A 72,089-nucleotide genomic window follows, 5' to 3' on the forward strand; every position below is an offset into this window, starting at 1 on the left:
TCAGGCCAGCTGCAGAAGGTTTGTCACCAAGCCTGCAGTTCAATCACATGTAGAGTTATGGAGTTATGTGGAGTCTAATGTCCCAAAATCATATGACTCCACAAGAAATTCAGCAAGTAATTATTCCCCCTCCCCGTCACACACACCCCCCAGGGGAATTTTATAGTCTTTCTATTGCAAAGGAAATTCTTAAAAATGTGAATTTAAAAGGAACTAGATGATCTTTAATATCCCTTTCAGCCCCAACCGACCTATGATAAGAACACTGAACAGAACAAAGCATATTTTTCCCCCCTTTTCCATGTTTTCACATGGAAGCAGCTGAACTTCTGAAGAAAGTTCTCCTTAAAATTAACCCAAAGATGGCATCCAAGACAAAAGTCACCAGAGTAGTCAGAACTTGGGAAAATTTGTTTTTTTTGCACAACTAGATTGGGATAGGACAAAGGGGAATGGCATTAAATAGAAAGAGGGAAGATTTAGATAAGATGTGTGGGGAAAGGTGCCACTGAGAGGAGACTGAGGCCCTGGTCTACTGCCCAGAGAGTTGTGGGTGCCCCATTGCTGGAGGTGGTCAAGACCAGGTTGGAAGGGGCTTTGGAGCCCCCATGAGGGGGGGGGGGGGGGGGGGAAGAGGTGAGGGGACAACCTGCCCACAGCAAGGGGTGGCTGTGAATCACAGTCATTCTGCTGGTGCAGAGCTCAGTGAGACAGCCCATGAAGAAAGCCACGTGCGGGTCCTGTTCCTCACTTTGAGAACTTTGTCAAGGCTCCACCAGCCTCTGTGACTACTGCAGGGTCCCACTGCTCCTGCTGCCCTCCTTCACAAGAAGCAGGAAGCCTCTGTGAAATGGCTCGAGAAGCACTGTAACTGCTCAAATATATTTGGGCTGCTGCTAGCCCTTTGGTCACGTGTTTGACAAAGAAGCTGGCATACCTTGGGAAACATTGCCTTTAGTTGCACTGCATACTGTACCTAAGTTTGCTGTTTACAGCTTTGTAGCGCATGCGATGCATCACTTTGCAATTTCAGATCTATCGATTTTTTTAATAGGCCTTTCTCACACTTCTGTGCAAATCTGGAGTAGCCTTTCTAATGACACTTAAATTACTCTCAATATATACAGTGGGATCAAACTTATTCCACAAGGTTTTGCACCAGATCTAGTTACAAATGATGGAAATGTTGAAGGCAAGGAAAAAAATCCATTAAATAAGAAAAGAGTTTTACAGACAGAGGCCTTTTTAATGGGAAATAAATGAAGATCTAGATTATTTATTGGGAATGCTTTTAGATGTAGTCAAAGTTAGACTTCACTGGCAGTAAAGGGATTCAAACACAACATGCAAAAGGACTGTGAGTCCAAGAGAGAACTGTAACATGTTAACAATAAATTTAACTGCTTAATGTGAGAAAAGTTAATAATAATGGAATCCTTCCCTGTATACCTTTGAAAGTCACACTGGAGGACAAATCTCCACCTACCTCCTGTGACAACAGGGAAGGCTGGGAAAACGTGTGGGAGCAATGGAGAGACCTGATATATGGGTAACAACAGTACACAGAAGGGAAACCTAATTCAGAAACATAGATTGGCAGAAAACTTCAAAGAACACGGTGAGCTTTTCAGCGCCTGCCACAGACCACGAGCCTGCCTTATGGTGCCCAAATGACATACAAGTCTCATCTGATCCTCAAAGTCAATGAAGAAAAGCCACTCTGTACTCCTCTCGCCACTACGTAGATTCACTTTTTTAGTTCCTCTCCACATTCTGCTGATGGCCAACTTTTTCTTGCTAGTGCTGAAAATGTTTCTATGCTTGTTTCTGATACAGAGATATTCCACAGAAATCTGAGCCTAATATTGCAGAAAAAAAGGAGAAAGGACCATGGTTCTGTTCCTGGTTCTGTACAGACGGTCCTTCATGGACTCATCATCCCCAGTTCCGAGTACTCCCTTTTAGTTGGCCTGGCCTTTAGGCAGAATCAGACTCGTGAAATGCTCTGCTGCACAAACTGACACACAGATAGATCCGTATCAGTACACACTCTACAAAAAATGATAAAAATGTGTAGTTTTGAAAGGTTTAAGGTTTACAAATTTTCCAAGAATAAAGCCAGAAATTTCCAAAAGTTGTCATAAAGCCGTGGCAATCAGACACCCAACTGTATTTTAATGCTTTCAACTCTAAATACAGATAGGAGGGTCCTTAAAGCTTTCTCATTTATCACCCAACTTTTTTTTTGTAAGTATAATGAGTTTGGAGGGGAAATGTTTTGTTTTCCTGCTAAATTCCAAGAATCCCATCTTAATGAGCATTTCTCAATTCGACCCTATACACATTACTGTTAGCGTGGCCTCTGTAATCTAGTCGAGCCATCTAGTACCTGACATGATGGATGGAAAGCAGCAATATTGTATTTACTTTCCCACTGAAGTGTAAGGACCAAGTTTTGCCTCCGTAAACCCAGACTGCCTCTCGCTATTTTCCTGTTGCTGTACTTGAGAGTGGCATTTGGCCCTGAAGGTTAACCAGTGCCAAAGGCAAATCATTTGCTTTGCTAATGAACCAGTGAGCTCCCCTTTTTCACAGCAAGCACTTCATTACCCTTCCAGATAGCTGCATTTTTGTAGAGAAAGAAAATATAATTAAGCAGTGAGACAGGAGTCCTGCTCCAGAGTAGCACTTCTAGTGCTTTTCATGAAGTTACCTGTATCTGAAATGCTTCTAATAGGATTATCCCATTGCTGGGTGCTCTGTAGATAAGAAGCTTCTGCCTAAGATCAGGGTTAAGTCAGAACATTTCCTAACAAAGACCACTTTGTATCCGAAAGCCATATGTATATTCACATGTATATGTACACACACAAAAGACTGCTTTTGTGTATAATTCATCAAAACAAGTTTAGCTGATTTTTTTCCTTAAATTTTTCACTTTTGCTTCATATATTGCTTTTCAATCCAAAGAAATGCACACAAGCAATCAAAAAAAAAAAAAAAAAAAAAAAATCCAATCTCAAATCTCCTGATGAAATACATCTCCATTCTGTTGGGTAAGCTACATCCCAATACACCCTGCTAAATCCAAGACAGATCTACTCTCAAATACATTTTTAAGACATAATATTTGGCAGTAAAGATCTCTTTTAGACCCACAAGACAGTATTCCTGAGTTTCACTGAAGACTAAGATGGCTTGCCACACAGGGTATTAAAATCTGAGTAATATTTATGACCAAATATAGCTGAGAGCTCCATGCTCCAAATCCCTTTTGGGAAGCATCTTAGTGTAAGTGCCTAATCGTTGTGAATTCCTGAGTCCTTTAAAAACCTTCACACCGCCCTTGCCAGAGCTGACTGCTTTCCAGCGTGCTGTAAAATAAGCCCATCTTTCATCAAACAGGCTTTCAGAGTACATTCCATATTCTTTAATGAAAGAATCATTAACTAAGGAAAGGTATTTCCTTCACTGTGGAAAAAAATTCTGGAAGCTGGCTTTAGCATTTTGTTTAGAGAAGAAACTCCATTTCAGAAGTAGGGAAGCATCATTTTTAAATGATACCAGTTCAGGGAAAGATTTATTTATTTTTTTAAAAATCCCTTAATTTTAAGCAGATAAAAAAAAAAAAACTATAAGCATTAAAAAACAAAAGAGAAGTGATGTGAATCTCTCTGCAGGTATTTAAGCAATCCAGAAGGCGTCTTTGTTTCATTTTAGAATAAAGGTGTTTTTGACGTCCTGTGCTGCATTTTCTGTAGGATTGAAAAGCCAGATCCCCTCATTCACAGACTTCAGTCAAATCGTGTATGGCTTCCAATGAATAAAAGCTAGCTCCTGGCACTAGGTCACAGAGAATACCCAGGTGGCACAGTGTAACACTAGCAGTTACTTCCTTCAGCTACTTTCTCTCTGCTAACGTTATGTATTTTCCTTAAAGAAAATCTCTTAATGGAATGCACAATTGCCTAATCTCAGATATGCTTAAATAGGCAAAATGCATCTCATTTTCCTGCTTACAGATACTGCTTTTAATTCACCTGATCTTTGTTGTTGTTGTAGAGCAATAAAACCAAAACAAAACATGTTCACTGTAAAAAAAAAAAAAAAAGTTTGCCCTGATATTTACACCAATTGCTTATACCAAGTGCCTATAGAGCTCAGATGACAGTCTCTGGTACAGTCAATGCACTCCTTCAGCAGAGCTGTCAGTGTTGCTGGCATCATGTCAGCAAGATGGACATGTCACCCAGCTGTCATCACCCAAGCACATCACCCAGCCCAACAGCTGTACATCTCCTAAGGGTGTGTGTGGCAGCCTCCAGCCCAAGGGCCCAGCCTAGGAGCTCAGCTGGCAAATTAGAGAATGCCATCAGTCCATGTGTGTGCAGTCAGTCCCCGCTGCCAATTACTCATCTGGTAGCATCATGCTGTACATGCTGGCCTCAATCCAGCAAAGTACTTCACCACATGCCTAACTTTAAGTAGACAAGTAACTATTGCTTGTATTACAATTTCAGGCTAAGCGCATGCCTTCATGTTTTGCTGAACTAAAACCACAGGCAACACTTGAGAGGTTTTTGCATTTTTCCCCTGCTCTATGCACTGTAACCCTGCCTGCAGTGCTGGAATATGTTCTCGGTTCTGGACAACTGAAGCTTTCAGGAAGACCACGCTAGGGCTGTGCTTGCCCAAAGGATGAAAGCCTCTGTTATTTACCCCTGGAAAACAATCTCCCAGAGATTAAGCTAGAAAGGTCAGATTTGGATATGATTTTTTCAAGGCAGATCTATTGCTTGGCAGGGTTTGTACCTCCTGATTGACCTAACTCTCAAAATAAGTAACATTTTCCAGGTGGAAATAACAAAATTATTCTCTGCAAAGAAATTCTCCTGCCTAAAGACAGTTCTGCAGCCACCACACTATGAGCAATAGATACTGGCTACCAATAGTCCTGGCTGTCATCAACAAAAGGGTCCTGGTGACCTGCTCTTTAATGGTGAGGCTGCAAGTAGGACAGAATTTTAATTGCAATTCCACACTTGCGACAGCTTCCAGATTTTGTGCTGCAAAATATTTTTTAGTCATAACATGTTTTATCTTCTCGTCATCCTTGGGAAAGCGAAATCACTTGGCTCTGTCTTGGGCTAGTATCATCTTCTCCAAGGAGACCCACCCACACAAATCTGCTGCAAATTGCACCCTCATGATCAGCACTTGGCTGAGCAACCTAGAGTCCTCTGAACACCAGGAGAGCCCTGACATGAGGCAGTAACAAGACCTGATTCCCCATCTACCTCCAGCACGCACTTCCCCTGCCAATTGGCATCTCCAGCCTCAGAGAGCAACTGAACACCTTTCTCTCCACAGAACAGTTCCTGGCAAAGACTGGCCGAAGGAATGGGAGCATGCCATCCTCCCTCCCTCCCAACAGGGCAGAGGAAGGGACCACACGTTAATCACAGCTCACTGAAAGCCAAGTCCCAGATGAATCCAGTTAAGGGATGGAAATTTTTACACCAGTGCAGTCCCAGCATGAAACTGCACAGACCGTATCCAGCTGCTCTCAGCCCTTTGTTTCACTATCAGCACTGTACGTACTTCTGGGCTCCTGAGCATTAGGATTTTGCCTTCCTGCCTTTTCCCAAGTAGCCCAGTACTGCTGCTCCCAAGCTGGCTGGTGGACTCTCCATCACCTCTATTTGCCCTCTAATTCTTTTCTGTCTTGAGCCTGCTACAAAGAACGCTCAGCACTGAGGTCCTTTCCTGATTGAAAAAGGCAGGAAGTAGAAAGATAATTGTGCTCACAATAGGAAATCATCTGCTGGACCACCAATCTTTCCCTGTAGCACCTAATATCCTTAATGCAGACACCTCATTTAGTCATGTTTCTCAGACTGGTGCTTGTCTGAAGCAAAATGCCAGCATATTCTTCGTGAATGTATAGATACATAGATATGAATAGCAACAGAGATATATGTGAACCATATAAAGAATCATAGAATATTAAGGATGGAAAAGACCTCTAAGATCATCTAGTTCAATTATCCACCTACCAGCAATATAGCTCATTAACCATGTCCCTCAGTACAGCATTCTGCCCTTTTCTTGAATACTTCCACAGTCAGTCACTCCACCACCTCCCCAAGCAGCTTGTTCCAGTGCCCATCCACTCTCTTGGAGAAATTTTTCTTAGCCTTCAACCTCTTGTACCATCTGAGGTACCTCAGATCCCCCTTCACACTCCTGGACCTTTCAGCTTCAGCTGTAAAAAGGCAGCTCTAGCTGTAAGAAGATAGGACAGGATCTTTTCTCTCTGCATTTTGCAGAGAGCTCTGGAGGTGCTGAGCACAACATAAGGAGTTTGCCATCACACCTGCTTTGTGCCAGTTGCCCCCCAGCCTGCCATGTGCCCTCCCCACAACAAAGCAGAGAGGCTGCAGCTCCTTCCTCTGCAGATGGGTCCTCCAAGAAGTGAGGGCTGACAGCCATCCAGGAGTCACACAGTCTCAGACTGAGATGGAGAGAGTTCCATAGCAGCCACGCTGGTGCTGGATATGGCTGTGAAAATTGTGATTGCAGTTGTTCTGATGCTCACTCCCTTTGTTTATCATCAACACAGAGGCTGAGGTGCAGCACCAAGGCATCATAAAAATACCAGGACTGAGATTCCCGATATATCTCCCAAGCAGGCATCTGGACAAGCATGCATCTCTGCAGAGTGCAAAGCCATACTGCTCATGCATGGGGACCAAGTAATCCCAATACAACTGGCTAGTGACTAAGAACGATGCAGGAATGATTATAAAACATCTGCTCTCCTGCCGTGCACTGTGCTCTCTGCTCTCCATCTGGTTTGGCTGGACATAACTTTTGCCATAAATGTCTTGCGAATTGGTCCCGCTGGGAGTCAGCTCGGTTTTAGAAGTACATGACAAGTGATGGAGAGAAAGCGGATAAATAAATCTGCTACGGTGATTACATTTTTTATTACCAGCATTTCTTGAGCCCTTTGGAGGGAAGGCATTTGTCTGCTGAGTTACCTTCCTGAATCAAATCATTTCTCCTGCCTGGAGAACAAAGATTTATTTATCTCAAATAATTTAAAAGACCGTTCTTCACTGTGCCTATAAACAGGATCATTCTTCTGGCAGCAGCTGCTGCTCGGCTATTAATGTCAGTGGTAACATGAGAAAATAAATGAATAGAAGTATCCTCACAAAAAGGCTAAGAGAACTATAGACACAGATATAAGTCAAGACACGGGTATATGTGACAATATAATCTCATCTCCTGCTGCTCAGGATTTACGCTCTGGTGTCCATGCACAGAGGTCTGTCTCTGTGGATGGTGTGTACAGAGATGAGGGGGCAGGAGGCTGGAGCACCCCTTTCTTTCCTAGCACAGCAGAACAGCTCTGGAGGTGGGAGGTTTAGCAGCAGCCAGTGTATGAGAGCTACCTTTCTGGTCTTCAAATAAAAACAGTCATGAAAAAAGAAAAATCTCCCTGTGAACTTCAAATTTGATGAGTTAGGTTTAGAAGCTCACTGAGTTTGCCAAAGTCAACAGCACTGCAGTATACATTCAGAAGGGTCCACCTCCTGCCAGTCTTTTTCTTATCTCTATGTCACCATCTCATAAGCACACCTCACAGGGCTATTTGGAAGTGAAATTCAGGAGCTGACAGCAGAGATTATCCCCGGCTATCTGTGTTCTTCAGAAGCCACACTTCCCACTCCCTCTCTCCCCAGCCACATCTGGTCTGGACATCAGGCTGGCTCTGATGAGCCCCCATCTAACACCAGCACAAGCAGAAGCACCAGCTGCCTGTGCTCTTGCATGCACCAACATTTCTCTGAATCAATTTTGCTTCTCTCTGTGTTATCAGGAAACAGGAATGTTTGTGATTATGTCTGGCAAAAACTAGTGCTAGGGGAGTAGTAAGGAGTAAGCAGTCTGGATCTGTGGCAGATAAGTACTAAGAAGCTGTGCTGATTAGTCAGTGTTTATCCAAGTTATTCCATCTTCTACAGTGAGCAAAACTAATCTGCAAAACTCTCGAGCCCCCACTTCCTCCTGAGGTTTCCAATTGGTCTGGAAACGTCACAAGATGAACACAGCCTTGCCTAAAATCAAAACTCCAAATGAAATTATTCTTCACTGCTCTACAAATTCAGACTTCAGAATTTACAGACATATAGCGCTAGTTAGAGAAAACTGAAATGAAAACACTGGCCTTGGATGTATAAATAAGGAACATAGCAATGGATGCTGCGAAAACACATGGAAGGAAAGTCAGAAAGCAGAGCATTTTAAACTTTCACTGACTTATAGGAGTAAAGTCAGAGGTGAAGAACATCTAGCTTGCCAAATTGCCTTAGACAGCTGGGCCAATATCCCAACTCCAGCTATATTCAGAACCAGGTGCTGCTAAAGAAAAGGAGAAATTGCCCACTAGGGAAGTGCCTTACTAATTTTCTTTATTAGCAGTTGTCTGCCAATATGTTTTATAACTTTCCCCAAACTCTTGTTTTTGAAACTTAATTAATATCGCTGTGAATACTCCCCTTAGCTTTGAGGAACGCCCTATGTCACTGTGAGCCTCACTGATCTCCCCACATCTAAAGCCTCATATTTATTTGCAACAAGGGGAGAAGCCATTCCCCTAGTTACACTCATATACAATAACTGAGTCTCAGGATTGCCTGAACATTCGAGGAATTCATGCACCAGGAGATGCAGCAGCAGAAGCTCTGTGGTGATCCGGTCTCTGAATGGCCCTGCTAGTTCTGTCTGCTTCCATAACATCCCTTGTTTTTGTGTTTTTTGTTTTGTTTTGTTTTAATCTCCCCCGCAAAGCAAGTCCCAGTTTTTGCAGTATCTTTTTGCACAACATGCCTTCCTGGTCACTAATTGCTTTTCCTGCCTCTAATCACACTACTGATTTCAGAGCTTCCTTTTGAGACCAAGGCTCCCTGACACATGTAGCAGCATGATGCTTTGCCTGGATTATTCTCCATCCTAACACCAGCACATGCCAAAAAGCCCTTTCTTTCTGATGCCCTTGTTGTGTCTGCTTGATAGCAGTTCTTATGCCCTGACCTAAAACTTTACTGTGTATCTCTGTGAGATGGGAGTGCAAATCCCATGCAACAGAACACCTGGTACAGATAACATTATAAATACAAAGCGCATCCCTAGCTGCCTGCTGGAATTAAGGCTCCAGCTAAAAGCCACATTTCTAGGGGGAAAAATATGTACGGAAATCACTTGAGATCTGTACAGCTTATGTGTTCTCTTACAACAACGTATAGTTGTGTGCAGACAGATTCTGGGCTAGCAAAAGTTTAGCTTGTTTCTGTGCTTGAAAAGGGAGTGATGGGCAGAGGATCGGTTGCATGATTTTTCACAGTTCAAGGTGGATTTTGTCTTGGACAAAGATGAATGTGAGTATTCCCCTCCCCTGCAGCCTCCCTCTCCCATTTTCCTTTCTTTCAGTCTTTCTGACCTATTTTTATTTTGAGAAAACTGAAAGTCAAAACCTGAAACTTTTTACTTAGAAGTTTCGGGTTTTTTTTTAATGCCCACTCTTTTTTTTCTTTCCCTGTCCATGACTCCCTGGAAAGCTGAAGAGGAGAAAGAAACTGAGAAGTTGTTTTGCAAAGCCTGCTATGTTTATGAAAGACAATACTTGTCTTTCTCTCCAGATCCTATGGAATATTTCAAACACAACCAGAGGGTCAGAGATGAGGGAGCTCTGAAATCTTTCCTAATCATGCAGCAAAGGAGATGAGCAGATTCCAAATCTCCTTCTCCCAGCACAGACAGCTTATTGGTTATCCCTTATCTAAACCTCACCAGGCATGGGGAGCACAGACCCTACCAAAGCTTCATTGTTTTCCCCACAAACCACCACATGACCTAACCTTTGCCTTCTGGGATGACCTTCTATACACACAGGAATAAGTAAAATGTATTGCAGAGGAAGAAAGAATAGCCTTAAAACCCAGAAGGATTTTGCAGTAAGAGAAACTAGCACTTGCAGACTGGGAAACGCATGCTGAAATCAGGCAGAAAGGTTGACATTAGAGGCTGGAAGCACAATTTGCAATTCAGTTTTGACTGCAGCCTCTGCTTTGAAAGGTGAAGTTCCTGGGAAAGCAGGGGATGCTGCAGGCGGCTGCCTTCTCTCAGGCAGCACAGTGTCCCCACACAGACAATCTCAAGGAATCAGAAGAGAGAAGGAGCTGCAGAAAACGTGAATCGTCCACCAGTGCTTTCTGCTACCAACATCCAGCTCTGGCATGGAATTCTGTCCATGGGCAGTCCCCCCACACAGGGGACTGCTTTAAAGTCCCAGCAAAAGGTAACTGTGTCACCACCTGCTTGATTTCCCCAGGGTGTAAAACAATATGCAGCCAACACAGATTATTTCCATCTGCTGGGGCTGCAAAGGCAGCAAGCTTGATGTTTTATTTACAAGCCCATGTGCAGAGGGGAACCAAGAGCCTAGAGAAGTTCTCCATGAACAGAGACATTGCATTGAGTTACAGCTTGTTCCCAGACAGCTTGGTGTCTATTCTCACAAAGTGATTATGCCTGAATATTTTTTCCTATCAGAAAATGTGGTTTCAAGTGAAGCAATATATGTTTAGGGGGAGACAAGGGGAATGTGGCCATTGTGACAGATGTTTTCCAATATTCCAGCGAGAGGAGATGAAATGAAGCAAAAAGAAAACTTGCCTCCACTTGAGCTTTGGAGCAAAATAAAGCTATTTTGTTTCAAAACATTCAGCCAAATGGAAAAAGCTGTTCTCATCAGTATTGTCGTTGTTTTTTTAATCTTTGTTGAGAATGCCTCAAAAATACTGTTTCCATGCTCCTAATTCAATTCTCATGGAATTCTTTGCCTTCAAAATGCTTTGGTAATTTGGTCTTCTGGCTTTATTCAAACAGGAAGCCAAATGTAAAGCAATTACTCCTCTTGCAGCAGAACCAGTCCATCTCTCAGCCACCACCAGCAGAAGGACGCAAAGGTGGGTGGCCCAGGCCAAGACAGCAGCCCTCAGAAGAGGTTCCACCTCAGGATCTGCTGCAGAGCTCCTCTGCTCTGTCTCCAGCTCTTCTCCCTCAGAGTCAGAAGTGCTCCACGTGTTTTATTTGGAGAGTTCATAACAGCTTGGTACTAACTTAGCTCTGGCTCCTATTCACAACAGGAACCGTGGCGAACTTCTAGCCCAGATTCAGTCTCAAGCTTCATTTCAGAAGTGTTTGGAGTTTGATTTAGACCTGAATCTGATCTGTAACCTCCACCTGCTTCATCAGAAATGTTTGCATGTCCCTACAGCCCTAAGGTAGCCCACTACTTTCTGGTGTCCACTGGAAAATCAAACTCAGACCCAGCCTTTGTCAGAGGCTCAGGGATAACTAATGGGCTGGTTACATGAAACAGAGAAGGATTTGTGTTTATGGAAGCCAACAGGCAGAGAAGAGCAAATTTCTGGAGGACGTTGACAACAGGAAGAGCTGTCACTTGGAGCCCTAAATTGAGAAAGAAAAACTGTTGAAATATGTCATGGAGAGAGGAGCAGATGATAGCCACTGGAGGGAACTGATAGAATCAACCATGTGGAAGAGAAGATTCTGGTTCTACTTACTTGCAAAAGACCATCTTAACCCCAGCAGGACAAGAAGCCATTTCCACAGGAGATCTGCACTTGGGAAGTGAGGGAGAGCTCATCATGTGCTCTGAGACATATTTACCCAGCAGTACAAAAATCACACCTGGCTTTGCTGCTGCTTTCTTGTCAATACAAACCTGAAAGCTCCTTGCAAAGCACAGCAGAGCAGAACCCTGGTATTTCACTGGGCACCACAAGATGATGACATTAATGACTAGTCACACCACTGCCTGTGATGATGATGGCAAATGACACTGACAGTTCCTGCTTTTCTGTGGGGCAGTTCATGCCTCCCAGCTTCCATGGACCATCTCACCTCTGACATCAGTTTGCCCAGACAACACCCTCAAATAGAGACTCCCTGAAATTTGCCTGTAGCTTTCACATGCATATTTCCTCCCATGTCCTTACTCAGTGAGCACCAGTTTAAAAGCCACTGCCAGTAGCAATTCCCAGAGCATTTATTTGCTAGCACACCGCATGTCAGCCAACCACCTGAGCTGCCTGGTAAAAAAACAGTTAATTTTCACCTGCTCCTCCTGTAACCAGAACAAAATGGGAAAGCAATTGTTCTGAAAAAGGCAGGCAGTGAATACAGCAGATCTGGAAGTGCTAACTCCTCTGTCAAGTTAATTGTCAGCCTCTCACAGGTTGGTGAAGCTCAGTTTTGAAAGCTTTTATAGAAATCTAATTATGTGTTGGCTGAGGAATTTTTATTGATAAATAACTTACCAGAGCAACACAAGCAGGGAAGAAGGGAGGGTGGTGAAGGGGTGTTATTCCTACAGAAATGGGGGAAAAGTAGTCTTAAAGTTCTGATGGATTTTTAGTCTCTTGAAACTACTCCCACTTGAATTTTGCTAGTAAACCCTGCCCTGGCAAGTAGCCATCGGCAATAAAAGCTAACCTGAGAACAAGAAGGATATGTGCAGATGCAAGTTTTATACAGAGCTTTGAGAAAGAACCTGCTTCTTTGTGCAGCAGGTCTACCTAACAGGTCCCTGGACACAAGGTTTCTTGATGGAGTGCAGTGTTAGGATAGCAATCACAGCCTGGTACCTAACAGCAAGGAGCCACATGCTCAGTGCTTCATTTTGCACGCAGTTAAAAGCCAGCCCAGCTTCCAAACAGTACAGCTGAAACGTGAGCCTCATTTTAATCCTGTATTTGCAGCTTAGCTTCATTAAAGATGCTGATGTCAGTGGTAATTGTGGATGCTTCAGAAATGTGGGATCATAAGCTCAGGCCTGAGCCAGTGGTGGAGATCCCTATGTGAGGAAGGAAAGAAGTTACACTGAAACAACAGTTTCAGTGTAGGAAACACTCAAGTTGCCTGAGAGGAAAAGATAGATATGAAATGAAATCAGCAACCAGAAGGGAGAAGTGCACCCCTGTGATTTTGTAGCAAATAAAAACTCTCAGAAGATGCATTACAATTATTTTCCTTTTTGAAAGTTGACTATTTGGAATTGAAACCCTTTTCCAAAATGGGTCATTTAAGACCTTTCATGTTAAAAAAAGAAATGCATCGGACTGTCTGTCTTTCTCAGTAATTTTTTAGAATCTCCCCCCCACCTCCCCGTCAGATCTTCTTTTTATTTTGGCTTTTAATCCATTTCAGAATGAAGGAGAAAAAGAAATATGAGTTAAGTGCAAACTACAAAGTCTCATTTCCACCCACTTACAGCACAAAAGAAGTTGTGGACCAGCATGAAGCAGTGGCCAACCTGAGCTCATTTCAGAGGCAATATATCAGATAGAAACCACTCATGCAGGTTTCCCTGAGAACTTTCACTTCCATTCTATGAAAACTCTTGGCAGAAGAAAAGATAAGGTGTCCTTTCACACAGGGGGATAGACTTCCCTGAGACCATTGAGCACGGAAGACCTAGCAACTTGGGTGATCACCAGGAATCCATCCAGACTTGATGAGCCTACAAATGAGTCCTGGAAACCTTTCAAACATATCTAGACTTTCTAGCCACTTCCCTTTCTGATCTGACTAGTAGAAGCTGAAGGATGACCCCTTTTGTAGTATTTTTGCATTTCTTCTTTCATATCTATCATACAGAAAGAACCTAAGTAGTGCATGAAAATAAAAAGCAAAAAACCACAACAGGATTTAGTCTAAGATACAGGTCATGTCCTGGACTATTTGCACCCAGGATTTAGCCTTGAATACATTTGGCTTTAGGGCAAAGGCCCAGGCCAGTTCTGAGCACTACATTTGTATTTAGTCTAATGACATTCTAGTCCTCATTATCCTTGTTACTTCTGAGTCTGATGTTGTGTCATCCACGAGCTGACATAAAACAGGGAAACCCTTTTAAATAGGCAATAATTGATAACTTTGAGAAAAGACTACTTAGATTTCACATGCTGATAGAAAACTGAGTACCATCATATGTGGAACCCCTTCCAAGACCCTTACTTTTTTCTTCCTCTGGTTTTTAAACCCCTTCCAATGAGCATAAATCCAATCAGAGGGAGGGAACTGACGAGGGAGCATCCCACCATTGTGCACAATGGGGAGCTGCCAAGATCAGCAAATTCTACAGAAGAGTCCTCTCTCCTGTGTTGCAGATAGCAAGGGTCCCTGAGGACCTACCACAGCTAGCACTTACATTCAGATAAAGCATGAAAATTCTATTTAAAGTACTACTTGCTTTGAAGCTTCTTCTTCACAGTATTCTGCCTTCCCTCACCACTGTCAGTTCTTTGCCATCCCTTTCTTTAAAAGGCAATTACCAGAAGAAGAAGAAAAAAAAAAAAAAAAAAAAATCACTAAAAAAGGAAGATCTTTAACTACCGAAATGGATATGAGAAACAAGAAAAAAATTGAAGCACTGTACTGGTCCTTAGAAGCAGTAAAACAACTTCTGATAAACTCTTTGCAATACTAGGCAAAGTATCATTAAGAATATCAGCAACCATATATAAAGTTTAAAAATAAAAAAATTGACTCACCCAACTGGTGATGATTGTCTTTAGCTGCAGAACATGCCTTCTCAGAAAACAACCTCCATCTAAGAGAGACTCTCCCTTTGGAGGCTAGCCCTTAAATGAGTCTACAGCTCACCCCTTCTGGTCATGCAAGAGGCACAGGTGAATTGCCTTCACCTGTGCTTCCTGGGCCAGCCTTCACCAGGTGCTCAATCATCAGTTCAGGCCATGACATGACAGTTCCCCCTCACACAGTTTTTGTTGTTGTTGTATTTAAAAGAATTACAGAAGTGCCATCTGACTGGAATAATGTTATATTATGGCTTTAATGTTCTCACATTCAGATATTTACCTTCCTACTGCCTTTATGGTGTGATTACACACTGACATCCTATTTCTACCCAGGAAGCTAAGAGAAGGCAAGGGCTTTGCTGGCAGAAAGGCCCTGGAGGCATTGTGGGATGTGCCAGGAGCAATGATCACTGTCTCAGCAAGGTGCTTGGTGCTTGTCAGCACTGCAGCACAAGACCCAATGAACTCAGCACATGGTGTGCAGCTGCACAAGGAGGATGAGTCCTCACAGCTCAAGGCTTTATCTCTTTGCTCCTTAAGTGCAGATGTGTAGGCTTTTGCTACAATAAGCATCCTCCTTTCCAGAAAGGAACAGCATTTCTGAGCACCAAGGAAGGCAGAGAGCCTAAAGCAGCTCATACATCGTCTCTGGTCCTGGAGGTGAGTTGATAGCATTTGTATGAGGGCATTAGCTCCTTGGGTTTGTAATGATTCCTGACAGCTCAGCAGTGAAATATTTTCCAGAGTGGGAGTACAAATATGGACTGATGTGGATCTTATTTCCCATACAGCCCCGATCATGTAAATATGTGGATTGAAATGCACATCATGATGAAGAGCAGATTATCCAATAAGAAGCTTGTATGGAGGTTGCCTGTAAGGAAAGCAAGTCTAATAAAAATGATAGACATAACAGACTAGAACTGACTATACATCAGCCCCAGGCAAGGTGACCCTTAGTTCTCCTCCTGTAAAGTATCTAGTAATCTTTCTTGATGAACCATTTCTTCAGAGGATTGTAAAACACTTTATACCCACATAGTGGTGTTGGGAATGTGCTGGCACACAGCACTTGAGAGCTTGGCCATTTTCACTCTCACAGGTAAAATGACCTTTTGGGAATGGCCATTCCTGGGGACATACTCTGTCCTGGAATGCATGAGCCACATGCTTGATGTGCAAATTAGAGAAGAGACACTAAAAAGACATGAGCCTAAGAAAAAAAATCTTTGGAGGAGACCAAGGATCAAGGTGCAGAAAGGACACATTCTTCAAAGGAGGAATGAAAAGAAGAAATACATCCTGCTGACAAGAAAGGGAAGATGGGAAATACTCAGAGTAATTTAGCTTCCATTACAGTCAGGTCATTCAGCTTCAATAAATATAGGCGAGGAGATCAGGAAGAGACTGTTCATGGAGAACGTGGATGAAGAGGAGCTGGAAAGAGACCAACTTTTCGGTAAATTAATAAGGAACTAAGGGAAGGAATAAGATAAATGATTTAGAATGAGCTGAATTTCTTTAATGGAAGAGTTAAAGAAGAAAATGTTTTCACAGACTGATCAACAGAGAATCTATTGTTTTAGCTCAAATTGACTTTCTGATAGATATCTTTCTGAAGGGTTCTTATAAAGGAAAAGTCAAATCATTTTAATATTTAAAGGGAAAACTGAAATGCTAAAGAATTTTTGAAGCTTGCTTCATTTTTGATCTCTGAAATTGTTGACTGGAATCAGCCAAACATGTGGCTAATTTCAACCCCCTTGAGCTTCAGTTGTGTTTGTTTAATAAAAAAGACAACTGTCACCCAGCAGCACTGAGGGACAGATGTGGAGCAGCTGCTGCCAGCCCACAGTCACCCCCAGAGCAGGAGAAGTCATGGATGGTGACTGGGATGGCAGAGCAGCACAGAGTTATGGCTCCTACTACTTCAGACAAGGAGAAAGCTAGGAAGCACCTGTGGAAGCAAACCCTTGCTCAGCTGGGTGTGTTAATACACTGCATGGATTGGGAAGCAAAGAGTTGATGCCTCTAACTACTCCACCCTGTCTTTGGCAGCCTCCCAGACCACAACAAACTGCATTCATGGAGAAGTGTCAGACAGAAAAAGCAGTTTTTCCTCCCTGGGAATTAAAGCATCCATGTTTTCATTCCTATGGTGAGATGTTGCCCCATTCCACTCAGTTCAGTGCCAGTTCCCACCTGGAGTGGATAGCGCTTGGGACAGCTCTATGGGAAGGTGGTGACGCGTGTGACCTGCAATGTCTAGGTGCCATAGAAGAGGCATCAGCAAGTTCTTCTGTTTTCACTATTGAATATGAATATAGAAAGTAAAGGAACTGGAGAGAAAATCAGGGAGAAGAAGGGCTGTCAGAGCAGTTGGGGTGAGCCTCAACTAAAGAGCTCTTCTCAGCACTGGGGAGCTATTTGCTGTCAGCTGACATGATGCTCCCTGCCTGTCCTGCAACCTGCCCCAGTTCTGCTTGTACTGGATTTGGTCTCCACTGGCCTCCCAGTCTGTAGTGTAACATCCTCCATCACAGCCCAAAGAGAAAACAGGCTCTGTGAGGCACTGGATGACTGGCATGGATGAGACACGGCTGCTGATTCCAAACAAGACATTTTGCTTCGCTTTTCCCAAAGGGAAGGTGCTGCCAAAATCAATCTACTTCCACAGAAGACATCAGTCTTGACACAGCTCTGATTTCCAATGGGAAAAAGCAGATCCCTAGAATAGCTCTGTCTAGAGTTTACATTCTTCACTATGCTCCCACCAGATAGTCTAATATAGATCTCATGTGTCCCTTCCAAGGACTGAATGTGCTCAAATTTCTCTATGGTGCCATTTCTTAATTAATATTATGGATAGTGCTAGGTAAGGGTTGATTTACATGCCAAGCTCAGTAACAGATTTAATAAAATTCCCTTTGCTTCCTAGCTGGAGCACCTGGGGTGAGATTTTATTGGCTTGTTAGATTGCTGGCTGCCTTTTACAGACACCTCTTACACACATGTAAAACAAATTGTAGGTATGACTATCTTTACATAAAAAGATACACACACATTTATATATGTATGCATAGACATATGACTCTAATACACACATTTTTCTTAGGAAGAATGCTTGGCACGCTTATGGCTTCCTGTTTCCTTACAACTTAGTGATCAGCAGGCATTGAAGCATTCCGTGACATTGCTTAAATATACATACATAAATGCAAATTTCAGAGCAATAAACTCAGACCTGTTTCTGTAAATGGTAAGGAAATCAGAGTAGACCAGTTTGTTTTCTTAACGTTCATAGCATGTCAGTTGACAGAGTCAAGATCAAACCAAACAAAATCTATAGACTGACTTGAAAACTGAAGAGACAAATGTAAAGAGTAGTTTGTTTCTTGTGCTGTCTGAGCCTTGCTCTTACTTATTGGCTCTGACTGTGTGCAGTGCCTGTCAATTGCTGCTTCCTCTCTGTATTTGTTAGAGCTACTCTATGGGTTGCAGTCACACACAGGGGAAGATCAAGAGGGAGCTTGTGATGGCTCTTCATCCCAGGGCAGGTGCTTGCAGGGAGATTCCTGTTGCACCTGGGTACTTTCTAGTATGATAGCACTTGCTCACAGTTGACATTATAAATAAATATTAGCAGATTCATAGTATCATAGAATCATTAAAGTTGGAAAACATCACTAAGATCATCTAGTCCAACCAACAACCCACCCCCATGATGACATCTAACGATATCCCTCAGTGCCACATCTCCAATAGCTATTATCTGGAAGAAAACGATGAACCCCACCTTGCTACAAATTCCTTCCAGGCAGTTAAATGACAACAACAAAGTAAATAGTCATAACACTATTCTTTCTTGCTGTCTGGGGGAAAAAAAGAAAAATAGAAGTAGTTGCAAATATTGCCTAGATTTCAATGTGCAGGAAATAGACAGTCCCATGCTTACAGATTGTGCTGAGTGTGTAGTTCCTGACTCTTCAAATTCAGCAGCCTCTTCATAACCAGCCCATCTCTCTTCCACCAGAAGCAGACCACTAGAAATCTGTAAAGAAGATTCTGAGAGCTTGATAACGTGTGGTGAATCAGCAGAGAAAGGAGGCCCAATAGCACTGGGGAGCTGACAGTCCATCCATAGTACAACACGCCACTGGGATCAGCACAGTAAGAAATTTTAGACTTTACCAAAGATTTTGGTGCTTTATCTCTGCAGAGTTGTAAAGAATCAGCAGAAACCTTGCCAAAGGGCACTGGCTGCTCCAACCCTGCTCCGGGCTGGCTTCCAGGAGAAGACATCTCTGAGAGCACAGACTTCTAGTGCCTCGCAACTGGGAGTGCTGGTGGCTGAAGGGGTCACAGCACACTTCATTTCTGTAGGAATCCTCCTAAATTACTTCCACTAGCAATTATTTTAAGTGAATTGCTCATGCAAGCTCAAGCAATATGTTAGAAAAGCAGATGTGTCTTCTCTAGACACGCTTCTGAGCAGAACAAGAAGAGACAATGAGAAAAGGCAACACAGTGCAGGGGCATTCAGCATCTGGCGGCCATTTTACTCATTTTTGTGGCTGTGTTTCAGCAGCTGCAAGCTGGATGGATAGTAGGATATTCAGGTTGCATATTAGGATACACTACGTCTTAGGAGTGGTAATGCACTGTCACAGGCTGCCTAAGGAGGTGGTGTTCAAGAAATGTGGAGATGAGGCACTGAGAGACATGGTTAGTAGGCATGGCGTGGGTTGATGGTTGAGCTAGATTATCTTAGTGGTCTTTTCCAACCTTCACAATTCTATGATTCCAAGCCTTCCAGCCCTACCAACTTGTTTTGCTACCAATGACAATCTCACAGCATATCAGCACGGATTTTGTCTTAGCCCTCCCTCCTTCTTTCTTTTTAGCAAACAGAGCATGGGCTTGTCCCGAGACAAAGTCCTGACCCTGTGTCTGGGTGGTGAAGGGCTCTTCATGTCCCCTGGGCTGATCCTTTATGGGAGGATATTTGCCAAAGTCTGAGCAATCAGGACCACAGGATGAAAGCTGAAGATAATCTAATTTAATTCCTCTGAAAGCAAATGTTTAAAGAGCTCAGATTCACAGGTCCTGAGCAACTAGTAAAACAACTAAGAAGTCCAAGGGGAGCATACTTGGCCAAGTTCTGGTATTGGTTATACAGCATAAATCCAAAACAAGCCCACAGACTTTGTCTTCCATGTCATTAAATTCACGTACCTGAAACTATTTAGGCCTTTCTTTTTTTCTAGATGAACAAAATGACTTGCAGTTCTTTGGACCTGATTCTCTTTTGCAGATCCTGGTGTGTATCACAGGTGATAATACAGAGTTGTACTAGGAACAAGCTCTATGTGAGAAAGGAATTGAGTATTAGGTCTATTTCTTACACAGATACAGTGCTTTGGGAACTATGGTTTTCACAGATATATTAGATTCAGGAGACAGATAAGGTAAAAAAAAAAAAAAAAAAAAAAAAAAAGGATTTTTCTCAGTGTAAATACAATTACATTAAAAACTATTCCTTTGACTCTTGTTTTGGTGAAATACTGTGCCAATACACATACTACATGCCAGGGACTAGCATGCCCATGTTGTATAGATCCTCTTCTCCGGTGGTCTGGTTGCAGGGAGGATGGGTGCAGTTCTCAACACAGACTCCTTTCTGAGCCCCACAGAAGGTGGTTCTGTGATTTTTCAACTTCTGAGACCCCAAATATTGTGCTAATCAGAGCACAACACACCTTCCCTCTACTCACCTGGCTCTCACCAACTTTTTTTTCCTGATGATGTTGAGGCAGTACTCTGCACCCCGCGCAGCTGCTAAAATTAAAATAAGAGGAAGAAGCAAGCTGCAGAGGTTTAATGCAAAACAGGCAGCGTGACCAAAAATACCACATTTATAGATTAAATCTTTAGCTTAATTCAGATCTGTTGCAGAACAGCCCCTGAAGGGAAATGTATATAAAAGATTCATCCAGGTTGGCTGCTGAATGTATTTCTTTCCACAGTTTTCAGGTACTGGCACTGCCAAAGCATCACAGCTGAGCACTCTCCTGCCTTCTCCTTCCAACAACTGAGGCTCGCTGCTGCTAGAGACAAAACCCAGCAGCACCACGATGACTTGCCCTCAGTGTTTCATAAGACAAGATGGTAAAATAGGCCTACTCCTTAGTCCCTCCTTCCCAAACTATGGTCTGGAGAGACTGCTAGAGACAGTTAAAACAAAACAAAACAAAAAAAAAAAAACAAACACCTCCTTTTCCTGAGTATTATTGATGCTTTGCCATTGGATTCCATAATTAACTGACTCAGGGGAAGTTAGAATATTGTATTTTTGCAGGAAACATCTTTCTGCAAAAAGTTACATTTGATTTGAGAGGATGCTCCACTTCAAAATGGATGGGACTGAAAGGGTCATCTTGGAGCATTTTTACTTTCCTATTGGAGGTTAACCAGCACAGCCATGTTCTCACTGAGTGCTGGGATTCCAAGGAAACCAGTGTAACTACAAAAAAAATTTCATCCAGGTCTGATTGCTAAAGAGCAGAAAAATAGTCCTCCCTCTTGTCTTTTTGCTAACCTGGGTCACACAGGATGAGCACTGCTATTTGGAATGAGCCTGGGCAGATCCACAGAAAGTACATGAAGGTGCCTTGGGACAGAGGTGGAGAAGCAGTACAGAAATCAGGAGTGATTCCTCCACATGAAAAGTACACTTCACACAAGGACCGGACAGCCTTCAAGTTAAAATGAAAGTTAATTTTGTTACTATTTCCTTTTAGGGAAAAAAAAATCATAATTGAAAGATGTCAGACGAATCAGACCTTGCTCAGTGCCTATCCAAACTCCCAGATCCTTCTTCATGCTTTATGAACTGGGCACTGTGAATCATAGAATCAAACCAAGGCTGGAAAAGACCAAAAAGATCACCTAGTCTAACTGTAAGAAGAAACTATAAATGGCATAAAGCATCCTTGGCTTTCATATTCTGGTGCCATAGATGGGCCACAAAAGCAGCACAGAACAGAAAACCCAGGATGGCGTGGATTGCTGGAACTGCAATGGCTCTAAGTCACTCCGACACACAGTTATCTGATAATTAGAACAGAAAAAAAAAGAAAAAAACAGTTTTGTCATTTACTGACAGAATTCTTTCCAAATTCTCCATTCCATAAGAAAATATTACACTTCTTCAGTCTTAATTCAGAGTAAAAACAAAAACTAGAGTATTAGGAATCTCCTTCTTTCTCCTAGCTGAAAGTCTAGTTCTCAGCAGCTCTGCTGAGCCCTCTGTGGGTTTTGAGAAATGGAGCAGAAGCATTGTGCCGTTTGCTTCTGTGTCCTGTGAGGCTTCTTTAAGAGCGTCCAGATTGCTCATTGCAATCAACTACCCTTTATTTACTGAGGCTGAGGGAAACCAAACACTGGAGATACTCACATCATGAGCGTCATGTCTTTTTTGCCTTCTCTTCCAAGGTAGCTTGATTCCTGATGGCCAGATGGCACTCCCAGATACACAGCTGTAAACCAAGAGCATTTCACCAATGTCAAAGTGCAGAATCAGGCCCTTCTATCTAAGACACAGTATTGCTGGGGACGTGGCTATGGTCTTCCATCTGTTTCCAGTTAACTGCTGGCACTAGGAAAGCCCTGAAGTCACCATGGTCTCTGGGCAGCAGATAGAACTTTTGTTTTTGCACAGACAAAAGGCAGAGCAGGCCAAACCAACACAACGTATGCAAGCACTGGGGAGCCCGATGAAAAGCAATAAAGAATGTCCAAAGTCAGCAAGAAGTAGCGTGGCAGCAGGAAAGAGAAAACTTACAGCAGTTAAAAGTGAGGAAGCAGGGAGTGGAAGAGGAAGAGAGGAGGAGCCAAGATGGCCTGGTGCCCAATGCAGTGATACCCAGGGTGAGCTCTGCTGAGGCTCGTATGGGAGCAGGCCACAAGGAGCAAGCTGCACAACACTGAGCTGCTGACCTCCTGCCTGCAGCCATCCCTCCCTAGGCTTTATCTCTGGTAACAGCGTGACTGGGAAACCTTGCTACTCCTTGACACTTCTCTGCCATCTTTTTACACTACTTTACCCCTCCAATGAGCTGAAATATTTCCTGTTAACCAAGCCATGCAGATGGTGTGAAGTAAATGTGATACTAGATGATCTGTATTTCTTTACTTACTTGACATCCCATCCCATGGCCAGTGTAATGATTCTCCAACACCCAAAAAAAGAGATAGAGACTTGCACTCCTTACAACATGCATATCTGACAGGAGCCCAGCAGAGCAAATATCCAGCCATGAAACTTACCAGGTAGGGATACTATCATTCTGATTTGCACAACTCCTGCATGATGGAACCTTAACACAGCTACAAGAAAAACCACGGAGACAGACTCAGACCAGGAGATGGGATACAAGAACAGGAGAGTGTAGACTGAGCATAGATTTTTTTCCACAGGCAATTAGGAGAAAATCTAGAACAGCTAGGCTGAGGACATAACTGAAAGTGAACATGAGGATCTTAAGCCTGAATATGGACACTGAGCACAATGGCAGCCATCCAGCTGCCTTCATGGCTGAAGTTCCATCATACAGAATTTGATTCCTGTTTGCCTTCATAACATTCAGATTTTTAAAGAAAGAAAATATTTCCTCTTTCCCTCATGCTTTTCCAAATATTTTTATGCGGAACTATTTTTTTCCTCATGCTCTGCCCTGTGGAAAGACTCTAATTTAGAAAACATGGGCCTAGACATACAATGGGGCTTGGCATTTGCTCATGTAAATAGTCTTCCCTGTTCACAGGAATTGTAGTGTGTAATCTGAAGTACTTTATGTGCTTCTGTGGTGCTCAGAAACAAACAGCGTGTGCTGGATATTAAACTTCTATTGATTTTACATATAGCTGTGGCACTGTGTGCGGCACTGTGTCAAACAGTTTGGTTATCTGGTGGCTTGGATTTTGTTACACATTCTAATCATCATTAGTGAGTCCTTTCTTCAGCTCCTCCTCTTCTACAGTCAATGCACAGACACATTTCACCACAGTCAAAAATCTTCTTCCAGGCACTGCAATAAATCACAGTGCACATTAGACAATGGAAGGGATCACAGATCTTTACGGTGGAAAAAAAAAAAAAAAAAAAAAAAAAAAAAAAAATCAAGTTTTTGAGGTTTCAGTCAGCTACAGCAGCATTTTAAACCTCTGTCCTGTTCTTAAGATCTGTTATTCCACCATTTGACAGCTTGTGGTAAACTCTGCTCTCTGTTCAAGCTGGATGAGGGCCAAAATAGTGTGGTCTGGGTCTACCAAAATCCTCAAGCACCTTCCTGGTTGCTTGAGTCCATCACATCAGGGTTACATTGTCTAGTCATTGGCAGGAGGAAGGAAGAAATAGGAGATCACCACTTTTCCTAGACAGCTTCTGCAAGGAATGGCTGGAGAGAAGAGATGGAAGGAATGTAAACCGAGGACATATTAATGTGCCAAAGGGTGGTGCTGCCGTGGCAGGCAATGAAAGACAGATCAAGCTGTCCAAGCAGTGGAACAAGCCCAAGAGCATAAGCTGAGCATGCAGTAACAATGTTCAGGCTGAAAGGACTCCAGATCCTAATCTGACAGAGTGGACGAAAAATGACAGAAACAGAGATATTCCACCACCTCTCTCAGAGGTGGAAAATGGACCAGTAGCCAGAGAGCACCAACAAGGAAGACAAGCAGATGGGCAGAGAGCCTACCAGATGACTTTGAATCATCAAGACTTATCACATGAGCTGCAGCAATTAGAATTGGGAAGCAAGAGGAGATCCTCAAAGATCCAGAGGACAGAATGAAGGACCAATAAGAGACAAAGGAAGAAGCTCAAGGATTTGCTAGATCACCAGTATGAGCACTCCTGACAGAGAAAACCTTTTGAGCAAGATTTGTTCCCAGATCAGGGGTGCATGGATCAGGACCAGGGCTTCAGCTTTACCTCTCTGCCACACCTCTGCTTCTTCAACTGGAGGTCAACCATTGTGACAAAAAGCAAAGACATTTTACCCCAAAGTTGTCTCCTGTGTAACAGCAGGAGCCATCCTCAGCCTCAGCTCAAGCAGAGCTGGGATGGCTGTTGTACTGATGTTATTAATCATACACAAGCTGAGGAATGCTCCCTTGGAGCCGGGGATTTCTGCAGATGGGTTTCCAAGGCCAGAAGGATCATTAGCTCATCTGGTCTGACCCCATCTATAACAGAGGTAAGAGAATTTCACCCAGTATCCCCTGGGAGCCCATCAAGCTCTATGTGGTGAACACCAGAGCAGTGTTTAGCACTGCTCTGAAGACATAGGAAGAAAGGAAAAAAAAAAGTCAGGGCTTTCCCCTTCTCATGGGGAATTTGTTCCAAAGGCTAATCAGTTCCACACTTAGAAATCTGTTTTCAGTTTGAATGTCTCTGGCTTCAGCTTCTAGACCTTGCTTTTTGTTTTCAATTTTTTTTTCCCCTCATTTCTTTGCTAGTCTCAAAGCTACTTATTTGTTTTGTCTGAAATACTCTGGATGAATTAAAAGTAAGTAGCTTTATAAAACAGGAAGATGTTTACCAGAAGCTAGGAGTGACCTTCATCATGTAGCATCATAGCAGCTCTTAGGTAACATCCTCAGCACTTGGGTTATTCCAACAGAAGGAAGTGCTGCTGTTCTTTTAACAGTTTTCCCACTCCACTCTTCACTTATGACACAACTTGACGCAGAACAGAGAGCTGGGGAAAAAGATGGGCTTTTCAGCCTCCTATTCAGCCTTGCTGGGCTCCGCCAAGCTCCAATCACAGGGCACATACCTAGTTCTGAATCTCATTGCCCAGTAACAGCAATGCCAGATAAGGCATGATAGGTGGCAAGTGGGGACCTCTGATAACAGATTCTCAGCACGTAGCATATCTGATTGAGCTAAGGTAGGAAGGACACAAGAGGAAGGCATAGAAAGAGATGGTGCTTCTTTTCTGTAGGTACTCGGAGGAGTTCTGGATTAAAGTTGTTGCTTGTTTCCTCTCGCCTTTTTGAATCTCTTGAAGACTCTGATCCTTACAGCAGCCTTCTCCAGGTACCTGCTTAGAATTCAGACTGCCAGGCTGCCATCTCCCCCAGCTAACAAGAGATACCTTTGTTCTTCTCCACAGGCTGCTTCCTTGTTCTCCTTTGACTCTCCTCTGTTCACTCCTTTGTTCTCCTATTTTGATTTCTTCTCATGACTGTCACCTCCATCTCTTGCAGCATCCTTCACTTTCTACAAGTCCTTATCTTTCTCCTTCTTTTTCCTGATGTGGGTTCCGTGCCTTTTTCTGCTCCCACTGTCTCAAGTATCCTGTATTTCACCTTGCACATCTACCCTATCTCCATCTTCTTTAGACTTATCCTCACCCTTGCAGAGATCACTTCTCTAGCTCACTCCTTTTCATTTTACCCATCATAAAGCTGTTACTCTCTTCTCTTTGCTCTACCCATTTCACCCACAGCATCAAGAGAACTGTTTTCCCTTGTCATAAGCATTCTTTAATCCTGCAGCATTAAAAAAACAGAGGAACTGGTTGTAATGCAACAGAAAGTACAGCAATGACAATAGTGCAGCAAGGTCCCAGGCTATAAGAGAGGATTTGCTCAAATGCAACAGTTGCAGGCACAGAAATAAAGTAAGGAAGTTACTTACCTTCTAAAGGCCTTAGGCACACAGCAATTCTCAGCATGACACCCTTGCCCCCACTACTGCCCTTAAATGAGGTCTGGGAAGGGTGAAGCCAGGATCCACCAAGTGTTCCTGTCACTCAGGTGTACTGCACACACCTGAGTTCCCCTGGGTTGGCTCTGCCTTCCTTCCAGGTGCTCAGTCACTGATTCAAGCTGTGACTCAGCATTTCAAGTGCACCAGTGAAAAAGGAAAGCAGCAATAGCACAAAAGACACATAAACAAGCAACAAGTTTTCTTACTCAAATCAATCTCCTTTCTTCAAATTTGGAGACAGAAACTCTTATCACACTTTTCTAATGACCATAAATCCCATTCTGCAACCACCTTCCCCGTGTGTCTTATCCTTCAGGCTCTGCAAAAAGACGATCTGTGAGGATGAGTCTGTGTGAAACCTTTCATGTAGCTGCTGAAACAGAAGCATTTCATGTGTTGCCTTCTGACCTGTGCTACACCAGGGCCTGATATATCCTGCTTATAATCAGCATCAAGATGGTTGAAGCCATGAACACAGCTGATTTCCTTCAGCTTGTTAATATTGGAATGCTGCCTCTGAAGAGAGCTAGATGTGCTAATAAGGTGGATTCATCACTAATTTCAAGGCAGCCATTTGAATATGCAGTTCACAGATATGTTGCCATAATGATTTGCCAAGGAAGTGAAAAGCCCAACATTAACATCCAAGTGAAAAGAAATGATGAAAGACACAGCAAAATATTGCAGAGAATATACAGCCTTTCTTTAATATTAATCTGTTATTACGTAGCTAATTACTGCAATCCATTTCTGGGTGGCCTGGGAATTTCTCACTGGCCATCTGCATGCACAATTACCTGTTCAGTTTTTCACAACCACTTACTAAATCACTGCTGGATTTGCAAAGGGATCATCAGTCATCTGAGCTTCCCTTTTCTTTTTTTGCATGTCTTTTGACTTGCGTCAATTTGGCTAAGTAGTATTTATTGAATATGAAGGTCAGGAAGGCTCAAGCACTGTTTCACTGTCATAGCTATTTAATTATCTCCAGCCTTTGCTGCACACAGAACTCTATGAGGGGCTGGGAATCACTCTTATTGTTACAGTGGAAGAGCTGAGGTCTGAACAGCTTTCTGATGGGAAATGTTCAGCAGTTCATGTCTGAGGACAAACCATGGGAAGCAAGTAATCATTTTGTTCAGATAGGAATTTTTATTAAGAAAATTATAAGTGCATACACATTTACTGGAGAAATTACAACAGTATAAAAGTGTTTATTTTCAAAATAATCTATGAAAGGAGTAATTTCAAATGCATAATATAACTCCTCCATAAAAGCTGCCTTACAGGAACGCAAATACAAAACTCTTTTCACATTATTTGGGAGGATTTATTTTTACTTAATAAGTACAGTATTCACCACATTCTGACTACACTGATCTCTTACAGGGTGGAAGACGGAGGAAGGTTCATGCAGCCCTTTCATCACCACAAACATATTCTTCTCTGCGGCCGCCAGAATTCTGGGGTTTTGAGCAACCTGGTCTAATGGGAGGTGACCCTGCCTGTAGAAGGGTGGTTGAAACTAGATGATCTTAAAGGTCCCTTTCAACCTAAACCATTCTACAATTCTATGAATTTCATGTTTGCAGGCACGACTCATCTTGGTGGGAAGTTGGCAAATAAAAATATAAGATTTTAGTAATGAGGTCTCAGATACCCTTGATTACTGTACATCACACAAACAAAACAAACTGCCAGAGAAAAAAAAGACTCTCTGGATTCTAAGAAAGGGAAAATATCAACAGAAACTTCTGTAGGAGCTGCATTTTCAACAGAACGTGTCTATTTTAATTGGAACACAGCCTTCATTGCAAAAGACCAACGGTCACTTTGCTCAAACACATCATTAAAAACATATCAAAAAGTCATCCTTCATGCTTTCTCAGGCAGAATTCAGATAAGATATTCATACATACAAGTGTAAAGCTAGTATAAATTAAAAAAAATGGCACAGCAATAAATACCATCTATTCTCTTTCCAAAACAAACGAACAAACAGATAAGAAAACACCTTAGGATTTGACAGCTGCACTTTGAAAATACCACACATGACAAGACCATTCCACACTTATGGAAGCTGCTTTTTTGGCACTAGTTCAGTTTTACCCCTTTTCCTCCTATCCTTCACATGTGGTCCTTACATCACTCCCATCTTCCATTTTGGTCCCTGATTCAATCTTTGGTCAACAGTTAAAGGCAGAAAGGGAAATCTAGTGCTCTCCCTGAGTGGGCTTCTGTTAGTGCAGCTTCTTGGCCTGCTAAGTGTGCACAGGAGGAACAGAGTATGACTCACAAGGTAGCAAGGAAGCTTGATGCAGCCCAGTGATTGATGTCCCTTGTATGAAGGGCAGAGCTGCTCTTCCTTACGCAATGATTCTCTTGCAAATAACGCTAGGTGAAAAGTGAAGCTTCCCGCTCAAGTTTGACATTAGGACTAAAGCAAGACGAAGTTTTGCTCAGGTTCTCATATAAGTTCCGTGTGGGAAGTCCCTTTCCTCCCAGACTGCTCCTGCAATGCCCACGAGTTTGCTCCTATAGGAAAAGGTCACCAGGTGACCCCAGTTTCCTACATTTTAGCTAAGGTGTTCCAGCAGTGTCCATCTCAATGTTTGTGCCAAGCTCTGTGTTTGCCCAGGCTCTGATGTGTGAACTGAGACTGCACCACAGTGCTCCAAGGTTGTCCAGCCACATCTAGTCACTGGAAAGCCAACGTTTCTTCTAGAAACAAAACCTTCATGACCCCTATCCTTGTTAACAAGGGATGCTGTTGAATCAAAACAAAAAGGATTATTTACCTCTGGTCTGATTCCAAAGGAAATAGATCAGGCATTAAGCTGCCCTTAGTTGGGAAGAACATGTTAAGATTGCATCTTCATGGGGGAGAAGGACAAGCTTCATGTCTGTGTAAAAACGAAGATTCTTCCACACTTTCCTCAAAATCATTCTTGGCTTTGACAACCCAAGCTTCAGCCTCCCAGAAAACCACTTGCTACTGCAGATGCATGTGCAGGGACAGGAGGTAGACCCTAGGATATACAGCACATTCCAGGGAGGATACAAAAAACTTATTTTCTTATATAAGTTCTTCCTGTCTTTACCCTGACAACAGGGTTCTGATCCTATTCACATTGAAATCAACAGCCCAATTCTCATAAAGTACAGTGGTACCAGACCTTCCAAAACAAAGACAAAGAATACTCAAAGCATCAGCTTGGAGATGGCATCAACAGAAGGAATGTCAAAATTACACACACACACACATTTTTAGGCACAGCAGTTGGTTTCTACTTCAAAATACTTTCATTTAAAGTAAATGAGGTGATGTATCCCAGCCAAAGCACTCTCTGTTATAGCACCTTTTTGCAGAGAGGAAAGGACTTACAAGATTTTTACCTGAATCCACATGGCAGTAAGGTAACCCCAGCTAGCTAAAATGCCTTTTTGGCCTTAAAGTTGCCTGCCATGGAAAGGCATGCTTACCAAAATGGTCCTTTCAGTGTTCCTGACACAGGCTGCAGATAAGAAGGAAGATTCCCTTTGAAGCAACCAGCTCCAAAAAAAAATAATACAATGTTATGACATTTTTGTTTACAATAGACACACAGATACATATAAAAACAAGTATTGTGCTGCACTAATGTGCTTCCCCCCTGGATCTCCATGTGCGGCATAACATAATTATCATCGTATTTTAGGCGTTTTTTCCATACACTATTTAGCAAAGATACTTGTTTACACAGGTAAGAACCAGGAGAAGGAAGTTTCTGGCTGAGCGAAGGAATTGGTGCAAGGACTGTCCTCAGGTGTGCTTTGCAAAGGAAATTTCAGAGGCTATGCCATTCACCAGCAAACTGTGACCACTAGTGAACAGTGAGTGTTGGCCTTCATCTCCACACTCAAGAAGCGTGCAAACTGGGCAAAATTTCCTCTCTTGCCCCAGTCATCTGTTTTCTCCAAAGACGTGGCCAGACGTCCTCTTTTGGATGTACCCAGAACAATCAAATGTGCTGCTGCCCTCAGATAGGTGTGACTGTTCAGTAACAGAGGGTACAGCACTTAGTGAAGGGTTACATTAATGCTCTTCCACCTGCTTCACCACAAGGCCAGTCCAGAGAGCTGAAGTCACCTTCTGCAGATGAGTGGGAACAGACACCTGGTGCACGACAGCACCTCTGACTCCTCCAGTGATTTGCAACATGATTATGCTGCTAGCTCTTTAATAATCCATTCCTTTTTGTGCTAAAATTTGTCATCAGAGACAGGAACATAGGAAATGCCAAGTGACATCAGATCAGTGTTGTAGCTTCTAACACACTCTTGGCTCCTAACACTTGGCTTCTACAAACTACTGGCACCTTGCAGTACCACATGAGCATTGTCTCAGAAGCTCACAGCTGTCGCCAAGATCTCTAATCTACAGAGAATGGCTTCAGCCCTGAAATCCTGAACTTAATCCCTCAGCCAAAATACATATATTCACTGCCCATGATAATATTGGTCTCTTTCACTGATGTCTGATGCTTTTTAGCCTTCCTGTGTTCTTGGCCTTAATGACTTTTGGGGCAAGGAACTCTTCTTTTACTTACATAACATCATTGCACTATACAGTTCATGTCCTTCTAGGTTTAAATCTCCAGGAGACTTGCATGAACCAAAAGAAAGTTAAATAAAGCAGGACCTCTACATAGCAAAGGAAATAAAATATTATATAATAACATAGGGTTAGTTTAAATTCATATCTGCCCTCAGTGCTAAGTAATCAACCAACCTGTATAAAAACATATTTTTCTTAAAATCAAATACATCTTACTACATAAAAATAGCACTGTGAAAGCAAGCCAATTTGTGCAAAAAAAAAAAAAAAAAACGACAAAAAAAAAAAACAAAACAACACCTTTGGAAATGCATGAAGCGTTGCTTTTGTGCTGTATGATAACAGTGAAATGTATTCCTTCCCTAATACTGGTTATCTGCTTTCTGGGTCCTACAGTAAGAAATCCTGTAGACGGCTTACAATGCTTGCCTCTTACATCTTGAACCTCCTGTTGATGAAGAACAGAGTGAAACACTATTAAGGTTTATTCACTTGCAAAAGTTCTGACATTAGGCCTAGTCAAACAGCAAATCAGCATCTGGACTAACACAAAGGCATTTATTTTCCAGTCCCTCTAATCAGTATGTGCCAAACAGTTTGGGGAAAGTTCTCCACAAGGAGCTATGGGGGCCAACAGGGCAAGCCCAGCACTGGGAATCATTTTGGGCAGGTTGTGCTCATCACAGTTAGTAAGGTGTTCGGAGCTCACACAGGAGAAAGGGTGGCTAGAAAGCTCATTCTGGACTTGAAAGCCAGAGCAAATAATTATCAGCGAGCAAAGAGACTCAGCAAAAAAAAATAGCAGGGAAAGGAGGGATTAATCATACGTGAGCAGCCCCTGTAGTGGAGCAAGTGACACTACAAATGCCTCCACTCCTTCCCCCAACCCACAGCTCTGCTGAGAACCTGCACTGCATCCTTTGTGCTCCACAGAGGCCTGCAGGACTGCCAGGTCTCTGTGTGAAGGAAGGGACAAAGAAGGCAGCCCACTCTCTGCTCTTGTTGGTATTCAGCTTCAATGATGGAGAGGATGGAGAGCAGAGGCCCCACGTATGCTGTTCAGCCCTGAAACCATCTCCATCTGTGACCTCAGAGCTGTGAGTGGGTGGGCAGCACGCCACACCGTATGGTGACCACTTGCCAGTGAAGAGGGTCCCAGGGACGGAGAGCAGCCATAGGCTGCATGGGAGATGTGTGAGCTGTATATGCGGAGGTAGGAAGCATAGGGCAGGAGGCAAAGGAATTGAATCTCACCCAAAACTGGGTGATACCCAAGATTCTTGGATACCAGAAGTACCCAAGAAGAGCATTGGGTTAGGAACCACAGTACAGTGCAAATGTGCCATAGATATGGGCAGGGTTCAGTCAAAACAAGGAGCCAGGCAGTGCTGCCAGCCTCCAGATTTTAGCTGATCCCTATTCCTGGTCCAGTCTGATCAACCTTTTACAATCTAGAATAGCTCACTGAGGCTGAGATACATGTGTCAGAGGGTAAACAATGGGGATTCAAAAAATCCTGATGCCTCAGCCTGTTCCATCTAGCCAGCAGACTCAGGATGAAGAGCCTTTCCAATGCCTGCTGGGCAAATAAGACTCTGTGACCACAGCCAGAGATGGATGTGACTACTCTTGGTGAAGGTAGCCTCAGAAAATTCATTCAGGCATAAAAAAGGTAACTAAACCATGAGTAAAATTTTCCTCTTTGAAGATATCCTTTCCAGTATCCCACACCAATAACACCACCTCTTACTGCAGAAAGACAGGATACACCATTCTGATGGGCCAGAACTAGGGACATCTGGAGAGTTGGCATATGTAATACCAAGTTGCAGAACATAAAATTTCCCATAGAAGAAGTCTTATCCCATCACCGATGTGATATTTCAGGCCTTGTGCTGAATTTGTCATTGAAAAACACCAGTGACAAATTCACAGCTGTTACTTATAGCTTAACTCTACCAGTTTGGTATTGGAGGAACAAGACCAGCTAAGATGAAATTTGCATTAAGACATGGCCACTTTGAGAGTGAAATAATTTGGCCAAACCTCCACCATGATATAATAAAACTGACATCCCAACAACCACTACAGCTTTACAATGGGGTCCAAAAACTCTGTCCCATTTACCCCCCATCTCTGTTGTGGCTGAATTTTGCCAATGCTTCATGAGTATCTGTATAGTACCCCCTTGCAGGGAGAGTACAGTTGTTATCTGCAACAAACAGCAGAGAAAAATAAGAGGCCCAGGCAGGCTGTTTGTCCAGTGTCACACAGGATGGTCTGTGTAAGAGCAGGGACTTGAAGCTGGGGTATCCCAGCTCAGAAACTAATGCCTCCTACCATTCTTTCTCCCTGGAGACTTTAGTGGTGTTGCACGGGAAGGGCAGAGTGGGCCCCGTTTCTTCTGTTGCTTTTTTTTATGTGTGCGATGACGTGGTCTAAATTAAAAGAAAAATACAAAGAGACTGCCATAAATTATCCACATACAAAGGCCTTGTTCACATTTATCCTACGGCCCCTCCACATGCTAGCAGGGTGCAAATGAAGATAACATCCCCCTTCACATGCCCACTCCCCCTACCCACATGGTACCTGCTGAGGTAGAATGGAGGTGGAGGGGACTAGATTTCTGGCTTTTCACCCACCATTCCCACTGGCATCTTCATTAAACCGTGGCTTTTCTCTACATGATTTATAGGCATTCAGTGCCTTAAAGTGAGGCTGTGAAGACATTTCCCTACGTTGTCCCCACTGCGCAGGGCAGACACCCTGCACACACACCATGGAGTACCAGCAGGCTGATCGTTTGGTGTCTTGTACTCAAGCTGATACTTACAAATTAGACCAGGAACTAGGAAGAACTGCCACACCTGGATTTACAAGTGGTTTGGTGGAAGGCAGCAGAAGGGCTCAGCTCCCATCACAGCTAGTCACTAGAATTTGGAAGTTTCCTTTCTCCCAGAGGGATGGGGGAAAGGCTTTTCCTATTTGGCTTCATTGTCTTCTCTAGATCCATCAGCACTCATCTGTGAGAGCATCTGTGCCAGCAGTAACAGCTGAGCTTAATGCACTCCAATATCTCAGGCTGAGGGAGGTTTTGGGCTGGGACTATGTCATCGTGATAGTTTAGGAGCCAGCATTGTTCTCTGGTTTCTTTATTTTGGGCTCTGTTAACTCTGCAAGGGCCTGATTTTGCAAATCCTTGCAAAGGGAGAACAGAAAGGCAGTCAAGGAAGCACTGTAAATGAGGACTGGGATTGTCTAGAAGTGATAAAGGATTTGTTAGCTATTTCAAGAAAGGACTGATTTGCCCCATGTCTATAAAATGGATGAGTGTTGAATGATGTTGGCTACAGCAGTTGCACAATGATTTTTAAAGCCATTTATGGAATTTGGATTCCTGACAGCTTGAATGCATTTTACTGATGTCTCATAAGTGTGTAAATTACATGGAGATGTGATGAATAAAAAGCAATAACAAAGGCTAAGCAGGATTAATGAGCAAAATAATTCCCAACTAAAAACCATCTCTGCTCTCACAGTGACCTGAATTAGATTGCTATGCTCTACAAACTTGTTCTTGCCTTTAGCTGCAGATTATAACACAGAAGATACTCTTGTATTGAAACACTGGTATAGATTAAGATGTCTTGACAGTTTGGATTTTACTTAATCAACTACAAGAGCCCTTTCTACAAAACGTATTAATTTTATTCCAGAAAAATAAATTCCCATATACAATTGGGTTTTCATAACATGAAACAATTAGCCATTTTATTGCTAGTGCATATAGGGTAATGTCACATTTCATACAATTTCAGTACAAGTGAAAAAATATAATATATGGCTGATTGAAACTGATAGCTACATTAACATTTATAGATCTATATAGATTTATTTTACAAGCTGTTAGTAGTTCAGAAGGATATCGGTGTTTTAAACTACCAACACTCATATGGCTCCAATTCAAATATATGAATCGCTTGGTGTGCTATAAATATATTCCAAATACATTTCATTGAAGAAGTCAAAACTGTGCACTAAAATATATCAAAAACATGCCTTGTGAAAACACTATAGACAGAGTCCTGACTGTCTACAGAGTGTGAAAATGCCACTGGTGCTAGCATTAATAGCTGGAAAATGAAAATAATGCCATGATGACCAGGATTAGGTGATGGAGATGTATGCTTTCTGTCATCTTATTTAATGAACTGGGACCAAATTCTCTTCTGTTACTCAATGTGAAGCAGGATGAAACCTACAGAAATTAGCAGATTTGCTTCTGGATAACAGCTAAGTGAGCAAAACCCAGAATCTAGTTGGAGAACAGGTGCAGGCTCACTGGTTTCAGCAGAGCTGGCCCCAGGCCTTCACCAGTGGAAATGAGAACAGAAGGTGCTCCAACCAAATTGTTTCCCTCAGGCAGGCAGGCAGGCAGGCAGGCAAGATATGAACTTATCGTCACATCTAGCCAACCCTGCGAATTTCTTAGTGCCTCCTAAGTTTCACATCTTATGAACAGCACAAAGGGCTTCACTGGGGCTGGCAGCAAACAGAAACTTAGGCAAGGGCTTTAGGATTTTCCCAGGTTGGGAAGAATAGACGAAGCCCCTGTGATAGTTAGCATGGGACACATCCTGCTCTTGGCTTCAGCTGTGCCTGACAGCCAACCCAAAGCCATCCTGGCAGCATTAACTTGGATTACCTCTGCAGAGAATTTGCCCAAGGATGAGAGGGCTGAATGCTGGCAGCAAAGAAGGCACTGAGCATCAGATGAGATGGGGAGAGCTGGCAGGGCTGGAATCACAGTCTGTGTTAGCTGGTTTCCCTCCCTCCACTCCTCAACTCTTGGCCCTATTATGGTCCCAGAAACACCAGATGGAAAAATTACATTACTTCTGGTACCACTTTCCCTCCTTCGTACTGTAAAACCACAGAGGAACAAGCATTTTTTTTTCCTTGAGACAGCAGAGGGCATTCAGCTACCTCAAACCTGCTCTGAGGCCATACCCATCCCCATCTTTCTCCAAGGATGCATTGCTTTTGTCAGTGACTTGATTCCAACCCTGCCTTTACCTGCAGAGGAAGCGGCGACAAGGTTCAGCATGGTTATGGCATGGTTATGGAGGAGTGGCAATGTGGTGGTGGTGGTGGGAGGGACTCTGAGTGCACAGGTGGGCTTGCTGGCCAAAATGCTGCTGCAGGACCAACCACAGCCCGGGCTCAGGCCCATCACTTATCTCATCTTCCACTCCAACAAAGCTCGAGTCCACCCCTGCATCTCAGCACAGAAATATTCTCTGTGCTGCTCTTGCTCACTGTAAAATATGACTGAGATAGGCTGGGTTCTCCTCAGGATAGGTATGACCAGCCATTTGCAAGGGGAATAAAAATGAATTAAAAGAGTCTGGATTTGCCAAGCCTGGTTGGTTTTCCCCTGGCCTTGTGTGAGAGCCTTATTCACGGCAAAACATCTTGCCTTGGCTGATATTATTAGCACTCTGCATTGGCCAGTGGAGAAAAAATTTTTACTGCCAAGACATGCTTAGCCTCATCCGCCTGTGCAAGCAGACCCCCAGAGTGATATGGAGAAGGGGCTCCAAAGAAACTGTAACAATATAGATTCTGAAGTAATTGTACTTTTGCTTGGAGAAGAGGGATTGTAAAGGAAGCATTTTTTCCTTGGGAGAACGGCTCTTTATAAAAGAGGATGAGTTGGAGACCCCAGCACAGATACTTCAGGACAGATTTTGCCTCAAATCCTGGCAAAATTCTTGGTTTAACATTTAGGATATGCTAGAAGGTGTTGTTTTAATACAGACTAGGCCAACTCCAAACCCATCTTCAAAACAATATGTGATTTCACAAATACTTTGTCCACATGGTTAAAGCCAGCCCTTAACGTTCTACCCTTGAATAACTCAGGATGTGTTAGCTGTTAAGTCCGTTTGTCTCTTGCCTTACTTGTTTAAAGCTTTTTCCAGATATTCCTGGATCCACTTTAGCTTGGGATCAATGCACACTTGCTTGCTGTTGCTCTTGAGCCTTGCACTGCCAAAGGAGAGAAGTCAGAATGAGTCCCACGCATGACACCCCTCAGCCCGCACACACCCATACACCTTACTCCACTCATAGTTTTGCAACTGCATTACAGTTAAGCTGTTGTCCTTGGACATCATTGCTGCTCTGGGGTACCCCATGAAGAGGCTGGGGTATCCCTGTGATCCTCCAGACACCTCCATAAATATCTCTGACTTCAGAGCACCGGTACAGTTTGCCTCCCCTGTGCTGATTCCTGTGGTCTGTGCTGATTCCTGTGGTCAGCATGCTGGGGAGGGAGAGACGCAGAACATGAATCTAATTCCTATCTGGACAGCTACAAACTGAGGGCGGGGAACAGCTAAATTTAATTCAAAATAACAGTGTGGTAAATACAGGTCACTTCTGCATGAAATTAATTAAGAACAGCTTTCAGACTGAACCCAAAATTGAATTTTTGCATGCTTTGGAAACAGATACCAAGCCATAACTCTTGGATGTCCTGAAAAGGTCTGATCACTCCTTCACTTTTTGTTTTATTCAAGACTGAACCAGCAGGTTGTAGGCAGGAAGATTATTGGAAGTACCAAAGTGCCAGAGGCAAATTTCTCCTTGTACATTCAGTCAGCACTAGAAACAAAAGCAGAAACTTCCTGAGGGGTTTCTCCTGAATATCTGAGCTGCACTTTCCAAGCCAGGCTGTTAGCTAATTTGAATCTGCTAAGAAGCTGCAGAAAAGGAGACAAATTTTGGAAACCTGTCTGAAGCAAATTCCCTGTGGCAGCCGGGGCGGTTTGGGTTACCTGCACAAGAGTAGTACAAACAGCTCCTCACCCCTATCAGCAGGCATGACCCCCAGTACCTCAGGAGAGTGTTTTAGTTACCCCAAAGCATCTGTGCCCTGCTGCTCAGAAGCCTCCCCTCAAACAGCCTTGCCACACAAGTGCCAAGAACAGCAATTTCAGCGAAATGCCCATAGGAGTGAGTTCAGCACTTGCTTAAGCCTTTTGTTGGATGAAAGCCAAAATATTCCCTACTTCATAAAATGAAGCCTGAGGAATATAAAAATGTGGAGTAAGAAGTAACAGGTCAAAAAGTCTCCTCGGTCTGAAGTTATGCAATGACACAGTTGTAACATAAACACATTGAAGATCCAGCCTTGGAAGCCCTGTGCCAATAAAGTGATGAATGGGCCTAATTCATATTTCCCATAAAGCAGTGCCAAGCTGGAGAACTTCCAGTGAAGTGATACCTACAGTGCAAATGGATTTGCTGATGTTAGCAGTGCCTGGGAACTATTAAGCTGGCTGTAGGAGCACAGAACCAAAAGCACACGTATCCCCATTGCATGCAGAGGGAGAGAGATGAAGACCAAGGATGAAGACATCGGTTTTTGTAGGCATCTGTTTCAGCCCCCCCTTCCCTCGTACAGTTACAGTGGAGACCTAGGTTTCTGTAGGGAATGTTCTTCCAGCAGATGTTCTGATGTCTTCTTAGGAGGCAAATAACTAAAATCAATGCTAAACATGCCTATTTCCTTCTGCTGAAAAGCAGGGGAGTTAGGATTGGCTTTGTAAAAGTAGACATTCACAAAGCAGATTTCTGGATTTGGAAAGCTGACTCCCTGAGGAACTGAAGACAAAGCTCTTAGGCTTTTTTTTCAGGTACAGTTCCCCTCAACATAAAGGGAAATGTACTGGAGCAAAAAAAAAAAAAAAAAAAAAAATCCACATTAAAACCATATGAATTCAGTTACATTCTCTGTTCTTGAAAATAGCTTTGAAGTCACTCACACCTTCACTATGTAACAGATCTGCTGAGTTCAGAGTGAAGTTTAGTTAAGAAACTATCTCAACCAGCAATAAGAGAAATCAGTTTTGATTGTCAACTCTTCTTCTAGTGAAGACCTAAGCTCGAGCTTTTAGGGGCATTTGGAGGTAAGTTTTTTGTTTAAGTACTTATTTAAATAAAAGAAAGATGGTGACCTACAGATCCATGTGTTGTGTGTGCCACTGAATCTCACTGCAAACAAACTCAGACCAGGTATGGGGCAAGAACATGTACTGTCAGTGGTTCTCCATTTCAAGCTTTTAACAGTCTAATGACTATGATCCCAGTGATAAGTAAGAGAGAAAACCACACTGTATCCAAGGTTAAATGTCTGTTATCTTCTTGAAACTACTCTCAAAAATTCAAAATCCTCTACAAAGCCTCAGCATTAGGACACTCATAGCATCCGTTGACAGTCCCAGAACACAAATCCATACGCTATTTTCCTTTTGGATGCTTGCCTCCAGAATTGTTTATAGGTACAGATCAGAGTCACAGCTGGTTTTGTAATTTTTCTGAAACAAAATTATTTCTCAAGTAGGTTTACATTTTTTCTCATTGTCCTCCATCAAATCCTAAGGCAGGAGCACAAATTAAAAAATGTGGATGATCCATCCAGAGTGGCTTAAAAAAAAAGAAAAAAGTCATATGAACAAAAGGTTGTGTATCCCTGAGAAATATCATGAAACCTCATCAGTTTTTTTCAATGCAGAAATGTTCTGGATGCTAAAGAATGGATTTTTACAGCATTTAAATTGTAACTGGAAGAGCTCAACATGGATCCACACAGGACCAACAATGGGAGCCCATGTAGTCACACAGACCCTCTCAGACAGGTCAGAAGAAGCTGATGATGGAATCATAGAATGGTCTGGGCTGAAAAGGACCACAATGATCATCTAGTTTCAACCCCCTTGAACCAGGCAGGGTCACCAACTACAAGCCCAGGATGCCCAGAGCCACATCCATCCTGGCCTTGAATGCATCGAGGGATGGGGCATCCACAACCTCCTTGGGCAACCTGTTCCAGTGCGCCACCAACCTTTGAATGAAAAACTTCCTCCTAGTATCTAATCTAAAGCTCTCCTGTCTCAGTTTAAAATTGTTCCTCCTTGTCCTAAGATGAATGCTCATTTTTGTCATACTGGAAGAATGACTGGACCATGAAAAAGCCAACCCAAAAGACCTTCTTAAATCTACTCCCTCTCCCCCTCCGCCCCCCCCCCCCCCCCCCCCCCCCCAAAAAAAAAAAAACCAAAAACGAAACCAAACCAAAACACTCCAAAAAGAATGATCCCACTCTTCCTGAAAACTGGTGTTTCCTTTTCGTCAAAGATTAAGAGGTTATTTTCCATTGGGAACACAGCATTTCTGTCCTGCTATGATCTATGACTTAGTGGAGTCAGACACTGCCTGGTAAGGGTGCCCTTAGGTCAGGCCAGCACATGTTTAGGAGCTGTACATCTGGGGAAGGTTACAGAAAATCTAGAAATTCGTTTTGTCTGTGGAAATGCAAGTTATTGGAAGAGTCAGGTCTCAGTAAAGTTTTTATCTCAAGGATGTGAAGGCAATTGGCAACCCGTATAATGTTCCTGCCCACGTGCCCATGATAGAAGCAGGACATGGGACCGCATGGATCAGAGGTGGAAACTCCCACTAGAAACACGTGTGAGGGGTAAAACATGGTCCTGCCATATCTGATACAAGGAAAGAAGAGGTGAGCTGGAAATCAGGGCATGTGACACAGCCCTAACTGCAGCAATGGAGAATGCTAGCCAGCACACAGAGCAGGAACCAACTATGTGGTGCTCCCTTTTGACACCCATCTGGAAAGAGTAAGAGACTTACACAATCTGAAGTGAGCAGTTGGGGGTGGAGAGGATTTTGAGGTGTTTAATGTTGGCCCTCGCCACGTTGCTCTCGAAGAATCGACAGGGGCATCGGTATGTCAGGCTGACGGGCTTCTCTGCAGGACACGGAGAGAAAGGACACGTTACTCCCTCTGCTCCCGAACGCACAGAGCAGGGTTGCAAAGCCCTCCGAACGCGCAGGTGGGGGGGAAAAAAAAAAAAAAAGAGAGAGAGAGGGAAAAAGAGAGAGAGAGAGAGAGAGAGAGGAGAGAGAGAGAGAGAGAAAGAGAGAGAGAGAGAGAGAAAAAGCCGTGGCTCTAGAGCTCTAGAGGAGCGTTTACCCCCAGCTCGCAGCGCAGTCCTTTCACCCCAGTCTCCGGCCCTTTAATCCTGGCGCGTGGGATTTGAGAAAGACAAAAGAAGAGGGAGAGAAAATGGAGATAAGAAAAGGAGAGATTAGAATAAGGAGCTCTGCATTGTGCGGGGATGCTCTTGGTAATTAGACAAGATAAAGGCCGAAAGAGGGGGCACTTGTCCTCCGTGTTGTTCTCGCCAAACGACTCTGACCCGAGGCCAAATTAGAAGGTAGCCAGAAGAAAGCGATGAATTCCAAAGGGCTCCGATCAAACCGGCTGGGCTCAGGTGCAGCTTTCAGCGGGGACTTAGCGGCTGCAGAAAAGCCCCGAGTGGTACCGACTTTCCCAGGGCCCAGAGCCTGACCTTTCTCCACCGCAGCCCAACTGCTGCCAGAGAAGTTCGCACATGCAACCGGGAATGCGAGATTGCAGTGGGTTTGCAGGAGAGATGCCGTAGACCCCCTCCAGCCTGTGTCAAAGGAACAGAGCTCACAGAGACAGCTCTCAACGGTGTGCAATCCATACAGGGATCAGGGACTACCAGGCTGTTTGAGTGCCTCAACACTAGCACCACAAGGACAGAATTAAGTTTACTCCCTAGGTTAGAAGTCAGTGGTATATATGCATGCCGAATGGAGAAAAGCTGCCTGGCTCTTGCACAGCATCTGATGCAGTCCTACTAGATGGTTTCTCCATGGAAAGACTTAATTACTGGCAACCAAGTACACAGAAATTAGGCCTTTGCTTGGTGTGGAAGCTTCAAAGCCCCCCACACAATAAAACACAAACACACTAGCGCTATCTGGAAGTCAAGACCGAGCTGTCTAAAATTCTAAGTGATATCCCATTGGAGCAGTTTTCAGCCTCTGCAAAGAGCCAAACTGATAAAGGAAGACATAAGCCATCAGCTCTGGCTCATGCTGTTGGTCAGAGCTGCATTGATAGGGCTTCAGATCCCACAGGGTAATCTGCCCCTCCAGTCTGTTTATACACATGGAGCACTGAGCATCTGAGCCCTGCTGCCTTAAAGGCAGAAGTGAAAATGAAGAGTGGGAAGGGCTGAGAATCCCTAAGCTGCAGAAGGTGAGAAAAAACACAGCTCTTCTAAGTGCAGCTGATGGGCACGCACACTGCACATTTGCCAGTGCCTGACCCCAGCATGCATAACCACAGACAACAGGGTGAAATTGCCCTGTCCGCAGGAGGGAAAAGCCTTTTTTCTGAGTCAGGATCAGGACAAACACAAACAACTTCATCGGTGGAGCTCCTACAGATTCACATCTGAGTCTAGACTAGAAGTTCACATATTTGGAGTATATTTTCCATCAGTTTCATGGCAATCAGTCAGTCCAACATGAGTCAATAAATGGGAGGAGAAGCTCCCGTCTGTCATGCACAGATGGAAGGAGAGCTTCAGAGTGAAGACATGGGTTGTGCTGAATGGTGTTAGCGATGGAGAAAGGCATGAGGATCTAGCTACATATCAGTATGTTTGAATAGGAAAGGGAGGCTGACATCGCATGCAGCCGTACAGCAACTCAGCACAGCTGCACAAGTACCTCCACAAACTTAGAGCTAACAAAGTGAGTATAAGTTTCACCCTAAACAACATGTGAGAGACAAACTCACATTTGTGATAAACTGTTCAGTCCTATGATGGAGAATGCAATCCAGTCCTCTACGAGAGTCAGAGAGGGACTTTCAATCCCATCCCACTCACTTGGAATCAGAAGGAGAGAAATTGCGACTATCACTAACTGGTCAGTAAGTCACAGGTACAGCAGCACCGACACTGAGGCTGCTAACAGCACCATTCCCAATGAGCTGACACCTCCTGCCCAGCGCTCCGGCTCTGAGCCCAGTCAGGCTCCTGCTGGGACACCCAGTGCATGTGGCTTCCCACAGCACGGGGATCCTGCTGTCCTGAAGCAGGAGGCTGGAAGCACAGCCAGGCTCCTACCTCGAGGCTGACACACATCTTACTTACTGCCTTTCAAAATTTGAATCCAATTGTTCCACGCATAGTAGAGCTGATTGAGCTAGTTGTTCTCTGAAACTGCACTGCAGGAACGAAAGCTCTGGGGGTTTTCTATGTGTAACAGACACTGAATACAAGCTTAGGCTGCCTTCCTGTACGGTCTATTAATGGTACTGTTACACGAAGACACCAGTTTGCATGGAACTAACTCTGTAGGAAGCTTTTGAGAAGTTTGGCATGTTTGGTTGAAATAGTCAGAAGTTACAGCAGAGCCAGACCCTATCCAGCCATCTCACTTCCATCCCATCAGTCTCATTTCCTTACACACAAAGAAAACAGCCTTTTGGACTAGGCTAGAAGAATTTCTAGATTGTCTTCCAACTGAAAGTTCTGCTAGCTCTGAACAGCCACCTGTGTGGACAAATCCTTGCTAGTGACAACACGCTCACAGAAATCCCCTATAGAGCAGATGCTGTAGACCTCCCCTACAGGAGTGTTGCTGTGGGCACTTCGATGGCAGCATCGTTTTACTGCTGCTCACCCAGGTCTGCGTTTGTCAGTATCGGGAGAGGGCTGGCAACTTCTTAAGATTAGAACAGCTCCATATCCCTAAGGAGTAAGGCTGCGGTAGGCAGAAACGACTTCACCATGGTGGCTGAGAAGTGCTGAGAGTTCACCTGCCCTGCAGGACAAGGCAGCCCGGCAACTCTGCAGCAGGGCTTAAAGCAACACAGGACGTACGAAAACTCTGCAAGTTCGTGGTCTCTCCCCTTACCCAGATCTTCTCTGGCAGCTTTAAGCCGTCTCCCCACTCCAGCAGCCACCCCACGATTTCATCTCATCGTGCCACAAAGCCCCGCAGCGTTGCGACGCCGGCTCGAGACCGAGCTTTGCCTTCGGCACCGCGTTATTAAGATCATCAGGAGCAATTAACTCCCACCGGTTATACAAAGGTGCACGTTTCCCTGCCTCGGCAAGGGAACACCCAAGTTTCGGTCCCCGAATGGGAAAGGCGTTACCGAGCCGGCGGCTCTCGATGAGGGGACAAAAGGTGGCAGCTTGCAGCCGGACAGGGGCTATCGGAGCCGGCCGAGGAAGCAACTGCCGCGGCCGGGTCCGGGCAACACGCGTGGACATGCAGCGTTGTGCCACTGTCCCAACGACAAACATTGCCGCCGGCCTGGGATACCCAGGGTAGCCCCTGCACGAAACCTCCGGAGCTGGGAATCCTGTCCCACTTTGGCTCCGATCGAGGCAAAATACGGCCGCGAAAGAGGACTGGAGAGGAAGCGAGCAGCCGCCTGTTTCTCATTTCTGTAACTTTTTTTTCCTTTATAGAAATAAAAATGCATATGTTTAAAAAAAATAGAAAAGAAAAATGAAGAAAGAAAAAAAACAAAAAACCTCCCTGTGCCCCGAGCGCCTTTGCAAGCTTCCCCAAGCAGCCCGCGGGCCGGGAGAACAGCACGGAGCAGCCTGCAGCGAGCAGCCCCGGGGCAGCAGCGCACCCACTCCCAGCTCCGGGCCGGGACTTGGCCGCCCTGCGCAGACCCGGCACGGCGGGCGGCAGGCGGCTGACTTACCCTCAGACAGGGAGATGACCGCCAAGGCAAAGGCGAGCAGAGCCAGAGCGCGAAGGTCCATGCTGGCGACGGGGCAGGCGGGCAGGCTCAGAGCGGCTCAGCTCGTCCCGGCGGCAGCAGCACTCTGCCGGAGTCCCCTCCTCCCCTCCGTCTATAGAGGGGCCGGGGGAGGGGAGGCGGGGGGAGTAGCCAGCCTATGATTTATTGCCCGTGGCATGTTATTACATCCTTCCTCCGCTCAAAAAATGCTTGGAAAGGGACCAAAAAGAACGAGGGCTCGTCTCTGCGCTCCGTCAGCCTCGCGGTGCCCCCCAGGCAGAGTTCCTTCCCTCCCCCCCCCACGCGGGGCTCTGCACAACAGCGGAACCGCGGGCATCGCGGGGGGAGAGCTCCTTCCGCGGGCTCTGCCCGCCTGGCACAGGGCAGCCCGAGCCCAGCGCTTCATTCGCAGCTGCATGCCTGGGACGGGTGGGGGGACATCCTGCAGTGTCCCAGTGTTCAAACCAGGAGGAGAAAAATCCCCTTCCACTCCCGTGGGCGCAAATCTAGACTTACACCGGCACCCTGGACATTGCATCCGGCACCTCATACGAAGCATCTTCATAGTTTTTCCAGGGGATTTCTGGGGGGGAGAAGAAGGGGGAGTTAAAGAGAAGGAAGCTTTCAGTTTTGCTTCTCCGTGCTTAGCTCCAAACACCATCTTTTCACCGCAGTAGCCGAACCTAGCTCTACATCTGCTGCCCCATTTCATCTCCTTTGTGGTGCAGATGCTGCCAGGCTCTCTGGCACTTGGGCTGACAGCCCCGCAGCACCGTCAGGGTAATGGCCCTGAGCTCGTCCTCCGTCTGCCCCATCACACCGGGCCCTGTTTGTTGCCATTCAGCACTTTAAATAAACATCGAGGCTTTGATTGAACTGGGACCCCCTGGGCTGCATAGAAAGCAGGCGCCCTCCGAAGGGCTGGGGGAGAGCGGGGAACGGCGGGGTAAAGCTAATCCTGGCCTGGAGGTGGCTGAAGGACACGGCCACGATGCCACCGGACAGCAGCACAGGAGGACTGTACCCTGGGTAACTTCGAACCCCCTCAGCTCAGGAGGATGGAAACAGCTGTCCGAGCAGGAATGCAGTGCTCTGAGCCATGAACTGGCTCCCTCCCCTGCAGCAGTTGGCAAAGGATTATCACACCCAGCTCCCCTAAACCTATTTCTTGTTCCTTGTTTACTAGGGAGACCTGAATATGCTTAGGCTGATCCTGCTCCCCTGCTTAGTTTAGGTAAGCCAGCCCAGTAGCGCAGGAGCCTGCTGCACTGAAAGGGCCGATAATCCCATTCAGTGCCCCCAGCCTCGCTAGGAGATCCGTGACAGCTGTGACGTTCTGCAGGTGTGGGAGAAGAGAGGCTTAATCCCAGTGCAAACACTGCTGGGAGCAGCGCTGTCCCACCGCTCGGCTGGCACACCGGGACGGCCGCACTGCCCCAAACGTGTCTGCTGGTGCTCGGGGCACAGAGAAGAACCGCCGCACCCGGCGCTGAGCCCCAGCCCTCCTCCATCGCTCCGCTGCTGCGCTGCCGCTACTGGGAGAGAGAGATGTTAAAGTAACGGAGCTCAATCCAGCCGCATGCGGTTCGTTCAAACTGCGGTTTTCCACCAAGAACTAAGTGTTACCTGCGACACAATGATTCTAAGATTCAGATAGCAACAAAGCAAGAAATATGATGCAAAAAGAAACAAAGAGAGGGAAAAGCAAAAAAAAAAAAAAAAAAAAAAAAAAAAAAAAAAAAAAAAAAAAAAACCACCTCACAACGGGGGTTTTGTCGTTTGCCTCCCAAATCTAAAATTAGGAACTCGGGGTAATCTGAACAAATTCTACACTTCGAAGGAAAAATCGGATGGCTTAGCAAGTGTTAAATTCCTTGAAAAGCTCGTTTTAACTTAGTGTTAACTCCCACAGAATTAACCACTGGGTTTCTGGATGCAGAAACCCGGTGCAGCTGGGGGCTGAACCTTCTCCTCCACCACCCAACTGCCCTCAGAAGTTCCCTGGGGCTGCTAAATCCGATCTGTTATCCGAACATTGGTAAAGAAAGGATGAATTCAGAAACCTTACCAACAGCCTGGTGTGGATTCCAACACAGCTTGAGACAGCCTTTTCTAATAATACCAAATTCCAAATTTTTGCTGCATTTGAATCAAATTACATTTCCTCCTATATGAGAAGATAACACAATTTCTGTTGCTTATAATTTTAGACTGGCATAGCCCAGCACTGAAATCACTGCCATCAGAAGTTGTTTTAAACCCCCACAGATTATTTGAAGACATTTCTGGCCAATAAAGCACAAACTAATATTCTTAAGAAACATTTTTTTTATGTGAGTTAAGAATTAAGATAAGTTTGGGAAAAGAGTATGCCTGATTTCATCCTGTTTACACTAATAGCATCTGACTGCGACCTCCCCTAATGCTTCTTGGGCTTATTTTCTGTAACCAAACTAACCACAGTTTTTGGATGGCCACAGTGTTCACGCAGCATCTCTGTTTAAGTGGAGGTAAGATTTACAGCACATCTCTCAATGGAGTGAAACACATTGCAAACCAAGCACATTAATTCCAGGAAACTCAGTGGTGTAGAGTTAAGGTTAATTACATTTAGAAATCTATATGTATTAGGCTGTGGGGCTGCATAATTAAGATACCAAATCGACTTATCTCTGCCTTGTTTTAACATCACACGAGCCCACATGAAAATAACTGGATAACAATTATCTCATCCATAGGTGCAGTTCCTTTTCAAGACACAATTTTGCAAAAACAAACAAACAGATGCTTAAACTGCTCATTTCCAGACTGCACAATGCTGTGATGGCCACATGAGAAAGGAAACTAAAATGTTGATATTAAACTTGCATGACTGTTGCAGAGTATCTTACAGTGCAGAGTTCAGCTGCTTGGAGATTGATTCTTTTGCAACTTAATACTGAATTTCTCTCCTTTATCACGTTTTCAAAGAAACTAAACAAAACCAACACAACAACAACAAAACAAATAATCCATATAAAGCTTTTCTTTCTTCAGTTACTGACTATATACCCTTATATTTATCTCTATCTTACAGTCTTGTTTTACTTAAGAATTTTGTTGTTGTTGTTATTGTTTGTTTGTTTGTTTGTTTGTTTTAAAAATAACCTTATTTTTGCAACACTCCAATGTGTGATGTTTTTGCCTACACCCATAAGTAGGTGACAGCCTGGAGGCTTCACAGTGCTGCTGAACACCCAATGCAGAGCCAGAAGACAACAACTCAAGAGTGACTGAAAATCATTCTTGGCTCCTGCCTTTGATATTACTGTTTAAAGTGCTTAAAATAAAGATTATTTTCCTTCTTTACTGTCCTGTCAAGATTCCAACCTCCTTTACAAACGTGTTGAGCAGAGCTTTTAGTACTAAGTACTTTCCACAAAGCAGCATAAACCACAAAAAGTGACATGTTGGATTTGTCTGTCCTAACAGAAGGAGAAAAATCTCCCCGAATAATCAGGTTTCAGATAGAACTGCAAGAAGTCTGTACTCATTGGAGTAAAACAGCCTCGAACCTTTATGTATGTGGAGATATCCATAAAGCTTGTTGGCCTAAAAGATTCCTTGGAGGGCAGAGGGAGAGATCAAATAGAGGTCAAGTGAGTAACTGTTTATAGATGGTTAACTGAAGTGACAGAACGGTGGTAGCTGCTTTTTTAGCAGTTTAAAGGTTTAAGTTTGCTTCCCTGGGAGCTTTGCATGCGATTTCAATGCATGTGAAATTGGCCCTTTAGGGCAGAATTCATCCCCCCTCTCATCCCAGCAGAGCACATCCCAAGATGGTCTAACCTTTCATGAAGTAACTCAAAACGTGATACATTTTGCTTGGTTTTAGGTTTTGTTACAAACATCATATTCTTGGCCTCGCAGCGAGGAGTTTCCTGAAAGCTTGGGGTAGAGCGGAGCCAAGCTTGGCGTGCTCTGCCTCTCCCCGACGCCGCAGAGGGGATTTTATTCCAAGAACACTTAAAGCTGTGTGGCTTTGCTTGGGTTTTGCTTGGAGCTTTCAGGTTCATTGAGCTTGCAGGCCACTTTGAGGAACCTAGAGCTCAGCAATAAAGGCTCCCGGTTCCCAGCAAGAGGAGGCATCTGGGAGCCTTGGCTAGGACCGTGCTCAGTGCTGCCTTTATGCACCAGAGCATAAGAGCTTAAGACCATAGCATCACAACAGAACAGGTTTGTGCCTGAAGGGAAAAGATCCAGCCCAAACACCAGATCAGAATGGCCAGAGGTCCTGTGGCACCCACTTCATTTCTCTGAGGCTTTCCCTTGACTAGCTGAATATGAGTCATCTGTCTCTTGGGACTTTTAAAACTTGTTTTTGATTTAAGATAGGCATTCATAAAAAGCCATACCCAAATATCTATGCATGGTGGGGATTTTCAGACACATGCTTTCCAGCCACCTTCTCCCTGGGCAAAGTCTAGGGGCCTCAGGTTTTTGTCTACATTAACAAATTGTGTGATGAAATGAGAACAGATCTACACAGCAAAGAAATGTCTCTGGCCCATTACATGAGTTTGCTTCACCACAGTTGTAGTCTGGTCCTAAAACCCAAATGCCTCCTCAGTGATTGGCATACATGCCCTCCTGGAGATTGTTTTCTGATTTAGATTTACTCTTAAGCAAAGTATTTCACACACACAGAAACACCTCTGTTACACAAAGTAATTAGAGATATGGCTTCAAGAAGCCCACTCCAGGAGCACACTTCTCATCCCATTCTAAGTCCTGGCGTGGATACAGCCCCAGAGCATCACCCACCTGCCAGCCCGGCGTGAAGCTGCAGTCGAGATGCTGCAGCCTGAGGTTAGGGGTCTTTTGGTGCCCTCTAGCGACTGCATTCCGCGCACTGATCTGGAAGCACGAAGCCTTGCAGCATTTGGAGACAGACTCAAAACTTTCTTCGTATTTCACTTTTGGTATTGCAAGTGATTTTATTGCAGATAATGTAAACTCAATCTAGTTTGTATTTACTGATTTGTTCTCTGGGCTACAGGCAGCTGCATTACTCACACACTGAAGCGAGGTCCAGCAAACAGCTTGTTTATGGCGATGGAAATATTTCATTCGCTGGAATTGGTCTGACACTCGTCGTCTAGAGTTGCCAGATGGTAAAAATGTTTAGTTTGCAATAAACAATCATTAACATCACTTAACATACATGTCACTCACAGAACAAGGACATGTGCCTTGCAGGACCAGACCTAGCTGTGGTGCGGCTGTGATGTGCCAAATCCCACTGTTTGATTACTCTCTGGAGTTGTGTCCTGCTCAGAATTGTATCAGATCTTATTACCAATAGCCAACTGCATAAACCAGGTTTCCAAAGCCAACTTCTAAGACCTTGCTTCATTTACAGGAAATACTCACCAGAAACAAGTCCCTAAAGTACAGGCCCATAAGCCGCCCTTCTCCCTGTAAGCAGAATTATCAGCTACTCATTTATCTTCTTCCGAGTATGTTTGGGCTTGTGGTCATAGACATTCATCCTCAATTCTACGTCAGAATTTGGGTCCAGGTGACTATCACTGTACATACTGGAACACAGAGGCAACAGGACAAGCTGGTGCTCCTGCTCTATCTTTGAACCTAATGGATCCCTAGCTGTTTATAAAACTTCAACCATCCACAAAGAACATCAAAGAGTGACTCAGTTACAAGACCTAGAGAAGTACAGTAAAGCCATCTAGCCAACTTTTCTCCACAGTGCAGGCTTAATTCTGAAGATTTATTGCCATTCTGTTCAATCTGTTCTTAAAAGCTTTTAGAGATTCAATTTCTATCTCTTCCCTCGGGAGTCTTTTCTATAGCCTAATAGACCTCACCATCAGAAAACACTTTTTTCCCTAATGTCTCTATTTTTCATTCCTCCCTACTGGAGTGTACAAATTCCACTTACATTCATTTATTACTTCACAATATTCCTCTTTGGACACAGTTTCTATTTCTTATTTGACTTACACAACCAAATCATATCTGTTCATATTACTTCTTTGTACACGAGTTCCAGCATTTTGTTCTCACTGTATCTCAGTTCACAGAGACTGACATTTGTTGACATGCAGATAGTTTTAAATGTGTAAGCATCTGTGGCTCTGTCAGCTCACCCAAGGCAGCCAGGTATGCTATTTTCAGCTGAGTAAGGAGTATAAGGGAAAGGGACTTGCTCAGTCTGAATTTCACATCAAGAAGCTCACCCATGATTTTAATTAACTAGAGCGGAACACAGTTGTGCAAATAATGAACAACTGATTACAGTTTGTAATTTTAGGAGCTGCAGATAGTCAAAAATCGCTGACTTCAGAAAAAAAATCACCACATTCATAACAATATGAGCGAAGGAATTGGATCTTCAACACTTTCTTCATTCAGTGAAAAACATCAAGATTAAAATAAGAAGGCAGTTCAGAAGAAAATACTTCAGTCTTGCATTCCTACTCATTTACACTGATTGTTTGTGTTTTCAGGAAGGAGACATAGCTGAAAATATTTGTGTGTGTGTATACTCTGCACCTTCTCTCTCATGGGAAATGTTGGAATCGTCTTGTTTCATGACAGATACGTTAAGCTCAAACATCAGACTCCCACAGGGGAAGAAGCTAGGTGTTTCAATTTGGCACAGTCACTCTCCTCTCACATCCCCAACAGCTGTATCACAGTTGACTTACACCTTGCTTGGTGGGTGTTAATTTAGCATGTACATGAAGCTCTGCTGGCATATCCAAGGCTGAGGGCCCAATCCCTGGCTCTACTTTGACTCCTCAGAGCAAACACAGCATGAAGGTGAGAGGTGAATGCATCTGTTTGAGCCCCATAATGGGAAATGCCTCCCATGTAATAAGGAACCTGGCACAAGTCCCCTGGTGCATGAACTCACATACTGTTGCACATGGGACAGTGTCTGTTTGGGTCAGGACTGCTGCTAATCCCAAGAGGGGTTGGACAGAAGCCACCAGCCCAGAGAGGGGCTGGATATCAGACATCGGTGACAGCACAACCAGCAACATGCCCTACGACAGTTATGGAGGCAAAGGACCCAAAGAAGACATGTGAGTGCAGTAGAAAGACTCCACTGTTTGAGATCAAAGCACTACATAGCCCAGAAGCCTGTCCCCAGCCGTGGTCAGAAGCAGATACTTGAGCAGGAGGGCAAGCAGGGCTGAATCCCTGAAGCATGCCAGGTGTCTGGGCTCTGCTCCAACTGGAATGTGGGGCTCTGAACTTGCCACTATTATGGCAGCTCCAATCAGGTGTCACATTGTGACAAGGAATTAGAAACATCAGTGGGAACAAAGAGCTGTGACGCAGACCTTACTTATTACAGAATTTGCTCTGCTGTCTCTGACAAACCAAACACAGCTTTATCCCTCCACGCCCACCCTGAATTTAAGGACTTTATCCAGCTCCTGCAATATCTGAAAAAGTACAGAAGCAATATATGCAAATAATAAATGTTCTGAAGATAAAGTTAGGAACACACGAAAACAAGAGTAATGTGAAATCTTGCTTTTCTAGCAGAAGCTGACTGCAATATCCCTATGTTAAAATACCTATCAATAATCTAATAGAGAAATCCAAAATGGAATAATTGCCAGGACAGCATGCACCAGAGAATCCACAGCAAAGAAAGGCTTTAGGTTTGGTCCTACTGAGCCCAGGACATTACAATGGTCTTTCTTCCTACATCCAGCTGACATACCATAACTAACCAACTTTTCCTGTGAAGAGCAAACAGAATTTCTGAAGTGCGACCATCTAAGTGTGAACATCTGATTGGAATACTATTTCTTGCAACCTCCTTTCCCGGAACAACACAGCAAATGTCCCCTGTAACAGGGGAAAGGAGCAGAAGGAATGTGTCTGGCCCTAGCAATTCTTCACCAGAGGCCAGTGTCTGATGTGCTGGCTTATAAACGACACAGGAAGATTTTCCCTGGATTTATAGCCCTGCTCATTCTGCGGGGGCTGTAGTTTTCATTTTACAATTCATGGAGGTGTTGCACACACTCTGGAACAGCAGATCTCTCTGATGTAGCAATGGGGAAACAAAAGCCTCTTGGATCTCTTTGCAGAAGGTGGTCTTTCCTCCCAAGCAAATACCCTCACCAGGTGGACTGCCTGCAGCTGGGATGCAGGAGTAAGACTGAGTTGTTTAAAGGTCGTAAAGTCCCTTGGGCTTAGCTTTTATTCGGAAATGGGGGGGGGGGGGGGGGGTGGAGAGAGAAAGGGTAGAAGATGCTTCTCAGCACTCCTCCTATGAATGCCAGTGAGAACAAACTCACCTCAGACTTGTCTATGCTGCAGGTGAAGAAGAAATCAGGCAGGCTGGCTGTATAAAATGTATCTTTATGTGGACTTTACTGTGGGGTTGTCTTAGCACTGCATAGACTTTAAGAGAGGAGTTTTGCCCTGTGGGAAGCAGGAAGCAGTGCTGGACCCCAGGCTTTGCTTGCTGAAGATGCTGCAGGCTGCTGGTTCCAGTTGACCTCATTTTTGGTCCAAGTGTTCTGGCTTTTTGCAAACAGCTGCTGAAGGAGTGCTATGGCACCAGAGCTATTTATGGAATTTGAGATTATACAGAATATCTGTATGGAAGACAAGGCTAAGCCCACGCTCTCAAGCAGTACAGTTTACTGCCATAGCTGCAGTGATCCTTAGCCACAGTGACTCCTTGTGAATGCTGGGAGACTTGCAGACATTGCCAGAGATAATTAATACTCTGTGTCTTCCATCTACCTATTACAAATGATAGAACTGACCCCAAGCCCCCACTGCATGTGTGCTCTTGCGCAGTGCACTAACTTGCCCTGGACAGGTCTGAGCTACACTGAACTCCCATGCACATACATATGTGCATGCAGCACAGCAAGAACCGTTTATTTCTGTGCACCTTCAGCTCTGCCTAAGCTCAATTTCATTTTAATTACATGCTTGGTGTAGGGGGTAAGGGATATTGCAATGATCTGTGCAGCTTCCATCCAGTGGCCATGGGAAATTATCTGAGGGGTCTACAGGGAAGCCTAGAGTTTCTGACATGTACATTAGCAAGGCAGTAGCAACACAAACAAAAACAACTGAAGCTCATGGCAGAATATCTTCTGCCTTGATTGACACAAAGGCAATTGCAGAGCATCGATTATGGCTGATCTGCACTGCTCTGCTTTGCCGCCTGGGGCCTCCAGACAAAATTGCTGGGAAGAGCTCTGTGCTGAAAAGCAGCAAGCACAGCTCCAGGCATGGAGAGTTCAAGGCTATCAGATCCTTGGTGGCCTGGGACTGCTGCCTCTAGAAGGGTCAATGCAGCGAGGATTAACTCGCTGGCAGAAGGCCCAGTGAGTGTGGGGCTTCCTTCCAAAACCTCCCAGCCTGAAGGGCTTTATTCAGCCCCAACTCCAGATGCTACAGAACAAGAGGAACAGAATTTCCCAAACATTTACTCCATCAGGGTAGTGAGGCTGGGAGAGAGTGGGAGGTTCGTGCTCAACAGGGGAATCAGCCCACAGCAGTAAGATAGGAGACTGCAGGGGCACAGAGAGATGAGAAAGATCTACCTGGAACCTGTGCTGGGACCTGATTCAAACATGGTAGCTTACTTAATTTCCACTGCCAGCAAACCCAGGGCATAGTCAGGGCATACTCAACAGCTGGCCTTTTTGTCTATCCATTTTGGCATCTGCAAACCTCTTCTTCCTTCTCACCGCTTAGCTTGCTTCACACATTTATACTCTGTGATTTTCTTTCTTTTTATTTTTCCTTTAACTTCTTTGGCCCTTCATTTTTCCCAAATATTTTAGTTAGTCTTTTGGGGAGTTTTTATAGATTTAGCAGCCTCAAACTTGTTGGTGATTCTGTGTCCAGTAGAGTTAGTACAGAAGTCACGAGAAAGACCATCACCTACAGCCCTGTCATGTTATCTTCAGTGTCCTTCTTCATCTATTTCCAATGATTGGGGCTATCTAACTGGTGCCATCTTGCTCTAGAAGATTACACTTAATTTAGATGTATTCAGTAAATTCTCAGCTCCACTGATACTCCATCTTCTAACAGTGAGATTAAAAGGGCACAGGAATGTTTACATTGCTTTCAGGCTCAATCTTAACGTAGAGTTTTGTCTGAGTGGAAGTGCAAAATTGGAGCAGCTGGCAGAAGCCAGGAAAATGATAGGATTCTCCTCAGATCAAAGGCAGGCACTTTCTTCTTCACTCCCACAAATGTTAAGGAACTCTGATATATGCTTCATACATCAACAACAAAAATCATGTTTTCCTCCCCATCTCTTCCCCTTTTTAACTGGGTTTGATGGAAAATTTTCCATCAAAGCTTTTTCAGTGGACATTTGGGCTCTTGATGAACTTTAAAAAATAATAATTGAAAAAAAAAATTAAAATAAAAAGGGGGGGGTCTCAGCATTGCTGGAAACATTCAGTTTTTCACTCAGTAAACAAACCAAATTATTTTTAGAGAAGAAGAACAGAGTCAGGGGAGAAGAGTGGGAGGATACTGAGTCTCAGTGTAAAAGCAGTATATTTTGTGTCAAAACAGAGTATTTTCCAACAACTTGTAGATCATCAGATGTTCCTTAATTCCAACTTCTTAAAATCTCTGATGTCAGCCCCAAGTAATGTTGACAACTAACAACTGGTGGTCAGTTTGTTGACTCTGTTGCTGTTATTCACAGCACAGGCTTCTGAGCGGAGCCTTGTGTCCATGTGTGAAGCTATGCTCCAGTCTGGAAATTCCGTTTCAAGTATTCCCAATTTGATCACACTCTTTGAAATCCCATGGGATTTCAGGAAATGGTTAGAGGGCCATTTGTTCATTCCCTACAAGTGTGGGCACATGTAATATCAGAAGAAAGCTCCCATCTCTTCCAAAACTCCTGATCCAAGGAGAAACTTTCCTCTTCTTATGGACAACTGACAGCAAAATATTGCGACATGAAGATGAGATACAATGTTGTACATAAACCGTGCCTCCTGTTTGTGTGCCTGGAAGCTCTCTGGTATCTGGATAACCTTATTTCAGAAATAAGAAGTTTTGAGCCCTTATGAACAGAGACAGAAATGTCCCTGGAGCAGAAGCAAGAGTGTGGTTGAGCAGATCCAGCCCTGAGAAGACACTTGAACCTGCCTAAGCAGTTCTGATATCCTTCAGCCGGCAGCGCTTGTGTTCAGAATCCCAGATACTGAAGACACAGGCACATATATTCCACAGGCTACAGGAGCACAGCTAAATCAAGAGCAGGGCACTTTTATAAAAGCCATCCAGACAACATGCCAGTGGACACTAAATGCCAGTGACCTGAAGTTCATTGTAGTTCATCCTTCCACCTTGGAATAGGCTTAATATGGTTTGTGAAGATAAGAATAATATGGAAAACAAAACCAAGTGAAGTTTGTACAAAATAGTGATGAAATCCTGGTGTGTGAGCAGGAGTGCTTGCGGAGAAGGACTCCTGGAGGAGTTTCATCTTGATGTCAAGCTGCTCTCCTTCACAAGAGCCAGTGATGAATTTTGCCCCACTGAGTTATGCTGTCCTATGTGACTGTAGCTCTGTTTATTTAGAAATCTTTCTGTGGTGGAGGGAATTTACGAGCCAGCGATATTTCTGCTTTATGGCACTTCCTTCATCCACATTCCTTCGTCTGGTCATTTCCACGAGCTGGGCCCACAAGGAGAGGTCAGGGGGGCACCCAAGTGGTATCTAGAGGCTCCAAATGGAAACATGTTTTCTCACGCAAAAATAAATAAGGGAGAAATGTTTCCACTGCAGAAGAGGAACAAAAGCTGGGATCACAGCAGAAAGCAACCAGAGAACAGCAGGCTGACCAGCCAAGGCAATTAACAGCATTTAACATCAGCCATACTCTGTACATAACACGTCTGTTCCAGTGACTCCCTCTTTGCCTTTGGCGTATTTTAAGTTTGGTTGCCTTAAAAAGCAGTTGAAATGCAACATAAAATGGCAGTTACATCTGAATCTGGATGAACAATCATGGAATAACCTGAGGTGTAAGCATGTATCTCTTTCAGACTGCATTTGAACACAAAATGGCAACTTTCGCTGTACAGCAGAAAGGGATTTTATGTATGAAGTTTCAATAGACCAAGAAAAATTCTCCGTTGATCCCCTGTTTCTGTCCTTCTCAGGAGCTGGATGAGCACCCCAGCTGGAAGTACAAGTAGAGCTGCCTGAAAAATACATTTTTTCATCTGATTTCCTCATTAAATTCTGCAGCAAAATGAGAATTTTAAGTTTATAGACCCCCAGACAGTCTCACCAAAAGATTAAACAATGACTCAAGCCTAAGGGGTCTACAAGATCAGCACAGTTTCAGTGAAATGCAGCAAGCACCCAAAAGAGCCCTGGGATTGATATCATAGCTGAGATAGTTCCAATTAGGCTCCCATTTCCTGGTTGGTCAGCAAGATGCCATATAGTAGGGCAGGCCTAGGGAAGTCCCATCACCATTGTGGCCATGTACGTCTGCTCGTGCATACTTTAACACTTTCCATTTATTTGTTGTTGAGTCCTGTTGGTCTTGCTTCTGCTTTCCCACCCCTGGATGGCTGTATTTCTGCTTTAGATTAAACAAGTAATTCCCACACAGGCAGTTTGTTCAAAATCCTACAATGATAGACAGTATCTTAGAAAGGCAGAACACGTTGATTTATCTTAGGTTACCAGCAACAGCACGTGGTTTAAATCAGATTCAGATCCATGACAGTGATATAAGAGAGAACCCTGCTTAATCATAGTGAGGGGAGCACATCTCCCTTAATCACACACAGATTTACAGTTGGGTAGAGGCTGGGCTGCCTATTTGTCCTTCGGTGTATGAAACATAAACACACATTCAGACACACAGAGCTCATCTACTCTAAACATCTACTAAGAATTCTGGATTCCTCCACTGCAATCTAAATACCTTTGTTATCACATCTATTCCTGAAAGTGTATGCAAAATAACTTCTGTTCTCACCGAATTCTCATCTTTCCCTGAGAAATGAAAATACCAGGTTCCCAAAAAAGTTGGTTTTGAGGCTTCATGTAGACATTGCCATTGGGGTAAGTACAGCTGTGTAACATGCAGAGATCTTAACATTCAGTGAGCTCGATTCTATGTTTTCCAGAACAGAAAAGATGTCGCGTCCCCTGCTTTTCTACTGCTACAACAGCCCACATGAATACTCCTCATAAGCTCCAAAGAAAAACCATTCAGGTCAGCATATGCCACCTCCAAGCAGCAATTTGGTATTGTACTGAGAGGCACAAGCAGTGCTCATCTAAATCTGTTTCACAGCTGGAATGCTGTGAGATAATCTCTTCTCAGGAGAAGAGGTTCAATGACAAGTCGTCAGACAACTGTGTATCTTAAACTGCCATGCCATTTTAACAGCTCTATCAAAATCTAAATCAGATGGGTCATTTCAAAAGGCACAAAGTAGGACTAAGTGCCTGTTTCTTAGTGGCTCTTGAGAGGAGGGAGACACCTCATAGGTATGTGTGGTTTTGAAGAGAGAATCCAAATATGGGTCATTTGGATCTTGCCTGAAATATGTTGCACAGTTTGTTCTTGGCAAAATCAGTTTTACTAGAAAACTTCAGAGAAAACTTTTAAAATTGCATTTACCATCGGATGTAACTCAGACATGACATTTGTAATGTCATCAGAGCAAGATTGCTGACGTGAGTAACAGTGTTGGCAGTGACTTACATGGGACCAAGATCTGGTCCAGTATTCACATTTCCTAGGCACTCTTTGCTAAACATTATTTTACATAAAGAAGCATTTGTTGGACTCCAGATGTTCGAGTAACCTTCTGTCATATTCTGTCTGCATCCCAGCTCTCCCATCTGTGATCTGAAGTGTTTCAAGGAAAAAGTGGAAGGATTTATTTTGATCTCACTTCCATCTGTTTTACACTTTGCTGACTCTCCTCTTGATGTGCACCAGTGTTTGAGAACAGGGCTAAATCACAGCATTGCTCATACCAAGGTAAATTCGGAAGATGGGCATTTACTCTGAACCGACCTTAGGCAATTACTTGCAGAGTTATTTGGGATAAACAGTTGTGATATGGGAAATCAGCAAACCCTGTGTGGGCAGTTGTTCAGGGAGAAGAACATCTGCTATGAAACACTTCAATTGTTACCAGTGCTTAACAGATGGGCACCGCTGCAGCTAATGATTGTGAAATACAAACTTTACCACTTTTCTGAGCAACACATAACAGAGTTTCTACAGTATGTTCCAGTGCTGATATCGCTATTCACTCACAGTGGCCTGAAGGCAGTCCTGGCTTGAAAGCCTGGGGGCTTCAGGATCAGTGCCAGCCTTCATTAAAGGATAGGAATCTTTTCCAACTTGAGCAATTCTATGATTGTATGAGTTCTCCCCTTAATATCTGTGTTTATAATCGACCTCATAAAATAATCTGATTTGGGTGAGAACAATCATTGATGGCAGGATGTTTCTGATGAGCATCAAAATGACTCTGTGCTGTGGGGATTCTCCCCCTCCAGTTCCTAAGAAATGCTCTTCTATCCCAGGGCTCGCCCAAACCAGAATTCAAGGTGGCTGAGGCTGACAAGGCAGAAAAACATTCTCACTAGTTTGAAAACATTCAAATATTAGCGTCAGGGGCTCTGTGTGGGTACCTAAAAGGAATTTACAGTTTACACCAGCTCCTGTAGTTTAGGTATCTAAAGCCTCCAAGTGGGTGAAGATGTTTCTGGAGGCAGTTAAAGACTTCTGGTTCTACATTTAATTCTGTAAGCTTCCTGCATTGCAGAATCCTAGCTGGAGCTAGTGGGATTATCCAGCATGGGAAACCTGCATTCCAACTGGGTAAAAGGTATCCACAAACCATATGGGAGAAAGCAAAACAAAACAAAAAAAACACTGTCCAAGAAATTTGGAATGACACAAACCTTCTGCTTCCAACTTCCCTCTGGCTCAGCAAAAATGGGCAGCTGATCTAAGGCAGCAGGAGTGGGTTTGTATCACTTTAATGCAGCAAGAGAAACTTCTCTGAGCACTTTGTCGGAAAGAAACTATTAACACAGGAAAGAAGAATTAACAGAGACTGCAGTAATCCTTGCTACAAATGAGATGGACCCAGTTTCTCGCCCAGCTGCATTGTTGGAAATCCACCAAGGGAGCTTTTTTGGAAACGAAGATTCTCAAGGGCCCGGTGCACAAACCGTGTCACACGGATTACAGGAAGTCATCTAAAATGTAGCATTAGCATTTTTTTTACAGGAGAGCTGAAAATTTCCATGCCTGGTCCAGAACAGAATCCCCTGATGCTCAGCTATCCTGTTCCTCCCCAGGCCTAGCTGCTGGACCAATCCTAATACAGCCAGCAGACCTAGGTGATATCACTTGCTAACTATGAAGTTTGGGATCGAAATGCCTTGTTCTTTCTCATTTTGCTTGCCAGCACTATCCCCCAGCACTAGTCAGGGCCTCTTATTTTCCTGAGAACTGATTTTAACTCAAATAGTAATAAAGATGCTTTACATGCTTATCTAACATCAAGAAGAATTGCTATGCGGGTTATTGGCATGTGGAATGATCTCCCTTCAGACATTCCATAATAGTGTGACTATTAGCTAAAAGATCATTAATAATGTGCCATTTAGCTTGTTTCTGAGTGGAAAAAGGAAAGAATAAGAATATAAGGTTGTAGAAACAGAGGGGAAGAAGCTGGAACCTCTACATGCTCCTGGCAGCAAGCAGGGAGACAAACCCCAGCTGTGCCTGCAGCACACTGATGTATTTGTAAGACGCTGCAATAGCACGTTCATTTCCAAATGTATTTACTCACGGTGATAGCCCAGCCAGCTGGTGTGTGTGTAACAGATATACAGGCTGGAAAGATCCCTGCTCAGCAAAAGATGATGATATCGGTGAAGAAACATGACTGCTTTCCCTGTTACTGCACTTTCCTTGTATTTCCTAGTGAAAATAGGAGCTTTTGCTTTTAAATTTTGCTTTTCTGAGAGGTGAATCTTCTACAGACTAGAGGGATGTAGCATTTTGCTGCTTCTTTTCCTTGAACTAAGGGAGAGAGCTGAGACCCTCTAGGCTCATTTAAAAACAAAATGCCCACCTCAGATTGTTCTTTTTCTCTCTGTGATCTTTCTTGGCTTAAGAAAGATGTTCCCTCACCTCTGGAGTTGCCTATCAAAAGGAAGAGATGTATAATAACAGCAAACAGGAGATAGAGTTCAGGCTTCTTCATTCCCACTAAATTTAGAATTAATTCTGGGAAGGCACATCACAAGGCCTTCCAAATCTTCCAGCACTGTCCAAACATGAAACACTGGTCTCAGAAATCTGATGAAGGCTATGCAGAATCTGTGTTATTAACACCACGCCACATTGCAATTCCACAGCATTTCTCCAGTACCCTAATGCAGTACCTGTGAGTTGGGGCAGGCCTGGCATGGAGACCCAACAGCCATACGGTATGAAGGGAAACTGCTCTGACTGCAGAACCATGATAGCACCCATGAACTTCTTATCACGTGAAAGTACTCACTTTATAGAATAATAGAATCATTGAAGTTGGAAAAGCCACCATGTAGTCCAACCATCAAACCATCCCATACCATGCTCACTAATCATGTCCCTCAGTGCCACATCTCCACATTTCTTGAAAACCTCCAGTAATAGTGACTCCACCACATCCCTGGGCAGCCTGTGTCAGTGCATTTTCACTTTTTACGAGAATAAATTTTTCCTAATATCCAACCTGAATCTCCCTTGGTACAATTACCTTGATGCCATTACTTCTCATCCTATCTGATAGCTGGGAAAAGAGATCATCCTCCACCTCTCTGCAGCCCTTCCTGATTCACTTGGTAAGCTCACACCCAGCTGACAGCATCAGGATTTGTTAATTAACCCCAAAACATCAAGGCCCCAGCTAGTGCCACCTGCCGTGGCAAGCCCTACTGCTTTCAAGAGAGGCCACCTTGATCCCCATCAGTTTCAATGTTCCTTTCATATTCCAGAATAAACTTTTCTTAGATAAAGCAACCACCATCACCGTATGTCAGACGAAGAGAGTTCTGCAAGAATCCATTCTATGAAAATTCTACCAGGAGAGAAGTTTTGCTTTTGGCTCAAGATCCCTTGTGCCTGGACAAATCATCTCAGCAGACAGAGTGCCCTGAAATAGAAACAGTGGAAACACTGACACTGCCTTCGTCTAGCAGGCGGGGCCGACGCTGCCAGGCTCTTCCCTGCAGCATGAGAACACGGCGCGTCTCATGGGAAACCACAGACCTGTAACCCTGACGTGCGAGAGCCCGGCCTTATGGATGGGTTGTGACTGCTTGACACAGCTTAACAGTTTCTCCCCTGACTGCTGTGCTTTCATAGCTCATTATTCATGTTTATTCTGAGGTATATGTTTTGTCTGGGTGGGAGAATACTGTTTTTCCTTTTTTTTTTTTCCTAGCTGGTGACGAGCTCCTATTCCTTTTGCAGGCCAAACTGAAATACTTATACATGAGATAGTGTAAGATGGACTTCTTATACATTCTTATAAATACACCTACAGTCCAAGGCAGGTATGCCAAACACTCCAATTACCATAGAATCACAGAGCCACAAAGGTTGGAAAAGACTGCTAGCATCATCATGTTCAACCATCCACTAACACCTCCCTCCCCCATGCCCACTAACCATGTCCCTCAGTGCCACATCTCCACACTTCATCAACGCCTCCAGGGACAGGGACTCCACCACCTCCCTGGGCAGCCTGTGCCAATGTCTGATCACTATTTCTGAGAATAGGTTTTTCCTAATATTCAACCTGAAATTATGTACTTAGAACAGGGACAAGCACAATTCCAATTAGAAAACTTGTCTCTGGCTAGTATCTTCTTGCATATTCAACTTCATTTTTTCCTCTTCTCTGGGACATTCAGGAAGGAATTACACTAAGCTATGAATGGATACCACTCTGACATATCCTTAACTTCAGAAATAATTCAAAACAAACTCAGAGATGATATAACGGAGCCAAAATGGGAGGAGTAATAATAGAATAGTCCATAGCAACCCTCTCCCATGCTACATTCTGTGGGAGACCTGGAAGACTGTATGACTGATGCAAATTTGGTCTCTATGATCTGGCCTCATTTACCAATGCATTTTTGTGATGCTTTTTGATTGACGAAGCCAAGAAAACACTTTGTCATACAGAGGATTCACAGTATTTTTACTTCTGCCATATACTATTGGTGAAATTATTCATAACGGAAATACTTGATTTACTCCTTCAGTTACATAAAAAATAAATATTCTGACAATGAGGCATCATTGTCAACCTGCCCACAGCAGGGGGTTGGAGCTCAATGATCTTTAAGGTCCCTTCCAACCTAAGCCATTCTATAGTTATCATGCAGGAAAAAGTAATAAGACAGCACTCTCATCATGGCAATTATTATGGCTGCATCATATCTTATGCTGATTTTTGCCTGCTGATTTCCAGAATGGGCCTGGAAAACCTCAAGGACCACACCTATGCACAGAACTATCCATCTCCTAACCCTACAAGACTTTCAAATTTAGGCAACTTTAATTTCTGCTGCTCTTCCTCATTCCACCCAGAAGAATCCCTGCTGCTCTTCAGTCAAATATTCTTTTTTTAATATGCTGCAGAGATTTGAGAGCAGTAATGTTGTTTATGGCTGCGTAGGTAAGAGAGGGTTAAACAAGTTTTATGTTCAGAGCACCTAAAAGGGTCAGGGGGTCATTTCCTTCATGTGGAACCAGTTGACCAGGTGCAACTGTGGAATTTTTCCTTCCTCAAAAGCCTCAAGGTATAGGCTATTTCCCAGAGGTAGATAATTAGATTTAATGGGCCAATATTCTTAGGATATGTCAAAACCTAAAAATATTAAATTCACAGTGGCTAGAGAAGAGCAAAGAGATTTCTTTGACAAACGTTGCTGTCAGTTGCAAACTTATATGAATCATCATTTAGGATAAGAGAGGAAACAGACAGGGAAATGTTCCATCTGAATGCAACTGAAGTGTGTGAGTTCAGCACCGATTTCAGTGAGTTATTTCTGTATTTTTCTTTTTAAGCAGCTGCTCTTTCCTTTAGGATTTCAGTGATCTGCGGCCCAAGAGAACATTCTAAAAGCTCCTCAGCTTTCAGCATCCTGGAAGCCAACTCTTTTATCTGAAGCAGGTAATATCTCTAAAACACATTAGCAAATCTCATTGCTTAGGAATAACTTAAAAAAAAAGAGAACAAAACACACGCTATATGATATATATATATATTATTTTGCTGGTGTTCTTTACTATACAAAGAGTAGATTTGAAATATCTATTGACTTAAAAGGATATTTCTCCATTTTGGTTCTATAAAAGAAATGATATAAACACCTTGCTGAAGTCAAAAGGAAATATTATCTTGTTTTCCCCACAAGAGAAAAAGGACCATATTCCAGAAATACAAATTCTGAATAAGAGTTTGAAGACCATACAAGTAGAGATAAGTCCAGATTCTAAAAAGCTCCACTATACACTGCAAGACCTCAAGATATTTTTGCAAGTGGACATTTTTCTATGGTCCTAGATCCTGAGGCAATGCAGGAAGGCAACGTTTTCTGAACTCTATTAAACTGATTAGATGCAAAATTCCACTGTGAGTTAGCTGTTCGTGAATGAAAGACCAACTCCACCCTCAGCCTGAGATTCAGCCTACCAAAATTTGGTTGAGGATTAAGACAATCAGATTGGATAAGAGCTTGACTGCTACCTGCCTGGTTGTATAAAAGGGATCCCTGTTCTACTATCTTTGAAAACATTTCCCCTTTCTCATTTTTCAGAACTGGTGGAATTATGGTATCAGAAGACAGTGGCCTTCATACTTGCACTGAAATTAAGGCAAGCATAGATTTTGATACATATATTTTTATCTTGTGTTCAGGTTTTTTGTTTTGTGTTTTGTTTTTATTTTTTATTAGCAGTGGTTTAACTCAACATCTGAAAAATCCTACATGAAAAGAAGGTCTTCATTAAAATTTCAGCACTCTAGCTGCTTTGGTGGAGTGCTCAGTGAGCTCCCACTATGCATGTAATTTTTTTTCCATAGTAAAATGCTCTTTACAGAAAGATAATTGATATGAAACTTAAAATTCTAGCACTGACATACAAAAAAAGTTATTAACTTCTCCAACTATTTGTATGGGCCCCTGTTTCTGTCCTCTAGAGTCCCATCATGTTCTTCAAGGGTGGGCTAGTAAATTGTCTTCTTGGCTGCCTTGTTTGGCCAAGCTCACCCACACACATCTCATGTTCCAAGGAGTCTGATCCCATATGTCCATGCAACGTAACCAGCTTCTCCCTTGCAAATATGCAATGAGAACTTCATACTATTTTGTTTCTGGTATCAGATCACAGACACAGGCAATTGACTGGCCTCTGAACTGATGGGGAAGAGTAATAAGGAACACAGAGTGCAACTGTCATCAGTTAGAATGTGAAAAAATGCAAAGGCATAAAACAACCACCTATCAGCATTACCAGCTGAAAATGTGCATGCATGAATGCACAACTTTGCCAATTATTAACAATTTGCTTTCTGATTTGTTGGAGATAGAAGAGGGATGCCTTCTACTCACCAGTGCACTGAGCAGTGTCTCCACCTTCCTCACAAATTAAATGGGCATCCCTTAGTCTTCAAACTGCTCATCATGCTGCCCTTACAACATGCTCGAATTCCTACATCTTACATCATTCTGTACTATACTGACCATACTGCAGACATATCAGCTATTTGCAAGAATACAATCACTTTCTAGCCCAGAAAGTCCTACAAGCCGTGCAGTCTACTGCGTTCTAACTTATACGGCCAGGTTAAATACTAAACGCCTTACTCCTGCAACAGAGACCTCCCAGAGAAGTCCAGTGATGCCAGGAATGAGTGCTGTGTATTGACAATTCCTCAGACATCCTTGATCCCTTTACAGTGTTTACAGCTAAAGAGAGTTCCGTGGAATAATATAACAAAACTTCTACTGAGAAAAAGGAAAGATTATATTAAATAATAATAAGTTTCACACAGGCTACAAGACAGTGGATTCCATGCAGATATTTTTCTGCTTGCTCTTGATCTAGTAGTAATGTTAGGTGAGCTCTTTCTTCCTGCAGTAGTCTCTTCACCCTACTGAACATCAGCAGTGTGACAGGATCAGTGGTGGGAAAATTCCCCAGAATTCTGCTGCCTCCCAAGATCTGCTGTGAAGGGTTTCAGATCTGGGATGATCGGTATATTTTTGTATGTAAAGTCTGCCAACAGCACTGAGGAATTCAGAAGCTTCATGTTAGTCCAGAGGACACCTTCACTGAGGTAGCCTTATGGCCTCAGCTGCAGTAGGGCTCTCTCCAGTTTCTGCAGGAGTTTAACACTGGAAAGGCACAAACATGGTTTAAACTCACTCTCCTGCAACATTTCCCAGGAATGGAAGTCATATCATGTATCATCTGAAGGCAGAAGGCAACCTAACCCCTTCAGGCCAGCCCTAGAATCAGGTCCATAAAGGCACAGTATATCTTTTCACACAGTCCATTCAAAGGTGTGAGAGCACAGGACAATGTATAGCTACAGACACTTCAGCACGTACAGTCAAAGTTTTCCTCTAATAGACCTGGACTTCAAGAAAAGTAATCAAGAAGTAGAAGGAATGATACGTATCAACTAGTAAAGTAACCATCTTGCAATCTTTAGAGGGGTTGGCTTACAGCAGAACCATAAAATGCTGCTATGTTGATGTGCAGAAGTGTTTTGTTTGGGTTGGGGCCACTTAGTTTGACAAAGGGATCAAGGGAAGGTGTGGAATTATTGCAATTATTTACAGATATTGAAAGTCTACAGTGTGAGCATTAAAGAGGACAGAAAAATGCAATGAGGTGGTGGAAGGATGGATAAGAAAGGATAGAGAAAGGAAATTAACAAAACAGCATGGCTATCAGGAAGAATTTACTGATGTTACTCAAAGGAATAATCTCATCCCTACTTCAATCACATAAAACTAGACTGGTAAAAAGTTACTATATACTACACACACACAAGAGAAAAGGCAAACTGGACTCAGCTTGTACAAAAGGATTCAGAAAGGCCCCAGGAAGCTTTTGTTGTCTATCATCTCTAGGTTTTTCTGAAATTCAGAATCTTCTGGGAACGCTCATTCAAATTTATGCAAAATTGAGTTTGATTTACATTTATCTACTACTGTTCATTCAACTATAAATTGTGCTGAGAAAAAAAAAAAAATATATATATATATATATATATATATATTTCTGAAGACCTGTAAGGTTTTGTTAAATGAACAATACCAAGAGGGATTTCCTGCCTGGATGTCTTTGGTTTGAGATTATCCAAAAATCTCTTTCTTGACAGAGATTCCCCAGATTGTTATTATCATTGTTGTTTCCTGTAATAAAAAAAAACTCCTCAAAGTTTAGTTTGAATGAATGCTGAATCTGTGCTTCTCCAGCCAGGGAGCCCATCCCCAATATTGCTCGAGGCTGTTTACGGCTGTTTTATGTTAGCCTGTCACTGACAGATTGACTGAATGCCCAACTGTGTCTGCCTGTCAGAGATCAATGGCTTCCTCCAGAAAGAAGTAGCCCGGGGTAGGGGGGGGGAAGGAATGCCAGGACTAAACAGCTTCCTGGTCTCCCATGCAGTTTATGGGTCTGATACTCTTCTTGCTTATCTCAGGACAACACCAGGGTTCATCTCCATCCAGATTGAATAGAGATATGCAAGGCAGTGTTGCTATCAGTGCAGCTGTTGTTGGTAGCTTAAAGATCACATAGATCTCACTCTTTTAGGTTTCCTCAATATTATCAGGAGAACACAAGGTGAAAGAAGACAAAGAAGACAGCAGCCTATGCAGCAAGTGATGGGTGAACTAAAAAAAAAAAAAAAAAAAAAAAGATGGCCTGGACCAATACATGAAATACAATGAAGTTCACTATAGAAGAGAGATGCTGACAACTTATAGTGATCCAAGAAATACAGTGAAGATAGCAAAAGGCCTATAGCACAAAGTGTGAGGAGAGGCTATAGGAAATTAGGTTTTCTAGCCTGGGAAAGAGAAGGCTAGAGAGAGGAGGAACTGACTGTATCTTCTACTTGAAGGGGCTTGTGGTGACAATGAAACCTAACTTCTCAAGGGTACACAGTGAATTCACATAACAATGGAAACAGGCTGCAACAAGTTTAATTCCAAAACGATAGATGAAAAACATCCTTTACACTTAAGCATCAGAACAAGTTCGGAGATAACAGAGTATCCATTCTTGGAGATTTTTCAGAACTTCCTCACATGAGATCCTGAGCTACCTTCTCTGATATTGAAGTCAGGCCTTATTTGAGAGAAAAACTAGAAGAACCTCAGAGGTACATGCTGATAAAAGATTTGTCTGGGATTCTATGATTGTATTCATATACTTCTTGTTCCTACTGACTCAGAGTGCAAAATGTTATTGAAACTGTTGAGTAACTTTGTATCTTGCTAGCATGGCTTCTAAGTAAGTAGAAGAATAGAGTTTGAGCTGGATTTCAGAAAATGACAAGCTCCGTACATGCCTATATCTGTGTTCAACATGTGATATGAGATCAAGTAAGCTTTCTTAGCATTTTACTCTTCACTGAGTTAAGAACACCTGATGAAGCACCAAATCATCATCCAAGCTCCCTAGCAAAATCCCTGGTAAGCCTCAGACAATCTTGAACTTTATTTCCAATTTTAGATTAAGGGTCAGATTGGAACTTGCTTCTTTTTAGGAATGAGCTTGGAATTGGAGTACTGGCCTTTTATTTTGCTTCTCCCATACTGATTTTAACTGAGTACTATTCCACTGAATCTTATTATTTATAAACTGGGTTTAAGCATTAGGAGCACTTACCAACCCCTGTAAGAACAACAGAGATTATTATGGCTTCTTAGTGCTGCTCCACCCTACTGACACATCCCTAAGCTAAAAGAGCTCTATCATTTCCCATAGCAGACAGCTGTATTCTTCTTTTCTTCCTCCAGAAGGAGAGAGAGGAGGAGATGCAAAGGAAGAAACAGTGGGAGAGTTGTTCACTTACTGTGGGACCCACTCCTATGTCAAAGCCTGTGCTGTGCATCCATCTGTGGTTAATTACAAAATCACAGAAACTAGGATAAAGAAAAACACATCTAAGAATTGGTAGTCTTTCACGACAATAGAGTAGATTGTTCCTATCACCCATTGCCCCTTATGTCTTCTCTTATGTACATTGTGTTTCTCCACTCTTTTATTCAAGGAAATCCTTTATACTCCCCACTGGTGAGTCTAACACATGCAACAGGAAAGAAAACCAACTTGGATATAAGAATAGATACACTGCAGGACAGAAAGAAGCAATCACCTTCAACACAGCAGTAAACTGAGTCACTTGCTCTTAACTAAAACCAAACCACTAACTACACTGAGGATTGTCTGTAATTGGATTTGAGCTTCAATTTCTTAGCTAGATCCCAGTACAGAAGACTACTTTTTGCCTCTACAAATCACTCTATTTTAGCTACCTATAGGATCTTCTTTCTTCCTGAATTGTACCAGGCACAGGAAAAAGTTGGTGACCTGCCTGAGAGATGACTACCACTTCCAGTCACGTAAGTGACTCCTGCTTCACACAGAGTGCTAGTATCTTGCTGCTTCAAGATGAAAAAGGAGATCAAAGAGCAGCAGGCTATATAACTTGTTGGGTAAAACTCCTGGAATGAGTTTGGACTTTTATTTCTAAATACCATATTTACACATGACCTTATCAACTACAGTCTAAGGAGCTGTATCTTTGAATGGCACTGCAAAATGAAGAGTCAGGCATTTCAGCACTACAACTCCGAACTGCTTGGATTGACTTCAATGGAGTGATGTTGGATAACACCAGATGAGGATACAATATTTGACATCTGCCCCTCGATGAAGGCAAAGGATTTCTTGGCACATCTCCTACCTTCAATATTTTAAAAATGAAAATAGCCTTTATTGCTTTTTAATTGGGATGAAGGAGGGAGTATGTTTTCTTTGGATCTCACTTCAAAACATACGATCAGAGCTGCCGAAAATAAAGAGCCTTGTTTAGGCCTCTTCTGATCTTACCCGCTAAGCAAAATAAACTCAGATGGAAGAGCCCCCCACCACTTGTATTCTCAAGAGTAGGTCATTTCCCTTGCAGGTTTATTTGAAAAACAAGAAACTGATAGCTTCAGTTAGAAGTGGGCAATTGCCTGTCCTTAAAAGATACAGATATTAGTAGTCCTCTCCTACTACTGCTTTTGTCCCCATACATGTTACTCCTGTTCAAGGCAAGTCAACTGAAGATGGGAAATACTATTGCCTTGCAATACGGATATGAAGCTTCCACATTTGTTCTTACTCGCTTTTTTTTTTCTTTTTTAAATAGAAATATAGCATTGAAGCTAAGATGACTACTTTCTGCCCTTTTTCCCTCCCCTGAATAAGGAAAAAAGGATCCTCCAGGGTCTGCTTCACCTACTTCTCAGTTAAAATAAGGACAAAAAAACTAACAGTGTCCTAAAGGCACTATGCCATCTAGAAACTGGCTAACAGAAGTGAATACAGTGACCAGAACTTTCACTGTACTTCTAAAGAGTAATTCAATTGTTTGCTGGGCAGCATGTGCTGACTACATTCCCTGTAATGTACAGTTATAGAAGTGTATAGCTTTCATTTTTCCAGTGCAACAGCCTTTGAGTCTCACATAAATTAACGATATGTGGACCTGAAGGACTTAAGAATAAATTTTAACATAAAAGTCCACCATGGGTTTGGAATTTTGCATCCTGGGCACAGACAAATCACCAGAAACAACGCTGACATCAGCAGATTCACGGAGTGGAAGAAGTTGGAAAAACCCCTAGCACTGACTTCTTCTGTTACAATGAATCTAAGCTCTCAGTACCATTTTTTTTTTTTTTTTTCCCCACTAATATGTCCCTTTACCGGACACCGAAGACCAAAATATCAGAGAGTACTAATCAACTTCTCAGTCTAGAACGTGGCTTGTTACATGTATATGTTGGTCCTGGGTGTGCTTTCCAGGCACTTAGAAATCTTTCCTTATGCACTCTTTTTATTTAATGGTACCATTTGAAAACCTTAAAACTATTTGGCTGGAAACCATAACAGCTCTATCATGGAGACACTGCAGGACTTCTTGGGAGCTATATTTCTCCTGCCTTACACTCTTATTGTCCCCTGGACGTGTTCCTAGCTTGGCCTAAATCTCTTGCAACGTGTGATCTTCTCTCCTCAGGCCTTGTGGTAAAGCAAGAAACAACAGATAATGTATCCTGACTTCAGTAAGGTTTATGACACTATGTCTCACGTGACATTTTCATAAACAATGAGAAAAACAAAGGCTAAATGAAACTTCAAGACTCAATGCCAAAATGTTTTAAAAAAATGAGAAATACAGTTTCTCAGACTCATCCTAGAAAGATATATTGATAGAGATTACTCAAGAGTCGGTTCTGGCTCTGGTACAACTCATTTTTGCTAATGATAGAATACAGATCACCCTTATCAAGACTGAGAATGATACGAAAGTAGTGAGATGGAGCAAGGCTCAGTGCTGCAACAGCAGCTTGTCTGTAAAACCAACAGCTTTGGTAGACAATGCCATAGTTAAAAGATACACCAAAATCTCAGAGGAGTTTGCATTCTACAGATGTGCTGATTTTAATGGGCAACAAGTCCCTGATGGGCACATAGGTAATGTATTTCAGATACGTAACTCGCACTGTATCTCAGAGACTTTATGCCATTGAGGAGTTAAACCTGAGTTCTTCTGTCCATGAGAAAAGGATAGCTAAGGTAGCCCATTTATGCCTTCCTCGTGTCCCCCTGAGCTGCCCATAAATGAAATTCTCCAATTCCATTTCATTTCTGATTTTAACTTATTTTTGCATCATCTTCCCAGTACACGTACTTCATAAGTGTAAGAATTTAGTTCACAACAAAACCAACCTCCCTCATACTGAGCTCCCAAGATGATAATGACCCTGAGACACACCTGGGGTGGGCTAAAGCTACAGGCATTTGTTGCTTAAATCATTACACAGGGTGTTACTTGTAACTACCAGCAGAACCCGAAGCGGGTGAGTGGCAGCTTACAGCTTGGTGTAAAATGACAGACCCTTGCTTGAGAGATCTAATTAGCAATTGGGTGTAGAGCAGAAGGGAAAACAGG

General features: G+C 43.3%; 1 protein-coding gene across 1 annotated transcript; it reads right to left on the reverse strand.

Moving 5' to 3' along the window:
* Positions 1–31,488: 31,488 nt before the first annotated feature.
* Positions 31,489–44,772, reverse strand: CXCL12 (C-X-C motif chemokine ligand 12; the record flags this gene model as incomplete). Its single annotated transcript, XM_079536607.1, has 5 exons — positions 31,489–31,520; positions 33,413–33,510; positions 37,040–37,126; positions 40,793–40,910; positions 44,712–44,772. The coding sequence occupies 5 exons, from the start codon at positions 44,770–44,772 to the stop codon at positions 31,489–31,491; spliced, it is 396 nt and encodes a 131-aa protein (XP_079392733.1).
* Between the last annotated feature and the right edge of the window lie 27,317 nt (positions 44,773–72,089).

The sequence above is a fragment of the Tetrao urogallus genome (genome assembly GCF_951394365.1).
Source record: "Tetrao urogallus genome assembly, chromosome: 5".
Taxonomy (NCBI): domain Eukaryota; kingdom Metazoa; phylum Chordata; class Aves; order Galliformes; family Phasianidae; genus Tetrao; species Tetrao urogallus.